Source organism: Nyctereutes procyonoides, unplaced genomic scaffold (genome assembly GCF_905146905.1).
Source record: "Nyctereutes procyonoides isolate TBG_1078 unplaced genomic scaffold, NYPRO_anot_genome, whole genome shotgun sequence".
Lineage (NCBI taxonomy): Eukaryota > Metazoa > Chordata > Mammalia > Carnivora > Canidae > Nyctereutes > Nyctereutes procyonoides.
In genome coordinates, this window is record NW_026575121.1 from 23510549 (window position 1) to 23582637 (window position 72089).

The window sequence follows — 72089 nt, forward strand, 5'->3', positions numbered from 1 at the left end:
TGTGGCATGTTAACAACCTTATGGGAGTTTGCTAAATATGTGCAGAAAAGCCTTTTGTAGTAATACAAAGCATATAGCATGCTCATGGCTACAGTGATATTTTAACTCATTTTTTAAAAGTGCTGACTATGTAATGAAGACCAAAGCACGTATGTGTAAACATTAAGTAGGATACCATGTTATTTAGAACAGAACTCATGTTAATTATAAACTAATGTAACAGTAGACTTTGAAATTTAGTGTGACATCAACTGTATTATGGCCCCAAATTGCCAGTAATTTCAAGCTAGAGTGGTAAATTTGACTTTACATTTTTCCTTATAAAATATATATAGTCATTTCCTACATCTAATTTTCCTTATTAAACAATACTAATAACATATCAAGTATATGCCTCCTACATTTCTGTATTGTGGCCAAAACATTTTAAAATTTTATTTCAAAAAACTAAAATAAAATTTTATGTTTCCTTAAGAATGGAGAATTGAACTTCTATAAGCAGCATTAAAGAACTTCACCAATAATAATGTAGCCTTTTATGGCATATAATGTTCTGGGCATTTTTTTCCTACAATTTTATGGCATCAGTGAAATCATTATTATTATTTTTTGGCATCAGGGAAATTATAAATCAATGTATTTTATTTATTTTTTTAGGTCAATGTATTTAAATTTTTGGTAAAATAAAGTTTTTTATTTTATAATTTTGAAACATCAATGTAGTTGTATTTCTGAATTTAGCATAGTACTGCAAGAATGCATCAGTGATGGGCAGCCCAGGTGGCTCAGCGGTTTAGCGCCACCTTCAGCCCAGGGCGTGATCCTGGAAACCCAGGATCGGGTCCCACGTCAGGCTCCCTGCATGGAGCCTGCTTCTCCCTCTGACTGTGTCTCTGCCCCTCTCTCTCTATCTCTGTCTCTCATGAATAAATAAAATCTTAAAAAAAAAAAAAGAATGCCTCAGTGACGTTGAATAAAAAACTCAATTTACTGAATTCATCAAAAACAATATGATTTCACTTATGCTAGAAAAAGAAAAGAAAATATTGAGGGAAGAAAAATTCAAGATTAGTATAGTGAAAAAATCTTGGAAAATTGTTTCATAAATAGATGAATAGAAAGTAAATTGCCTTTTAGTATCAAAATTAAGGAATATTAAATTACACAAACATCTTCATATTATAGTTGAGCAGGCTGTCAGGGGTGATTAGTTGCCTACCAAATATCAATTCTCTTCCCTTATTTTAGTAAAACCTTGATTTTATGCAGGGTGACAATGGACCAAAATAAAATATACCTGCCTTATTCTCCCTTGAAGATAGGTATCACCATGGCATTAAATTCTATTTAAGAACTTATATATAAGCAGGATTTGATTGTTGAAGTTTTCGGAAAATTTTCTTTAAACAAGACTGACCGTTTTAAATCATGAGGTGACATTGAAGATTGAAGCCACTTTTAAGGATGGCGATATCAAACGGAGATTGGGTTGCTAGTATGTGCCTACCTCGAATCTCTTTCAAACGGAGAAATAAACCACTACTTTGTTTAATTTTTTATTTCCAGACAGCATTTCTAGCAGCCAAAAAAATTCCAATTCATGACATATACACAGGCAGTATCATTAGTTACATAGATCTACTAGCCTTTATTGCTAAACTTTTAAATATCCTACAATAGTTTTAACACTCTAAAATATTGCCCATACTACTTCCATACAAATCAGGAATTAAAAAACAAACAAACAAACAAACATGCCAACTACAAGAGAACAAAGAGGCCAGAAAGAAATCCATGCATGTATGGTCAATTAATTTATGACAAAGGAGTCAAGAATATACAATGGAAAAAGGACAGTCTCTTCAATAACTGGTGGAAGAAAAACCTTTTCCTTGATGAATTATAGTTTTTAATAACTTTATGAGATATCCTTTTTTCTACACTTTAAGATACCCTTTTCTACACTGCTGCCATTCCCCCCCCCCCCCCAAAGCAGAATCAGACAGACTGAAATAGTAGACTCTTGCTAACCAGATTTCTGCTGCATTTCTCTTCGGCAAACCTCTCCAAGCAAAGCTTTCCATCCAGTTGAAGTTCCCCCCATCCACTCTGCATGCCTTGGGGTGTAGAACTCAAGATGTTATTAGCTTTTTATTTTCCGTACATCCTACTTATGCCTTAAACCCAACTTGAATTGCCCTAATTTGAGTATGCAATCAATCTGTTTGCTGTTGGAAACCCAAACAGAATACTCAAGGTTTAAAGCAATGGCTGCATATTCAAAAACCTCCTGGAGACAAGCAATTGAGGACGCAATAAGTTTAATGAAAAATTGCTAATGTTTTTACCTAGCATAACATCAGCCTCATCAGGGCACCTGCAATGTCTTCAGGCAATATATTTCCCATTTGTGACTCATGGTTTCTTTTGTATTTCCAATTGTTACAAACACTACAGCATTTCCTCCACCAAGTTTCATTAGGACTTTATATTTTACATCTTACTATATCTTATAGAAATAAACTATTATATTTCTACATCTCCCCAAAGACTATGAGCACTTGGAAGGTACAATGTTCTTATCCATCTCCGAATTCAAAGCACAGTCATCATAGTAACCACTGAACAGAATAGTTGCTGACTTTCATTAATAATATTTTGTACACTTAATTCAACATGTACTTTAATCTGCATATGTTCCTTATACCCTGAGAAAACATGGGTTTATTTATAGGGTATTTGGATTATATATTTAAAACTTAATACTAATATTAATAATTATTAATATTATCAGTTAATATTAATTGTTTCTGACAGTTTGTAATCATCTCAATTGGACGATTAATTATAAAGAAGTTTCTATGACCCACCTTAGTATCATTCTTCAGAAACAGCTTGTGCTGTGTTGTAAAAACTTAATCTACGTTAAGAAACAAAAAAATTTATGTTACACAAAGGCATCTTCATGGATGGATAGTGTGAAAGATATTCTGATTTTCAAAGGTGTTCAATACTAAAATATTTATTAAAATCATTAGTGAAAAATGCTAACAATCATTTAGGAATGGAAAACGAAAGGTAAAATGTAACGTGTCTGATCGTACTACAATATGTTCCATTCATTAAAAATTGAAGGATTTTCAAGAGCTTGTGACTTTCATCTATGATCATGACTAAATATAAAATGAGTATATAACTCTATAAACACAATAATTTTTCCTGGCAAATTATTTGGTTTTTGCATTCCTATAAATGTTCTTGCATCAAGATACCAAAAAATGGTCATCAATACTAACTGGTCAAAAAAAAAAAAAGTGATTAAAAGAAAGTAGATCTACTAAAGACAGATGGTATAAAAATGATGCAACCAAGAAGGCATCTTATCAGTAACCAGCATATGTGTGCCACCAGTGAAGCTTTTTCTTTCACTTGATACAACAATCTCATCAGTCATAAACATAAAACCCAATTCTTTCAGTAGACAATCTTTGCTTCTCTGTGAGAGTTAGATTATGCAGTTAAACTAATGCTTTGTTAACTACACTCCCACTGCATGAGTCATAGCACCTGTATATTCAGGCTTAAGGAAATTCTTGCTTTTTAAAAAATCTTTTGCTCAGCTAACGTAGCACAGATGGTCTTATCCCTAAGCTATGAGAATTAAAAATAAAATGCATTAAAGCATTAAGTAAAATTATTTTCTACTTCTACTGTTTTCTTAAGCAGTTGAATATTAAATCTTAAAAATGTCAAGGAGATTAGAAAGCAAAATACTATAATTCATTACATCCTAGCCCTCTTTTAGGTTATTTTCTATAACATAGGATGCTCAAAATTTAAAGCAGTCTTCTGATTCTCTGGTCAAAAAATTCCTAAATGTGTGCAATATTTTGTTAGACAAATTAACATTCTAGCATTTAGTTGAATCATTAACATGTTTAACATATTGTCAAGGAAAATGTGATTTATATCTTAAATAAAAGGAGTTATGGTCATTAAAGTATAAAATTTAATTTATTAATTCATGGCATAAAAGTATGAAGGAAACAATTCTAGAATGGTAATATGGAGTTGGAGATCTGGTTCCTCCTTTCATCTTTGAGTCTTCTTTGATTTTCCATGAATATGTTCACAATTCATTTTAATTATTTCTACAACTTTGAGCACCTGCTATGATCAGGAGCTATAGTAGAACTCTGTGTTGCAAAATAGTATAAACCACAGACCTTGCAGACAGTGGTGCTTATGATACATCTATATTCATAATATACTTTGAGAATTATATATTAAGTGTAAATGAATGAATGGTTCAGCTGTTCACTTCTTGTTTTTAAGATTTATTTATTTATTTGAAAAAGAGTATATTGGAGAGAACCTGAGCAGTTAGTAAGAATAGGCAAATAACTATTAATTCTATGATATACAGAGTAAAATGATCAAACTGACTCAATTTAAGTAGATTTTCCAAATAAAAGAAAAAAGTAAATTGGGCTAGAAGAATAAATATGGATCTCATGTAAATAGCCTTGAATTTATATTATATAATTTATATTTAATATTTTCAGGGCTAAAAGCAGTAGAGACATTATTTTTCATGCAGAAACATGGTATTTTAAGAATACACACATTTTTAAGAATACACACACATATAGGTAGATAGATGATAGATAGATAGACACACACATATATATAGATAGATGATAGATAGATAGATAGATAGACTCATACACATAGGAATGTATTCTAGGAATATATATATAGAGAGAGTAGTTGATAAAGTAAATAACTTTCAGAATGGTTTAGCAAATATTAAAAGAATAAGCATAAACACGCATACCTCGAGAGGAGATCATGAATTCCCATTCGTTTAACTGAGATGGAAACTGCAGAGAAAGAGTTTTGACAGGAATTTCTAGTTGCGTCCTGTCCTCCCTGGTAACAGAACTCTGATTTTATATGAGGCAGCAATAGAACCAGATGAAAGAAAACACCATGCAGACTCCCTTGCAGGTGAATGGGGCAATGTAATGAGGTGTGGCAAACGAAGCGTAAACAGATATTGTTGGTTAAGACTTCATAGAGAACTCTTTTGAAAGAAGGTTTTGCACTTCATTGTTTCTCCTTCCTGCTATCTGTAATGTGTTCTTGATTCTGGAAATACCAGTAGCTATCATTGTCCCCTGAAGCAACTTTAATGATTAATGCCAAATGTCAAGATATTGACTGGAAAGATAGAATTTGGAATGATTAGTAAATGCATATCAGCTCTTGGCTGCCTACATTCAGAATCAAAAATAAACCATTGTGTGTTTATGCCAAAATTATTTTGAATTTTCTTATATGATGCTCAAACTGACATTGGTAAAGGATCTCAGGTGAAATGTCAAATGAAGTGCTAATACAGAAATGCAAGATCATTACAATGATGTCAAATACCTTAGATAAATTTTCAAAAAAAATTCCCCTTTAGAATAAAATTGGTTCCAATGAACTTGTTGTGCCTCAACTAACTGTACATATTACATACATGCATAGTCAGAAGGTGAATAATAAAATGCAACTTCCAACAACAAAAGTAGAGGAAGAACATTCTAGGGGAAGGGGTTTTCTCAGAAGGCTCCTGAGGATCTATAGTTGCCTTTCCCTGTTGAGTGGATATTGCCTGATACGGGATCTGGACTGCAATGATTCATATGCTCTCGTAGAAATTCTCCATTAACAATTTATCATGGTGAATTATATTGGTGGATTTTCTTAAAACAAACTAATCTTGAGTTCCTGGAATAAAGCAAATTTATAAAATATTAATTAGTTGTGTTTTGTAAAGGGCCCCCTAATATTGTTTCTAAGTTTGTTTATATCAAACGATATTAGAACCATCAGGTACAGGGACCAGAAACTCAAGAGAAGAGTTGACAGTAAGTAACCTAAACGATTCTACTGAGGTATGGCCTAAATATTAGGCTTAATTTCTGGTTATAATCTCTACTCATTCCAGAGTTGCTTTCCGAACTACATGTGTATGATCCATATTTCATGCAGGCAAGCTGAACTTAAAGCAATTGAATTGAAATTTGGGCTGCACCCATGGCTGAAGAGAATTTATAGTACAGACTCAGCTGATTAATTGCCCCCTTAAAATAATATTCTTCAGAGGAAAGCAGCAGAATTTATAATCTCTACAACATGTCATAGTATTCACAATTTCAATGAAAGAAGAAAACATGACCCATTTCGAAAGAGAAAGGATCACCAGGGAATAAACACGAAATAACCCTGAATTTGTAATTATGAAAAAAGAGTTTTAAAGTAATTAATACATCTATGACCAAAGATGTGGAGAAAATATAACGATGATAATAAAAAGAGAAGAGTTCTCAGTACAAATAAACCAAACAAACTCTGTGACAATGCAGCATATAACATAAAATATTGGGCAGCCCATGTGGCTCAGCGGTTTAGTGCCGCCTTCGCCCAGGGCCTGATCCTGGAGACCCGGGATCGAGTCCCGTCGGGCTCCCTGCATGGGGCTTGTTTCTCCCTCTGCCTGTGTCTCTGACTCTCTCTCTCTCTGTCTCTCATGAATAAATAAACAAAATCTTAAAAAAAAAATTCACTAAATAGGCTTATGAGCAAAACAGTAAGTTTGAAGATTGATCAGTAGAAATGATCTATTAAAAAAAATCACTGTGGGAAAAAAAATTGTCTCAGGGACTTGAGGGACAGTATCGGAGGTCAAATACATGTGTAATTATAGTCCCGATAGAAAGAAGAGTGTGGTTCAGAAAACAAAAATGCAGTTATAATGACTGTTCGGGGGAAAAGCATACATTTATATAAATTTAGAAATTTAAAAGCTCAGAGAATATCAAACTGGAATGATAAAAACAAAATTTAAACCACTTATGTACATCACAGCCAAACAGCTAAAGAACAAAAATAAAGCAAAAAATTAGAAAGAAGCCAAATAAAAATGGCACATTGCATATGATGGAACTTGGTTGAATATTCAGAAAATAGGGAGGCCAGAGGTAGCAGGAAAATAGTTTTAAATTGCTTGGGGGGAAAAAAGTTAACCTAACATTCTAAAACTGTCAAAAATACACTAGAAGGATGAAAGCCAAATACAGATGTGAGATGAAAGGAAACTAAAAATTGTGCGTGTGGTTTTTTTTTTCTTCTTATTTTTCACCAAAGGACATGCAATATAAGAAATGCTAAAGCAAAATTCTGACCCAACACAAAACTCAAAAAAAGAAACTGAAGCCCATTGTAAATATTAATATGAGTGAAATAAGCAAAATTTTAATATTGTATTGAGATTTATTATAGACAGTGATGTAATGTGTATTATAACTAAAACATCAAAAACTTATACAGATTAAAGTTTTTCACATTTTCGGAGGAAGGGTGAAATAGTAACTCTAAGCTCTCTGATGTTCAGTCTATATACTGGAACCCTTAAAAAATAGACAAATAAGGTAAAAACGAATATTTTTCTGGAAGTTCCTCACATTCATGTAGAATTTCTTATGAAGTTCAAAATCAGGTTAAATCACATCATAACTTGAGCCTAAGAAGAGAATACACCAATATGCGCTTCTCTTTTGGAGATGATACTAGTGGTGACAATTTTTTTTTTTTTGCATTTCCATTGATACTTAAATATGTGTGAAGCACTAATTAAAATGGAACATCTTATTAAAAAAGAATAAAAATAAATAATTTGGAAAAGGAGGAAGAAAAATGTTGTAAATAAAAGACCAAAGGGGGTGTTTAATTCGCTGAGTTACATCATAACCAATGTTATGTTATAGCAATATCCCAGAATAACTCATATAATAATTTTACCAACTGCTGTAGGACTCGTTTATTCTCCTGATGGTTTTGATAAGGTGGATATTTGTTGTTTGCCAGGTTCATCTATATGTTTATTAACGATAAAATTACTTTTATAATTTTGTGGATCATTGATCGCCTTTATCTGTTATTAAACAGATTGAAAAATCTTTATTTTCTCTGTATATTCTCCAAAGTACACTGGAAAGTGGTTTATTCTGAAAAAGGTCTGTGATTAAGTATTTCATTTTTTAATACACCTAGTCTAGCTATTCTCAACAGAGTTTGTCAAGCATCTGCCTAAGGGTGAGTGGCGTACTAACAGGGTCTCATTCCAGATGGTTATCCTAGGCATTTTAATACGGAATCTTCATTTTCTGTGCCAATGCAACCAAATGATGTTTCTAATATTGGACTATTAACTATGAGAGATCTTCAATTTGATGTCTGGATCACAGATCATAATATCAATGCAATTTTCTACAACAAATTGTCCCTTCATTTTTTTCCCCAGAAGCATCTGCTGCTTTGAAAGGATTACATTAAGCTTTAGCTTGGATTTCGAGTTCAGGTTTGCTGTGTATAATTTGTGCTGCTTTGAACAGCTGGCTATCACTTTTGCTTTCCCATTTCCCTCACAGTTGAAATGATTTACCACCTGTAGATGCATCCTGTTTCTTCTGTGTTCATTTGTTAGGTTAATTAACTTTTACTCTTTTTGTTTTTTTTTTAATACAAGTCTTAATAGTTAATGCAACCGTAAACAGCTCAAGGGTGTGCATTATTGTACAAAAAGAAAAGACTGCATTGAGAAGTCTGTAAATTGTGTGAATTTTTCAAAAAAGCAAACTAGTTCCCTCAACTCGCAGGTTATCATATTAAAGCTCAGTTATTTCATAGACAATTGGATTTTGATATTAGAACATCTAGACTATCAGTAACCAAATTTTTGGTCAGAAAACAGTCTTTTGTATCTTCATAATTTTCCCACAGAAATATCTACTTCATTACCACAAATAAAATCAGGGAGCCTAATTTTATTTCCAGCATACCCCTTGGTTGTGATACTTTCCTGATGACAATATATGATAAATCTGCAGGCAAAAATGTTTTTTTCCCAATTTCCCTTGCCACATTTTTTTCTTTTTACATACCTCAGTTAACATGGTTCCTCTTTCCCTTCAAACCAAATTATAAACTCTAAAATGAGTCATGATAGAAACAAAGAAAAATGATTTTGTATTTTATTTTTACTTCTAGTAGATTTCACCTGAGTAATATGGGTATAAAGATGGTATATTTATTTATGTATTATTTACTTATTTACTTATTATTTTTAAAAAAGATTTTATTTATTTATCCATGAAACACACAGAGAAAGAGGCAGAGACATAGGCAGAGGGAGAAGCAGGCTTCCTGAGGGGAGCGCAATGTGGGACTTGATCCCATGACCCTGGGATCATGACCTGAGCCAAAGGCAGATGCTCAACCACTGAGCCACCCAGGTGCCCCTATTTATTTATTTATTTTTTTCAAAAATAACCCATATCAGTTCTACTTTAGTAAACACTTACATGGAGAAGCACTCCAGGATGTGAAGTCGTGTGGGCCATAATTTGTATGCCATGATCAATCTTTTTGGCCCCAGCTCTGTCTTGAACTATTCAATTAGCAACCAGTATCAAGGCTACTCTGATTAGTTTTGTTCAAGTACAACCAGGCAGCCTCCTGACCAAAATCTTGCTATATACCTTTAGTTTCTTTTTTTAGGAATTTCTCTGATGCCATGAAAGATGCCATCTATGATAAACCAGGTGGCAATCACACATATATACCTAGAAAAAGCAAGAATTAGTAGTACAGGGCCAATTTGACCATTGGAGGATGGCAACTTGTGGTTAAATACTTTCCATTTTTATCAGAGAACAGAGGATTTGAGGCAGGGGGTGTTTTTTCTCTTCTGAGTGCAGAAATAGCTCCATGTCCAGATGGTGACCTCTCAGCTTTCCAATCAGTGGGAAGCCATGGAGTTTCCTTTGATGCTCTCTGATCAAACATTCCCCCTGGCATTCCCTGTGATCTTGGCAGACCTTATCTTCCAGTGTGGGGTGTCTGTCCAGGTTTTTATTGGTGGCAGGTACACATTACCTAATGGAAAACCCACTGGCATGACCCACCACCCCATCTCTCCCACTGCTGATTTGTTCATGATTTGTTCCTCTAAGGGTGCTTTGTATTTCTACTTTTTTTTTTTTTAAATGCTGCTGAGCGGAATTTAATTCCCAAGAATTTAGGTTATGACTTTCAGGAATGCAGACTATGGTGACACAAGGTCAAGTGTCTTTTCTTTCTTCAGCCATGGTTAAAAGAAATCACTGTGGCAAATTATTTTCCTTTCATTTTCCATCACTCCCCGAGGTATGCCTTAAAGCCAATGGCAAAACTCTAATATTCTACTACTTAATGAAAGGTTAATGAATGTATATTATTTGGAGGTTTAAAAACCTTTACAGATTTATTTATTTTTTTAAAGATTTTTATTTATTTATTCATAGAGACACAGAAAGAGAGAAAGGCAGAGACACAGGCAGAGGGAGAAGCAGGCTCCATGCAGAGAGCCTGACGTGGGACTCGATCCAGGGTCTCCAGGATCACGCCCTGGGCTGCAGGCGGCGCTAAACCGCTGCACCGCTGGGGCTGCCCCCTTTACAGATTTAAAGGAAAGTGTAAGAACTGCCTTCAAGCTGAGACTTCTGAAAAATATAAGCAATTTTCTTCAATCTCTTATGCACAAAATCACAGAATGAACTCTCTAGCTCATCAGAAGGAGTCAGTGAGCATACTGACTAGTCATCCTTAGCAGTGGTCACCTTAGCAATGCTTCTTGGATTGCTTTTCCCTTTTTCCTTAGTCCACTCTTCTGGCTTCTCATTCCTGCACTCAGAAATTATTTTTCAAAGTAATCATTGGCACTGAGTTTTTGACGCAGATTAAGTTAATATCATTAATATGTGTTTTTTATATTTTCCTTTTCTCTTTTGGTACTTGATAAATCCAATTCTCTCTCTAAGAAAAAAAATGTGATTATGTATTGCATAACTAAATTGAAATAACGAACAACTCTAGCTTTTCAAAAATTGGACGTGTGAAGGGCATACATTTGGCCATCCAGTTCTATATAGTGTAAGTGAAAAAGTTTCTTGGACCCCAAAATAAGAATAACCTTAAACAATGCAAAACTAGTAATAGTGCAAACTAGAGGTATTATTATCTAGAAAAAACAAAACAAAACAAAACAAAACCAAGTAGCCACTTTAAAAATACCAGAAACTTCTTTTTCTGCTGTCTACCTGTGTATCCCAACTCCCTCATTTAACACATTCTTTTTTCCATTATGGAAAATATTTATCAGTGAAAACACTGATACAATTGTATGATCACATGTTCCTGCTGACTAGAGGGGATTGTGGGTGAGATGTGCAACTGCTAATAGTTTCTGCATAATTTAAAGTAGTGCCATGACTTATCTCTGAGCTCTAGGAGAAAATGGTAAAAACAGAACTAAACTTTGAAAAGCATAGGTCTCTAGCAAACACACACAAGCACATGCACTCACACACAATACTTGACATATTTTCACCCCCAACTCCTTTGCCATATCTTCAACTATATAAATATTTCTGTTATTAAATGACTTTCAATTGAATGAGTGCTGATGGTAAAAGTTATTCCATCTCTCTTGAAGCAGACAGCAATTCAAGGCAAGGTAATGTGCTTCTTAGCATTCCTTTGCTCTGTAGCCCTTTTCAGATTTTCATTGATGTGTAAAATAGAAGAAAAAAAATAGAGTGCCTTGTATTTCTCTTTCACAAACCTCCTGTTCTTATTGTTTTGAATATAGAATCTATTTTTTAAAAATGGCCAAAGAAAGAAATATAAAAATTGAAGTGGAATTTTAGAATAGCTAATGGTTTTACAGTACCATTTTTGGAACCTATAGGTGCAAAAGATCATTTCAGCTGAAATGTAAATACAAAAGTAAAAGAACTAGAGGGTCATAAATGGACAAGAATAAAAACAATTTAAGATTCTGCAACAAGGACTCTAAAAAGTAATTTATTGCAAATCTTGTTTTAGAAATTCATTAGCATTAGTATGAAAGTACTTCTCTGATTCTTGTTTTTAGTAAGCAGTGTTACAGCCCAAAACATCTATAGTGATACTTATACAAAGTAGAGTCTAATCACCTAATTTTATAGAAAGAGATTACCCAAAAGGTTAATTAACTTTCTTATTTTAATATAGTTACTGACAGAAATGAGAGTACAGTATATATTTTCTGACATACTTAAGGGGATCCATATTAGGTCAATATGGACTAGTGGCATGGTATACAGCAAAAATAAAATTCATAGTTAATTTCTGTATAACAGCATTAATAATAATAATAATCTACTAACTAGCAATTTCAATTGCAATAATAAGTTGTATAAGAGTTTGCAACTACTAGACAACTAAAAATATATATATTTGTAAATCCAATGTTTTAGGTTTAAGATATTCATCACCGTTCTTATCATGGTCATTATGTATACTATAAACTGGAGTGAATTTTCATTAGGATTAAATTTCCAGAAGCCAGAAAAAAAAATTTCCAGAAGCCTTTGCTTATATCAAATTCCATTATCCAATACTATAATTAATAATAATAATAGTATTAATAATAATAATTCTTTAAGAATTTTATATAATTATTATCACACAAAATGCACTCATGTTAAATAAATTGTTAGAGAGTACTTATTTCCCTCACAAATGTCTTAGTTCTTGCTTTATTGGTATGTTTTAAATGATTTAAATGATTGCACAAAGATTTAATGATTTAAATGATTTAAATGATTTAAATGATTGAAATGTATTGCACAAAGATTGAGGAAAAATAAGGATAATATACACAGTTCTGTCTTGGGAAACTAGAGAAATAATAGTTTTGTCAAAACTAGGAGCGCACAGAGGAGGAAAAAATATCACTTTACTCTATACTTTCATAAGATCCTGCTCAAATATTAGGAAAGTGCCTTATGATGACTTCTTCAACAACCAATCAACCATCTGTCCACTCACTCATCCATCTGTCCAACCATCCAAATTCACTGAGAATTGAGCATCAATATCTATATCAGCTTTTGCTGATTAATTTAATTTTGTGTAAATATTTGATGTTTATCGATCTTAATGTGATTTAAAACGAAGTATTCTAAAGAACAAATATTGTTAAAATGTTAAATGTTAAAATGTTCAAAAAATGTTAAAATACCCAAAGCAGTCTAGAAATTTAATGCAATCTCTAGCAAAATACCACCAGCATTTTTCACAGAACTAGAACAAACAGTCATAACGTATGTATGGAACTACAAAAGACCCCAAGTAGCCAAAGCCATCTTGAAGAAGAGCAAAGCTGAAAGCATCACAATTCCAGACTTCAAATTATATTACAAAGCTATAATGATCAAGACAATATGGTACTGACACAAAAAGAGACACACAGATCAATGGAACAACATAGAAAACCGAGAAATGGACCCAAAACTGTATGATCAACTAATGTTTGAAAAGCAGGAAAGAATATCCATTGGAGATTCTATCCATTGTAGTCTCTTCAACAGAAAGTGTTGGGAAAATCAGACAGTGACATGCAAAAGAATGAAACTGGACTACTTTCTTACGTACACAAAAACAAATTCAAAATGGGCAAAAGATCTAAATACAGGAATTCATCAAACTCCTAGAGAAGAACACAGACAGCAACCTCTTTGACTTTGGCTGTAGCGACTTATTATTAGATAGGTCTCCTGAAGCAAGGGAAACAAAAGGAAAATGAACTATTAGAACTTCCTCAAGATAGAAAGCTTCTGCACAGCAAAGGAAACACTCAACAAAACCCAAAGGCAACCTACAAAATGGGAGAAGGTATTTGCAAATGACATATCTGATAAAGGGTTTCTATCCAAAATCTATAAAGAACTTATCAAACTCAACACTCCAAAAACAAATAATTCAGTTAAGAAATGGACAGAAGTCAAGAATAGACCTTTTTCCAAAGAAGACTTTCAGATGGCTAAGAGACATATGAAAGGATACTCAACATCATTCATCATTAGAGAAATACAAATCAAAACTACAATGAGATACCCTCCTCACAACTGTCAGAATGGCTAAAATGAACAACCCAGGAAACAACAGATGTTGGCAAGGATATGAAGAAAGTGCACCTCTTGCACTGTTGGTGGGAATGCAAACTGGTGCAGTCACTCTGGAAAACAGTATGGAGGTTCCTAAAAAAGTTAAAAATAGAACTACCCTCTGATCCTACAATTGCACTAATAAGTATTTACCCAAAGAACACAAAAATACTTATTTGAAGGGACATATGCATGCTGAGGTTTATAGCAGTATTATCAACAATAGCCAAATTACGGAAAAAGCCCAAATGTCCATCAACTGATGAGTGAATAAAGAATAGGTGGCATATATATATTTGTGTATATATATATATATGTACACATATATATACATACATATATATACATATATATAATGTATAATGGAATATTAGCCATAAAAAGAAAGAAATCTTGCCATTTGCAATGACATGGATGGAGCTAGAAAAATATTATGCTTAGTGAAATAAGTCAGTCAGAGAATGACAAATACTGTATGATTTTACTCATATGTGGAATTTAAGAAACAAAGCAGATGAGCACAGGAGGGAAAAGAGAGAGGCAAACCATAAAAGAAACTTTTAACTATATAGGAAAAACTGAGGGTTGCTGGAGGGAAGGTCGGCAGAGAGACCGGTTCAATGGGTGGCCCATCACAGAGAGGACACTTGTGATAAGCACTGGGTTTTATATATAAGTGATGAATCACTACATTCTATTCCTGAAACTAATATTACACTATATATTAACTAGAGAGAGAAGCAGGCTCCTCCCAGGGAACCTGATGTGGCACTTGATCCCCGGACCGGGATCATGCCCTTAGCCAAAGGCAGACACTCAATCACTGAGCCACCCAGGCATCAACTAAATGGAATTTAAATAAAACCTTGAAATAAATAAATGTGGTGTTTTGATATTTCAAACAGTTCTTTTACATTTTCATGTGATTTCACCCATACAGAAATATCGTACTAATGTAAGGAATCCAGAGGGTCCATTTAGCATCCTTCTAGATCTCTCTTCATCTAGCTGTTCATCTGTATCCTTTATCCTATCCTTTAATAAACTGGTAAATGTAAGTGAGTTCTGTAGCCATTCTAAAAGATTAATTGAACCCATGGAGGGATGACACTAAGTGTATTTCAAAAACAATAGCAAAAACACAAAAGTGGGATCCCTGGGTGGCGCAGCGGTTTAGCGCCTGCCTTTGGCCCAGGGCGCGATCCTGGACACCCGGGATCGAATCCCACGTCGGGCTCCCGGTGCATGGGCCTGCTTCTCCCTCTGCCTGTGTCTCTGCCTCTCTCTCTCTCTCTCTCTCTCTGACTATCATAAATAAATAAAAATTAACAAAAAAACCCACAAAAGTGTATCATTCATTATACATATAAAGAAAATTCTCATTTGTACTTTTTTCTTTTTTAAAGCTTTTTTCTTTTTTAGATTTATTTACTTATTTGAGAGAGTGAGAAGGAGAGCATGTGAGCAGTGGGAGGGGCAGAAGGAGAGGAGAGAGAGAATCTCAAGCAGACTCCACAGAGTGCAGAGCCCCTCATGGGCCTCGTTCCCACCCTCTCCCTGAGACCATGACCTGAGCCAAAATCAGGAGCCAGACACTTAACTAGCTGAAGCACCCAGGGGCCCCTAAACTGGTTTTACTTTTTACTGTTTTGGGGTTTTCAACAATTTTCTTTCTGTCCTGTTCAGGATCCAATTATTAAGCACTTGTAGACAGTGGTGGTATCTGTGTCTGTTCAAGATTATGAACTATTTATAATACAATGTTTCAATGCAGCAATCCAAAATAAGTTGTATTCTCATTTCTTGACATAGTCTTCCTCCCTTCTAAACATTAATTTCTGTAGAAGTAGAAGTAGAAAAAGAAACTTATATTGTATAAATATATCTATATGTATATATTTATATGTATATAATTCAAATATAATTCCTATTCAGACGTCTACAACAGTTTATCTCCTCTTTGAAGATTTTCTCGTTTTCTTCAAAGAAATGTTTTTTTATTTTTCAAAGTAACAGTTTTTCCAAACTTAAATGTAGGTGTGAAAATGTTAATGGCTATATGCAGTTACCGTAGACTTTCTTAGCATTTGTGAGAACAATTTATTAATAACCTATAAACCACAACTATGCTTTCAATATAAAATAATTCATCACACATGAAGTAAACAAATGGGATGAAAAACATTAGTTTTGTATGCTCATTTTTTTAAAGATTTATTTATTTATTCATGAGAGACACAGACTGAGAGAGAGAGAGAGAGAGAGAGACAGACAGACAGACAGACAGGCAGAGACACAGGCAGACAGAGAAGCAGGCTCCTTACAGGGAGCCCAATGTGGGATTCGATCCTGGATCCCAGATCACGACCTGAGCCGAAGGCAAGTGCCCAAATGCTGAGCCACCCAGGTGTCCCTTGTGTACTCATTTGTTATTTAATTTTAAAATATAAAATCTAATGAGAGTAAATTAATGGTGACCAGATACTTAAATTATTAAGTGTATTGAGAAAAAATAGGCATATGTATTTAATAATGTTTAGGGAAGAATATCTAATAATAATATAATCAGAAAGAGATTTTGTACTTGTAAAGCAAGCAACCTGAAGTATCACATTTGACAAAAGAGAAATATTTTAGTCATAGAGTTTTCACAAAATTTTGTTTACAATTAGATAACATATTAATGAATGAAAATTAAGAAATTATAGTCACATCAAGCAAGTTACTGTGTTTTTTTTTCTTAAGATTTTATTTATTTATTCATGAAAAACACAAAGAGACACAGAGACATAAGCAGAGGGAGAAGAAGCAGGCTCCATGCAGGGAGCCCGATGTGGGACTGGATCCCCGGACCCCAGGATCACACCCTGGGCAGAAGGCAGATGCTCAACCGCTGAGCTACCCAGGCATCCCTCAAGCAAATTATTGTTAAACATTCAAAACTGGACCTTTATTTAAATTCAGTAAAGTAGTTATGAAAACTGTCTGAATAGTATCATCAATTGTTTTATAACTTTTTAAATGAAAATTCCTTTAAAGTTAAAAGTTAGGTTTAGCCTATCACCAAATGTACCTGGTTGTTTTAAAAACTTTTACCCGCACTATATTATTTAAAAAGTAAATTGATAATACAAATGTTTTGAAAACAAATAAAGCTAGGTCATGACATAGGTCATAGAAAATGAGTTTTTTGACGACTATCAAAGGGTAAAGTTTAAAACCACTATGTTCAGATCGTATATCTTTGTTCCATTGTTAGCTAAATCCTCCTATCTTTATTTTTGACAAACTTATTTTTAATCACAAATTATAGCTAAAAACTATGTTCTGAGAGAACATAAATTAATTGAACCTTATTTGTAATTGAAATGACAAAGTGTAACAGATTAAATTGTATCCCCCAAAAGACAGATTTCATATCCCTTGAGATCTGTGAACGTTGCTTTATGTGGTAAAATACGGGATTAAATTAAGGATTTTGAGAGAAGGAAGCTCATTCTGAACTATCTAGGTGGGCCCTAAATCCACTGACAAATATCATTAGGGGAACGAGACAGAGAAATGAGACTGGTACAGAAAGAAGAGAAGGCAACATGAGGGGAATGGCAGAGGCTGCAGAAATGCAGTCACCAAACAAGGGATGCTGACTCCAGAAACTAAGAGAGTCAACAAAGTACTTCTCTTCTTCAAAAGTCTCTGGAGCAGTGTGGGGTTAGCCAAACTTTGGTTCGAGTCTTTTGGCCTCTGGATTGTGAGCAAATAAATAGCTATTATTTTAAGTGCCAAATTTTTGATAATCTGTTACGCCAGCCCTAAGTAACTAACATCAAGAGAAAAATAGCATTTTAATTAGCTGATAATTTGAAATTAAATAGTATTGTGGGTTTTAAAAATTTATAAAAGGGTTTGAAATCACAAGATAGATCAGTGGTGGTGTGTAATCAGGGTACTTAAATTAGCCACTCTACTGACAAAATGAGAAAAAATTATTAATTAGTACAAATCAAATCATTTTGTCTCTAAGTTTTACACATAATTTAGAAGTTTTTAAATTATGCTTTTTAGGTTGATTAGAGAGTAACTTGCCAATATTTTCCTTCCCTTTCATTAACATGAAAACTGAAGCTTTAAAACTTTAAGCATTCAAGACATGATACACATATTGGATGGATATCAAGAATGAGACATTCTGCTTAGCAATGTCTTGTGAATTTCATGTTGCAAATGTGGTCTTGAGTGTTTACGATATGCTTCCTACTTATTTGTATCAGTAACTCTAAATATTTGCCAGTATTTTGTGAATTCAGGGCAAGTATTACTATTAATACTTTAATACTTCATTAAAATTTCTTTCTACTTCTTTGGCAAACTTAAATGTGGTGGTTTAAAATAAGATGGTTAATAGGACGCTCTTGAATTTTCATTATGTTTGTAATTGCACCAATATACACATGGGTTTTTGAAGCTGGTCGAGGTCTGAATATAAAAATGAAGAAGGATCCACTCACTGTTATACAAGGCCGTCGAACAGTCTGAACATGACTCAGTGAGACAGGTCAATCTTCTCAGATATTTATTTCTCCTTGAGTCTCTTTCACTGCATTTGTCAGGCTTGTCTCTATGGAATTAAGTCCCATTCATTTTCAATAGGTTGATATTGCTTTTCACTGATGGTCATCTAGAACTTTTTCTATCTGTGGTGTCCTATAGACTCTCCTGCATTCATTTTGTAATTTTTTTTTATATCTTTTGAAGCATGAGCAAGGAAAAAGTACTAGTATTTTACATGGTCTGGCTCCTTTTTTTTTTTAACTCAATAATCTGAGATAGGGAAAGTGAATTCAGGATTTAAACACATACCTACAATATATCGTGTCTAGACATTGCTGTGTGAGTAGAGGAAATCCCAGAGCACAAAGGCTGGCTTGCCTTGTGACAGGTAACCTACAGGGTGACAGCACGTAGACTTCTATCCTGCAGGTTATTACGCTGAGCAATAAGGCAGAGAGCAATGGTGTCTGTTGCTTTTATAACTCCTGTAAGAGAGATTTTTAGTGTCACTCTGACTTCATAATATTGTTATTAACAATTTTTCAAATGCACCACTGTAATAGAAATCATGGTCCGTTTTATTTTTGAAGCCTTGATCTCAATATTTCTTTCCATGTAGGTCTCCACAGCATAATGTATGTATGAATTGACTGACTTACTCATTTCTCAATGAGTGCACCATTAACATTATCATTTGTAGATAAAATAATAAAACTTTTAATATAAAAGTATCTTTAATTTTCCCAAGAAATAATTTTTCTTTATTTTCATGCTGCTGTCTTGGCTTGGTTGCTTATAATTTCCTGCCTGGAATAATACATTAGTATTGTTAGAAAATATTCTACAATACCTCTGCTTTTTTATTACATCCGAAATTGCCTACAGAATTACCTCAAATTATCAAAAAATAAAGGCAACCCTATAATCAATTATTTAAACATAAATCTTTGTGCTTTCTCCAATGTCACCAAAATAAAATTTCAAATTATTGGAAGTCCCACCCATTTTATCATGTGGTGCGGACTTAACTTACCTGTTCCATCCAAATGAGAAAGGAAGAAAGAAAATTATCTCTGTTCACAAGTGAGATGATTTTGTATGTGAAAAACCTTAAAAGTTCCACAAAGTAATTGTTAGAATTAATAAACAAATTCAGCACAGTAGGAGGATACAGAGTGAACACACAAAATCAGTTTTTTATACACTAACCATGAACAAGGTAAGAAAAAAATGAAGAAAACATTTCCATTTATGATAGCATCGGAAAAAAATAAAATATTTAGGAATTAACTTAACCAGGGTGGTGAAAGCAGTATATAATGTGGTTGTATTTTTTTCTTACCCAATCTGCCAATCTCTGTTTTCTGATTGGCATACCTAGATCAGTTATATTTAAGATAATTGTTGATTGGTGACACTTAGGTCTGCTATTTTATGTGTTTAAAATTTTTTCTGGGGTTCCTTGTTTCTCTGTTTCTCTTTTCTTGCCTTACTGAAGGTTTCTTGAATATTCTTTTAGGATTCAGTCTTGTATTATTTAGTGTTTTGAACATATCAGTTTTTATACTTTTGTACTGGTTGGTTTGGGTTTTACAATATTCATTCATGACTTAGTCCGGTACCAATATTTTATCAAAATTTGAAAAACAAAGTTGTTTTCAGTACCTCTAAATTAGACAAGTGTTCTTTCAGTTTTTTAGCTTATAGAAGGCAAGTCATGATAATCTTCATTTTTTCCTTGATGCTAATGCTCTGATCTGGGAAATAACTCATCAAGTTATAATGCAAATGTTTATATACTCCTCATAAAGCATTAATTATTTATTCCACAGGTTTTTTAGTCTTTGATTAGCATAAGGAATCTCTTATATGCTAATTATATCCCAAATTTTGTTATACATTTACACAAAATATGAACATAGAAATATGCTTATATTTGCTACATAGTAATCCTTTTGAAATAAATATCATAATCCTTGAATATATTCTCTCATATTTTCAGAACATTACTAGTGTATTTCAAGTTATTAGTTGATAATGTGGTTATTTCAAGCCATCTTCTTAAGAATAATAGAATTTCAATTGAAACAAAAATTCTTTACTCTTGTTGCTTTCATGTAATGTAGACTCCAAATTGCAAATGACATACAGGATTGCTGATTTGTGTCTTAAAGGACATGAAGATTTTAGTTATGGAAAATTTCTGTAATACATGTTGTTACTGTGTTAGATTAAATTAAACACAATGATGAATATATATGTAAAAAAATAGTTTACAAATTGTAAAAAGTTGACAAATAGCACAAAATCCAGAGAAACAATCAAAGTATGTTTACATAACCTCCTGACCATATTAATAATTCCTTCTTTTCTATGTGAGATTCAGTAGCTTCTAATTCTGATAATAAAATATTCTCTAGTAATAATCATCATGATGTTGGTAGAAATTACATTGATTATTTTGTACAAGAATTTTAGACATCTGTTATTTGGGGGGAAATTTACAAAATATACAAAACCTTGCAGCAATAGATAGTAAACACTTAAATATTAGGTAGTCAGTGCTTTTTAATGTAATGGAAGGAGTTGGACATTACCAACTCTTGGTTTCTGCAAGAAACTTTAGCTAGGAGAGATGGGAGGGGAGGGTGGACAAGATGGGGAGGAGGGATGGGGAAGAAAGAGTGTTAAAAAAGCATAGAAATCAAAATAGTTTCATTTTCATTCTGATGTTAAATTTATGATGAATGATCACAATGAAACGATTGCTGTGTGCCCTGCAATTCCTGACTTAATCAATGCAGAATTTAGGGATAAGGATGTGTGGGGATTCCCGGATGGACACAGCTTCCTCCACATAGCCCCCTCCCATGCCAACAAAATCAGTGTTCATCTATAAAGTGATTTAAATGCACTTCCAAAGTTGAGGAGTCTGAGGAATAGGGCACAGCCGGAGACCAGAAGTGGAAGAAAATGATCAGTAGCAAAACCTGACTGGGGACAGGTATTGAAGCCCACAGGCTTTTTGGAGATAAAAGGCCACTGATAAATCAGAAGAGAAGAAAGTCAAAAGAAATTTTAACCAATTTCCTGGTTCTTAGGTGTCACCTGGGCCCCATCCCTACCTTCTTTCTTTCCAACTAGCTATAAACGATAGACACTGCATGGAGTCTTAAAATTTAGAACCAAATACTAGGATATAGCAGAGATTTCTGGTGGCACGGTGGCATCAGTGAGCTGTTTGGTCAGTGACAGGAGAAGCAGGACACAGATCCCCTCTTCTCGCCATAAGCAACCTCTGCTGCTTGTCCCTGTGTTCCATGTAAATATTATCTTTTACCCTTCAGGAACAGATTAGGAATGGTCTCATGCTCTACAGTTGCTTTCTTGAAATTCTTCATTTTTAAACAAAGGGCTCTGTACATTACATAGTTGGTCCTAAGTACAGAACAAGAAAGTGGAAGGAAGGGAAATAAAGAAGACATTCCAGGATCAAAGAGCACCTTGGAATAAACATAGCAGGAAGACAGTATTGGACCAGGCTCCCGGGAAGAGGGGGCCACAAAACTAAATAAAGGAAAGGTTGAAACAAAACAGAACAGAACAAAATAAAACACAAAATTGAATACTTTCCACCAGTTTTCCCAAAGTGCCCTTTGCCACAATACAGTGTTTCAAGTGAAACAATTCAGAGAAAGGTGATCTGGAGGCAGAGGCAGAAACATGACTCCGAACAGAGGGAGGGGTCAAGTGTGAATATGGGGACATGCAGAGAAACGGGGTTTAGGCAATGAACCTTGTGAGCTGCAAATCCTGCCACATATCTGATAGCGACCACCTGGACCATCCTGATCAGCCACCTGGCCTCAGGAGGATCAAGGCGCACAGTTTTGCTGTTTTTGTTTAGCGTTTCAGGGGCAAAATTTCAAGGATCTGATTTTTGGTTTACTGGCAGGAAGGGAAAATACACAGTCTCAGGTTAAGCATAGAGACAATCCAGCATCCATGATGCTCTCTGTTAAGGGAGAAAGTTTCTCTAGTACATCGATCTATTTATTCTCAGCTGCCTGGCGGTGTTCCAGTGCGGACTACCTCTCTCAAACCTGACTATTCAAAAATCGGTCTTTGCTAACATCTGGGAGGGACCAGTAGATATGTGACTGTCGTCTTTTACACATTTTCCTTCTCGATTCTCCAATGGTCAGCACGATAAAGGGGAAAAGGCAGTCAGGGATAACAAGTCTCAGCACTGCTTTCCTGACAAGACTGTCCTGATGGAACCTGTAACAAGGTGAATGTAGATGGTGGAAAGTGGCCACTTGCACAAATCCTTTCAGGTAACTCTCACCCCACCAGAAAGCCATGGACTTCAACTCGGAGGTTTTATCAGTTGCAGGCTAAGGGGAGAGGAAGCAGGTCTAACAGGGACAGAGATTTGGTTCGCCTGTATGTCTTAGTAGAGCTTTCCCAGTTTAGGAAAGATGTGAAAATGTGCAAAAATGTCTTTCATGTGACTTGATTCTCTCAACCCAGTCCCCAGTCTAGTCAATCACAGGAAGGAAGGATGACGAAAGGTCAGGAATCCAGCAAGCCCTGACTTTCTAGAATTCATAGGCATTATCTAATGGTCCTCTGGGTTTATCCTGCAAGAGGCTATGTGGAGAGAAAGTAAAAAATTTGCTTGGTTAAAGACGTAACACTTTCTCCCCTAGTCGTGGCCACTATTTCCCAAATCTCTGGTCAGACTTGTCACCTAGAATATGACTACTTGCTGGGGAGAAACTCATTTTCCTGAAGTCACTTATTCAAAAGAGATGCTGGGTGATATGTATAAAAAATAAAAATAAGTATTAATTCACCAAAAGGCTTTGTGAGTTCATTAAAACCACTTGCTTGTGAAACAGGTCTGGGATCCTACTGAGTCCCACCAAGGGCAGCAACAAGCCCAAGGCTAGGGATTCCCAGAGCTCAGGCAAGCAAGTGAGGTAGTGTTACTGAGGTGCCGCCCTGTGAACGTGTAGGATCTGAGGGCCCTCTCCTTCCAGTCTTCTTTGGGCAAGACTCTCTCAAAAGTCAATGAAGAGCAGAGACAACCAGCCCCCAAGACTGGATAGACCCTTTCCTCAGCCATCTAGGGAGGGTTTGAGCCAGCTGCTGTCCAATAGCACTTCCTGGTGGGGATGCAATACCAGATCAGGATAAATTCCAGCAGGTCAAAGGTGAATTGCCAAAGCTCCTGCTGGGTTAGCACAAAATAAACAGGTTTCCTGACCAGGACAAACAGAATGCATACCTTCTACACTCCACCAGTTCCCTGGGTCTCTTTAATCATGAGGGCCACACAGTGCATCGCTCTACCACCTCATGGGGTCTTCTCGGCTACACTACAGACCAAACACACTTCTAGGTGGGTGACTGGATGTAAATTAAGGCAAGGCTGCTGTTGTCAGAGACATGCCTACCTTTCCACCAGGGCACTCAAAGTCAAGGGAGGGAGCCAGATGACATGTGACTATATCAAAGTGACTCCCTCTCCTCTTTACCCTGCAGGGAAGGCCTGACAGCTGGGCCATCACTCCATAAAATCATGTTTCTTTGGAATTGAGAAGAAAAGAGAAACCTCTCTTCCTGTCGAATCCAGGCTGCCACTTCAGTTGGCACTGCAGGATGCCTCTTCTGGCTAGCACAGATTCATCCTGAAGCTTTCTGACCCCAGTTTGGATCTAGCTGCCAGAATATTTTACTGTACAATCACCAGATCAGAATCTTGGAACAAGCAGGCACCTTCAGCCATCTATGTTTTCCCAGCCGAGGGCTGGACCCGGGACCTGATGGGAGCTGTCCTGCTGACTAGTCTTTTCTGAATGACCAATTCCTCCAAATCTCCCTCATAGCTGGTGTCCCAGCTGGAAATCTGACAATACTTCCCAGTGTGGAAGCCTCTCCCCACCTCCTCTTTCAGTGAGGATGTTGGTTAAATTCTTAGCAGCAAAAAACCTATCAGTAAACTAAAACTTGAGAGGTTGGGGACAGTGATCTAGTTGACACCAATTGCCTGACAAGATCCCCAAGCCAGCCTTGAAAGAATAAAAAAATGCAGTCCTTCACAGGCAAGAACAGGTAAGGAGGCAAACATGTTAGGGCTGCTGCTTCTCAAGAACAGTAACAGCTCATGTGCTATTTCTTCTTCTTCTTCTTCTTCTTCTTCTTCTTCTTCTTCTTCGTCTTCGTCTTCATCTTCGTCTTCTTTTTCCTTAAACACAAGACAGAACAGAATTCCTCCCAAGGCTACATGGAAACTTTGGCTAAAGAGTCCCACAACAGCCACCAGAAAATCAACATCCTGCCTGACACCTGGGAGCTCCCCTGCCTCAGCCGGGGCCAAGCTCTGTTCTGCCTCTTTGCAATGGATATGGTATAAGGTCTGCTTACCGGTGAGGTCAAGCAAGAGGCTGCCTTTGTGCGTGCCACATCCTTGCTCACAAGGTTAAGGATGGAGTTGTAGGGGCCTCAGACTGTGCAGCTGTACATGAGTGCCCCCGAGTGTGTCTTCAGGTAGCACTTGATGCTTGAATGACCTCGGAAGAACACCTTACACTGGTACAGCTTCTTGCCTGCAGAACCACCAGAGGTAGTTGAACTCATTTGTTGTGCAAACCTTTTGCCTCAAACCTTGCAGCTGTACTCACTGTTCCCAGGCTAGCCCTGCTGAGCCAGCTCCTCGCTCAGGAACTCCTTCATTGGAAGCTTCCACTTCTGGACTGCTGGGTGCTAAAGCCCCAAATCAGACCCTGCCTCAAGGCCACTGTTTTATTTGTGCTGCTGACATGGGAGCGATAGGCAGCCTCTGACTTGAAGCTCTGGCTGCATAAGTGGCAGGGGGAGAGGGCATCTACCAGGCTTTGGTGCATAGCTATGTGCTTCTCTAGGAGATGCTGGTCCCCAGAGCCATTCACACAGAGCAGGAGAGGACTGAAATGTCAGGGGTGGAAGAGCATGTACCATATGGAGCTGTAGATGTTTAGCTGGTAGTGGTTACAGATACAGAAGACCTGGTGCTTTCCAAGTTTAGATGGTCAAGGATGTGGCCTTGGACCATGTGGAAACCTTTGGCCTGTGCCTTCCCACAGATGGCACATTTCAACTCTGTGGAGGGTGCACCTGTAAACCAACCCAGATTCCCAGTTAGGGGATCATTGGGTTGGACAGGGATGTTGTTCTCAAATGTTCCACCCCCTTGGTGGAGGGTCAGCTGCCACCTGGTGATGAACTTAAGTTTCACACATGCCACAAGAGAAGAGGAAATTACCGCTGTGGGATAGAACATGGGTCACCTGGGAGTTTTGGTCCTAGAAGTGGGTCTCCCAGAATTTGCAGTTGCCTGTCAGCAGGTGCTTGTGGTCCTGAACATGCTGTCAGATCAAATGAATGCTGTGCTCTAGAATTTTCTTGCACACCTGCCAGGACATGGCCTTATTCTCTTGGTTATCATTCTCTCCAAAAATCAGCTCATCTCCACTGGCATCACTCAACTTATTCATCTCCTCGGCTATGCCTGTCTCCTCAGTGGGGTCTTCAAACTACAAGTAATTCTCTCCTAGTTACCTCATCGATGACCCCAACATTGATCAGATCTGTCAAGAACTGATGTGTAGACAAAGCTCAGAATGTTCTCAAAGTTGGCAGAGGTGATAAAGTCTACCATATGGGTCCTGGCGGCATCAAGCCCAATATACAGAAAAAAGTTTCTGAAATATCCATACAAGCTAGTACAGCTTTATGGGCCAGGCAGGAAAGGCTCCCCACCACAGTGGTGACATCACATATGGTCTCCCAGGGGTGGCATTTACTGAGTTCCTTCAGCCAGCTGTTGGGGGTGGTTGCTGCTTTGTAGTTTGATATCCTCATGCCCATCTTATCAGCTGCTATGAAGTTGCCCCCTTATCAGCATGGTTCATTGGGCTCCTTGGGCCTGAGTATCATCACTGCCTCCTCACACAAAAGCTGGGCCCCACCAGGAGAGGGTGACCTATACTGATTGTTTCTTAAGTGGTAACTTAAGTGGTCACTTTTGTCCAAAAAGTGCACTGCAAATATGATCTCTCATCTTTTCTCCCCAGCACACTCATCTTTGGCCAGGACACTTGCAGAAACTTCCTAACACGTCTTCCAGATTCCTCTCCTATTTATTTCAAATATCTCTCTCTGTGGCTGCCAAAGTGATCTTTTTAAAATTAAAATAAAATAATATGACTTGTCCACTTAAACATATCATTATCTTCTCTTAGCATTTAGAATCAAAATTATGTTTACATATTCTATAAGATCTTGTATGACCTGTGCCCTATTTATGGCCTTTACAGTGGCCTTTTCAACCATACTTTCCTTTGGTTCAATGTACAGTCATCATACTTATCATTTTCAATTCTTTCTCAGCTCAGAGAATTTCATCATGGAGGTTCCAAGGCTTGGAGTTATTCTTTCCTCAGCCTTTCACATACTATTAAAAAAATTAAAAATAAAAATAAAAAACTTCAGCTTTTACTGTAAATGCCATATCCTCAGGGATTATTTCTGTGTTCATTCCATACAATACACAGCTCTTCCCAAAACATCATGTTACTCTCTATTTTAATGACATTCTTGGGACGCTTGGATGACTCAGTGGTAAAGCTCTGCTTTCGGCTCAGGGCCTGATCCTGGAGTTCAGGGATCCAGTCCCACATCAGGCTCCCTGAGGGAGCTTACTTCTCCCTCTGCCTGTGTCTCTGCCTCTCTCTCTCTGTGTCTCTCATGAATAAATAAATAAAATCTTTTAAAAAATGAAATTCTTTATTGCTTAAAGTATTATTAAATATTAACTACATACACATACATAGGTATTATTAATAAGTATGATAACTATGTTATATTAGATATTAATTGTCTCTACAATTTTTTTCTCTAATTTGAAGCAGACCAACCAGACAGTTGTGGCCTCTCTCTCATTCAGACGTGCTTTTTATTGTGAGTGATGTTAGGTGTGAATTGTAGAGAAGAAAATAAAAATACCATTATAGAAAATTGGATCTCAGATTTTGTTTTCTAGAAACTTAAATTCCTCAATAATTTTTCAAATAGAGAGCAGGGACAGATGAGTGCCTCTGAGGAGAGAAAAGATCAAATAGGAGAATCGGTGGTGATTTATTCTAGGTCTGATAGAGAATGGTATTCCTATGACAGTAATACCCATATGCCACTACCTTGCAGACACCTGAGGCAGTGGTTTCAACTCTAGATAGATGATCTCATGGTTTAGTTTGAAATATTCTAGAAAAGATTGGTGCTGTTAGCAGCAGTGTATCCTAACCTCAAGGTATTTGTGAGAATGGATAGGAAACACATCAAAGATATCCATGATAGGAGAAAGATATGGCAATTAACCTGCCTTTTTATCCCCACAGTTGTATTGTGTAGTTGTGAAATCCTAGAGAAAGGAGCATGGTCCAAGTAATACATTAGATTAAATTCCCTGCCCTTATTATAAGATAGGACCTCAATAAATTTTTTAAGATTTTATTTATTTATTCATGAGAGACAGAGAAAGAAAGAGAGGCAGAGACACAAGCAGAGGGAGAAGCAGGCTCCATGTGGGGAGCTGATGTGGGACTTGATCCCGGGACTCCAGGATCACGCCCTGGGCCGAAAGCAGGTGCCAAACCACTGAGTCCCCCAGGGATCCCCCTCAAAGTTGGTTTTAATATGATTTCAGGTCAATAAAGAAAATGGCTTTTTGTTCTCACATCTATTTTTTTTGTTTTTTTTTTTTGTTTTTTTTTTGTTTTTTTTTTTTTTGCAGGATTCATGTGGAAAACTCTCATGTTCTTGTCATTGTTGTTTACCACCCATATGGTCAAGGTTTACCTCTGCTTGAATGAATCTTACTACATACCTGGCAGCTAATAGACTTACTGGTAAAGAATAGGAACAAAAATACAAATTTTTGTTAATCAATGAATAAAATGTGATCCAATTTTTGCAGGAGAGGAAAAAGGAAAACTCAGTGAGTTCAAATAACTTGGCCAAAATGAAACTACTATTTAATACCTGAGTCTGGCCTTTGCTTATGAATCGTGAGCTCTTAGCCTCTTTGCTGAAGCTTCCTATGTGTGAGGAAGGAAACAACTGCAAACTGATAGCTCTGGCATTTATAGCATTCATAAAAACAAGGCATCATGAGAATGGATAGATGACAAGTGAAGACAAGTTCCTGGAGAGGACTGAGGGACTTAGAATATTATAAAACACATTTGGGAAGGTTAATCAGAAGCCATTTTTTCTCCTGAAAAATAAAACTCAAGAAAATACTGGGGAATTTAGGTAACATAAATCATGCAGAAAGTTGTAGGGGCAGCAAATTATGGTTGTAGTGTAGTTTAGCTACTAATGTTGAGTTCAGCAGAATGCCGAGGAGTATTTAGGGGCTGTAGTTACTTAGGAGTCGCAGTGGAAATTATTTAGTTTTTCAGGTTCTCTATACTACCATTCTCTGTTTTTTTCATACCTTATATATTTATGTTTCTTTCATAATTTATATCAAGAGGTATCAAGCTTATTTTATTTTTCAATCAATAATTTTGCAGGATTACACTGCAGTTACAACTGTCAGTTGATGCCTATGAAATAAATGTTGCCATTTATAATACAAAACCTTCTAGAAATTCCTGTTAGATTATTTCCTGATACAAATTTTAGTAGGTTTTAATTTTACTATTTGACAAACAAATACAAATTAACAATTCTTTCACACCTGTAGGCAAAAGTGCCTATAAGGATAAGCTACTGCATTATTTTCTTCAGAGATCTCTTTATCATATATTTGAATATAGATTAGCATAAAATGATTTTCTCAAGAAAAAATGAATTTTTCTTTCCTATGTTTAATAAGTCAATAATGATTAAAATAAAGTAGGAGTAAAAAAAGTTTCCCAGCTATTATAAAGCAACAGAGTAGATGACTGATAGTCTCAATAGGCAATTAGAGGATCAAAAAGATTTAAAAATGATGAATCGACAGTGCATGAGAGAATGGAAAATTCAACCTTTGCCATAGAACCAGATATTTTAGGTCATTTCTGCAGGCAGGGACTAGCTCCCACGTCACTATTCTATGTCACACAGGTAGGAGAGCTGCTCAAGTGCTAAATGTGAAGGAAGACCGAAGTAGCACTTACTTATAGATCCTAACAGGTGTAACCAAAAATTCTGAAATAAGTTCAGTTGAAGAAGTAGTTTTAAATGTCTCCTACAGAGTGGTGTTACCTCTGTGGTTAGTAGATTAATTGGTGACAGAAGTCCTGGAAATAAAAGGAAAAAAGAATCTACCAACCTTTGACCTGTGGTCCCTTAAGTCCCATTTGAACCTCATCTAATTATCAGCCAGTGCCTCTATTAGGGAATGACCACTCCAGGGAAGTGGGAGACCATGTCATCAGATTTAATTTAGTTCCATGGAAAACATGCCAAGTAAGTGCATATCCTCTCAAAAAGCACATTTTGATTAATGCAGGTTACTGTATTTAGTAAGAACATGTAAAAGTAGGAAAAAAGTGATCAATGTTAGGGCAATTTTGTGGTAATATAGACTAAATGGACAAACTCACAGAAGTGAAATAAACTTTAATTTTTTAAACAAAATATCTAATTTAAAGAAAATCAATACTATTTTCAATTAACTTTATCTGTTCAGGTTATATATGTAAAGCAAAACATGTTAAATAATGAACCCGAATTCTAAATAATCTAATAAGATATTAATTTGGCATCTAACACAATAAAAACACAATATATCATATGTAGTCTTCCTATTGTATTATTTTCTTCACGTACACATACACACCTGTGCACACACACAAAATTAAATATGCTGTTTATAATTATCATTTTTCAATACTGATTTTTTATTCACATATCATCACTTTCCAATGTATTTTTTCACTTTAAGTAATAGAGAACAAGTCACAAATATGCCTTGTAACCTAGATTGCAATTAGGAAATCTGAATCTTCCTCAAAATCCAAAATGCAATACTGTCATTCTTATATAAAATAGAAATATTTACCTAAATTTGATAGAAGAAAAATCCATTTTAATGGTTTAAGTTAAATACTTATTTCATTAGTGAATTATTTAATTTTTAGCCAATTTCCCAAAATCAAATTTTAAATGAACAACTAAAAGAATACTTAAGATTGTGGTTTCCTAATCAGCATGCCATTGGCTCATCAGGTGTCAATACTAATCAGATTAGTCTCTTTTCTAAATTATTTTTAACTGTTTCATTAAATAAAATACTAAATAAATGTTAAATAATAAGTGGAACAGATATTCACAGCATGTATAACCAATGAAGGGCTGACATCACAATATATAAAGATCCTTAACAAACTGAAAGACATAATTAAGCATTTCCAAAAGGAGGATATCCAAATGGTTGTTAAAAGCATTAAAATTTAGGTAACTAAATAATAACTAGATAATGTAAAATAAAACCATGATGAAATATTAATGACTACACGTAGATACTACGTATCTAAAATATGAAGATAGCTATAACTGTTACAAGTGTGATGAAGATGCCCTTCAGTAAGAACCTCTATACATCTCTGGTAGGAGTCTAAATAGTCACAAATAATTTGAAAAACATTGTGTCATTATCTGCCAAATAATGAGATTTGTGTATATGACACAGCAATTCCAAACTCAGTTGTATATATATCTTTAATTATGCATTTCTTCAGAAATCATCATTTTTTAATTGCCAAGACGGAGAAAATCCAAATGTCCAGTGACAATATAATAGATGAATAAATTCTTGTATATTTCTTTAATAACATACAATAAATAAACATACTTTAACTTCATGCAACAAAATGGTTAAAACCATAGTGTAGTCACATGCAAAACAGAAATGTTAGGATTCAATTTAGGCAAATTTAAAACAAACCCTAGTCCTAGTGGTCAAAAAGTTTGAAGAAAGAGGAGGAAGACTCAGTGAATAAGGAAAATATCATTAAAAAGCGGGGCAGTGGTTCTAGGATGCTGGCAATGTTCTCTTTCTTGATTTGTGTGGTGATTACGTGAAAAATGTTTTGATAGATCATTAACTTTACATTACAGTTTTGTGCATTTTTAAGAATGAAATACACAATCATTTAAACAGAGGGATAAGAAAGGAGAGAAGAAATAATTGGCATTTGGGAGGAATGTATATGAATTAATCCTGAATTGGGCAGGCAGATGTGAGTCTAGAGAAGCACATGAGCTATAGTATGGTGAGCTTTGCATTATGGTAAAAGATTTGGATTTTATCTGAAAAAAAAATCAGAAAATCATTGAAGAGGAGCAGGATGTATTTTAGGTATTTATGTAGCTAGGCATCATGGGATAGAGATTGTTTTAAGTGTAAGCTAAAGTTGGGTAGACTGGGAGACTGAGCATACAAGTCAATAGAATTTATATTAAATAAAGGGCACTTAAGCATGCTGAATTATGAACTATTTTCTGAAAAGAAAAAAAAACAGAGAATGGAGAGATAGCAAGTAGAATTAAGCTTCTGAAAAGCAGGGGTAAATGTCTAGAAGTCTGGTGGGAAAAATAGAATCATTTTTGGAGAAGTATGTAAGCAAAAACCACAGAAATATAGATTTTACTTACAACCCATATGCCAAGTTGGCAAAATCTGAGACAGCAAAATTCCAACTGATACCAAAATTGAAGGTATATATGAAACCTGTGTATTGGGATCAGGGGAAAAGATAATGGTATGATTGTGTGTGTCTGTGTGGGTGGGTGTGATAGACAGGTATAGAAGTAATTATGAATATGTGCACATACACTGATATGAAAGCATGCATACAATTTCTAGCTCTGTCTGCTGAGACAGCCTATAAGCAGTGACACCGCAAGAGAAATGAGCAATCTTTGCACCCAGATCTTGCTTTCTAAGTAAAAGGATCAAGGACTGTTTGAATTAATGTTTGAGTCTAGGGCTGAAGAAGGGCACATACATCATGAGCCATAAAATAAAGAAGATTAAAACAACAACAACAACAACAACAAACACATAAGTGTCAACCTGAAAGAACTTCCAGTAGCCAAAGCCAGAGAAATTAGAGCCACAAAATTAAACAAGTACCATGTGATTTATGACAAAAAGAACAGAAGAGATACATTTAAATTCATTCTGATTTAAACAAATCATTAAATAAATGTTAGATAAGGAAAACGTTTTCTTTCTGAAGAATTCCAAATAATAAATGTGTAAGCAATGAAAGAAAAACCTTTCATCAGAATAGCACCGTAATGGTTGCTGTAGTCAAGATCCAGTGATTTAGCGAGACAGTAGGTGAAAATTTAAGAAACAGAATACATACATAGCCTTAAAATATCTCACCGAAAATAATTCTAATAATTTTTTCTGGTGGTTTTATCACAGGCCTACAAATTCTAGGTTAACAGCCCCCCCCCCCCCCCGCAGAAGGTGGAGGTTAATTCCTTTCCCTTAAGTGTGAACTGGACCTAGTGACTTGTTTCCAACAAGTTTGAGTATGGCCATGGAAAAAAGTAACTTTGTTATGGCAGACACTTAAGTAATCAAGGTTAATTTCACCAGGGTTAAGACATGGATAGCAGGTACTCCCTGATGTGATGCGATGAGGTCACCTGTGGTGTTCTTCCTCAAACCCATAACCCCAATCTACCCATGATAAAACATTATCTAAACTGAAATTAAGGAGCAATCTACAAGATATTGAATACTAATTTTCAAAAAAGTCAAGGTCATGAAAACAATAAAAGAATTAAGAATTGTCACAGATTGAAGAAGACTATGGCAGCATGAGAAATAAACGTAGTGCAGTGTCCTAGATTGATCCATCATTGAAACAATAGTAGGAAATGGAAAATCTATATGATGCTTGTTGTTTAATATATGTACTTTAGTTATATAAGATGTTAATATAGGAATCTGGGTAAAGAGTACAGAGAACTCTGTACTATATTTCACCTATAAATCAGAAATTATTTCAAAATAAATTTTAAAAACTTTCAAAAAATAGGCTTTAGAAAAATTACATCAAAATACAAAGTAAATAATAAAAGACTTCAAAAATATGTATGTGCTTGTGCTTATCATTGAGGTGACCTACACCTAGTTTACACTTTCATTTACTCAATAATATAACAATATTCATTGAAATTCACAAAAAAATACTTTTCAGAATAAAATTTTACATCCACTTTGATTTTCTTCATTGAAATAAATTTTGTTATTTTTTTTCTTAAGTATAAATAGACAAGTGGTGTTTTAATTTTCAGACTAAGATATATCTTCAGCGAAAATCTTCACTATTTATAATTAGAGGAGGATTTCTAAGATTACTATACTGGGGCATCAGAATTTGCACCAAAGTCTTATTTTTTTTTTAATTTTATTTTTAAAGTAAACTCTACCCTCAATGTGGGGCTTGAGCTCACAACCCTGGGATCAAGAGTCCCATGCTTTACCTATTGAGACAGCCAGGTGCCCTTACACCAAAGTTTTAAAAGTAAATAGTAATGCAGATTACCAAACAGGGGAAAACCCTATTTCTTATTTTTCATACCTGGTTTTATTTAAGGGGAGAGTCTTCACCTTCAAGAGTATAGAAAAAGAGATGGTACTGATGATGGATGGAATGCCTTCTATTGTAATACTATATAAGACAGGTTCTAAAAGGAGACATTTCTGACTGAAAGGGGATACTATCAATTATTTTGTCACAATATCAGGCACCAAACTAGAACTTTCTCAGACTAAGAAGTTCATCCTGAAACAAAGAAACAAAAACAAATATGAGATAAAGGGGAAATTTCCCTTTGCACTTTGTGAGCCAGAACTTAATTGACTTGTTGATCCAACGGACAGTGTAACTCAAGGTAACCCGCTGAGTTATTACATTTATCCTGCTTCATTCTTGCATACATCTAGTTTATGGAAACACTAATTCATTACATATAGATATTTATGTGATATACTATGTATTTCACATATGTATGTATATATATACATATATTAAATTGTATTCAAATCTAGTTGCCTCTTTCCTCATGTATCTGCCAAATTGGAAAATATTTTTGCCTTAATTTCTGAGATTATTAACATTTCTGTAATCACAGAAGTGATTATATAAGGAATATTACAAAATAAAAAAGACAAAATACTTGGTATAAATTGAAAATAAAAGATAAAAGAGTAATTTTTTTGGATTATAGAATAAAGTTGAACTGGAATGAGCAAATTCAACGTTAAGTACTTTAGAAGTAGAACAAAAAGTCAAAATGTGCCAAAACTACACTTACCATCTTTGTTAAACCTGACATTCTCACTAGTTTGATACTCACAAGTACATAATAGAGATATAAATTAAAATTTTTCCTGAAAAATCCACTGATACACTGTTGTTTTTGTTGTTGTTTTTCCGGGAACAATAACCAAAATCTTTCACTGCTATAGCTACCTCTAATAGTGACACTAATTAACTTGGGTTTTATCAAAGAGCTAGTGGAAATTGGAACATTAAGTGTCAGAGTTTATCCACAAAGATTTATAGGTTGTTTCATCTTCAAGAACAAATATTGCATAGTGTAGATTTTAAGAAAAAAAATCACTTTCATCATTCTATCCCAGCAATAAATTTATATCTATTATGTGGTGACAAAAGCTGCAGTTGTATTAGTTACACTCAGAATGAAAAAGTACTGTCAATTTCTAAATAGAAACAAGATTGCACATAGTGTTTCCTTTCCATTTTCCACCTCATACTCTTGACAATGAGTGAAGAGGAATAAAACAGCTTTAAAAGTATCAGACAGGGATTTTCTATTGAAGAAAGAACAGCAAGTCTCTACAAAAGGACTGTCATTTTTGGCTTTGGGGCAGAAAATGTGTAAGCAAAGAAAACAACCCAATATATAAACACATGAAGTTCAACCCAAAGGCAACTCTTTGCTTAGTCCTCATTGAAGTTTATTAATTTATATATCTTGGTGAAAGAATTTCAACAGCATCTGACATTTACTAACACAGTGTATGAGGTTTCTGGTGACATCTCCAAATGCCATGTACATTTCTTTTTATTTTAGACCTTTATGAGTTTAGAAATGTCTGTAGCTTTGTGATCCCAAATAGAAGAATGTATGTGAGCACACACATGTACCAGAGGAGAAGCACAATAAAAAAATAATCCAGCATTTTGTTATAGAGACTGTGTTGAAAACTAAAAAACTGCTACATCCCTTTAAACAAATCTCTGGTTTTAACAGTACTTTACTCACACCTTTATAAGCCTACATGTTCTTATTAGATATGTGGACACCTGACCAAGTCTCTGAAAAGCATTTCATGAATATATTGGATGTGTTTTTTAATAGACTTTCAATTTTTTAAGTTTTCAATTTATTAAAAAAAACTTAAAGGGTAGTAAAGAGGTCCTATATATTTTGTCCTTGTTTTTTTTTTCTATTATTAGCCTCATTTGTTAGAATAGCACATTTTGTCAGAAATGTTAACTAAGATTGATACCTTAAGTCCTAAGCTTATTTCAATTGTCTTAATTTGTAACTAATGTCCATTTTCTCTCACAAGGTCAAATTTAAGATAAAACATTATACCTATTTGTCATGTTTCTTTAAGCTCTTCTTGGCTGTGAATGTTTTCTTAGATTATCTGTGTTTTTGATGACCTTGAGAGTAAAGAGAAATGGTATTTTGTAAGTACATCATTCTATTGGAATGTATCTATTATTTTCCTCAGATTAGACCGGGGTTATGGGTTGAGAGGAGAAAGACCACAGAAATACAGTGCCATTTTCATCCATCCATTGATGTTGACCTTGATTGCATGGCTGAGTTAATGTTTGTCAGTTTTCTCCACTATAAATTTACTATTTTTCCTCTTTTTATACTACATTCTTTGTAATTACTATGCACAGCATACACTGAGGTTTATACACCTCTTCAATCAGGGAAAGAGTATCTACATTATTTGGAATTATTCTACGTAAGAAATATCCATCTTCTCCTCCATTAGCTGTTTTTATTTGGTCATTTCTTTATAACAGTGTGGTCTCCTATTTATTTTATATCACTGACATTTTCACTGTCTTTTAAATGTAGCCTTTTTGTGGAATGTTATATATTTGGAATCATAGGTTATCTTTTCTTAGATTGATTCATGATTCAATACTCATTTAAGGCTTATTCATGTCTTTTTGTTATTTGATTGCCCCTTTTTTACTGCTGAATAATGTTATTTTATATAGATGTAATATGCTTTGTTTATCCATTCATCTACCAAAACACAGTTTGGATGGTTACAGTTTGGGATGAATATGAATGAAGCTGTGATAGACATCCATGTGCAGGTTTTGTCCGGAATATGATTGCTAGATCTTCTGGTAGCACTAGATTAAGCTTTGTAAGAGACTTTAAAATGTCTCCCAAAGTGTCTATGCCATCTTGCATTCCCAGTGGCAATGAATTACAGTTTCTGGTTTTTTACATCCTCACCAGCATATTGTGTTGTCAGTTTTTGGATTTTTGACTTTTCTAATCAGTGTGTAGTGCTCTCTCATCGTTACTTTAATTCACAATTCTTTAATGACAAATGATACTGTTTTTACCATGATTATTTTTCGTCTGTATATCTTCCTTGGTGAAATGGTCGTATTCACTTGCCAATTTTTTAACTGTGTTGCTTATTTCCGCTCCTCTCCCCATTGTTGAGTTTTAGAGTTCTTTTTATAATTTAGTATTTTATCAGACGTGTTTTGCAAATAATTTCTCCCAGTTGGCAGTTTGTCTTCTAATTCCCTGAACAGTTTTGTTTACAGAGCAGAAACTTTTAATTTTAATAAAGACACAATCATTCCTTCTTCTATGTATTTTGCTTTTGTTATTGCATCTAAAACTTATCACCAAACCTATGGTCAACATGGTTTTTTCCTGTACTTTCTTCTACAAATTTTATAGTTTTGCATTTTACATTTAGGTCTATGATCCACTTTTTGCTCATTTTTGTAGAAGCTCTGCATCTAGATTTGTTTGTTTTCATATAGAAAAATTTCTAGTTTTTCTGGTACCATTGTTGAAAAGTCTATCCTTTTTTTATTGAACGTCTTTGTCAAAGATCAGATCACTATATCGGCTTGTATATTTCTGTTATCTATTCCCTTCTATCAATCTATTGATAGACACATATGTCTATTCTTTCACCAAAACCAAAACTATCTGGTATGTAGCTTTATGTGTTTTTCTCCAGGTGAAGTGACCTCAGCTGTGATTCTTGTTCTAACTACATCTCTCCAGATTTGAAGAGAAGTGGCTTCTGTGTGACTTCATTTATCTGATAGGTCCAAGAAAATTAATTGACTTTGATTTTTCCAGGGTTTTTTTTTTCATAAAATTGCAACTGAGAACTTTCAACCTCTTATATGTTAAATCTTAACTTAAACCATATATATATAAATACATATGTATAATTTCTAACTGAAATTTCTTATTTTTTCCCCAGTAGTAACAAAAACAGTAGAATATTTGCTTTTAATTTTTTTCTAAGGCATTGGCTTCTAGGTTTTTAATTTAGCTTAATTTCTTGGTATCTTCTCATCAAACTTCCATTTGGTGTTTGAAATATCACTGAACCTCCTAAAAATAATTTTACTCTCTGTTTGAATGTCTTCACTCTATATATTCTGACTGCTCCAGAAGTTTATTTACAAGCTATTTTAAAACCTAACTTTCTTCTTCCTTTTTATCTTACAGATGTGAAGTTTTTAGTTGTTCAATAAAGCAACTAAAATGCACATTCGCTATTAATTATTCAGCCCATAAATACATCAAATATAAGGCTGTTTCCTTTAATGGACATCTAAGATTAAGGTTTAAATATATTTATGAATAATGAAAAGATGGCTTTATAAAACAAGTGACCAACAATTCTCTTATACCACCTTTTAGTTGTTGTTGAAGTAGCTTCACCTTAATACATGTTTATGCATTTTTAAAACACAAAAACCTAATTTTATACATTTAATGGAAACTTTTGATTAAAGCTAATACCCAAATGAAATTAAAATATATAGAACCATAAGAGTATTTTTACAATGAATTTTGAAAGCTTCCAGTTGATTCTTCAGCTTCTATTCACAGATAATTGTCAGTAGTGTCTCACACAGGCCACCTGGAAGCCTCTCTCAAACCACAGGAATTCTTACTGTTCCACAACTTATTCTCTGTGAGTTCACTTTGCCTTTGGATCACCATGGGGGTGAGAGGTCTTGAAACAGAATGAATGAATGAACAAATACACACTAAGAAACCTAGACCTTTGTGTCTTGGCATGACTACAGCAACTTTCTTTTAAATTGATCTCTCTACATGAATACTATGAATGGTTTTGTATGTGCATGTTTGCAATTTTCTTTTGCAGCAGCCCAAGGACGTACAGTACTTTGAGGCTTCATGCTGATTAATTACAGAACACTTTTATTACAACAAAACATGTCTGTCTTTAGAACTTCATAATAGCTTCTGATACATATAGTGAATTAACATTCCTATTTTGCAAAGTCAAAATAAAGTGATTGTTATCAATAGATATTTTTCTCTTTTTAATATTTCTCTGTTAATAATGCAGGCTGTGATGACACTTGAACCAAGAAGTCTGTATCTGGTCTGTGAATGTGCCATTTATTCTTGCTCTGAAGCCAATGACAATGAAGTGTCCAATATGCATGAAACTACAATTCTCATAAAATGACTTGAAAATAGATGGCTGAGAATTTATAGCTCTCCTATGACTCTTGTTTGAGGACCTATTCTAATAACCACTTATATGTAATCAGATGGACTTTATGCAACCTCATCTTGTAAATGGACCATGTGAATGTTTCCCTATTATTGCTGCCATAGCTCACAGACTGCATAAGAGTTGCTAGTCATTCTGCACTGAAACAAATTACTCCTCTAACAATAGAAATTACAATGGCCTTCACATAAGTCATGCCTCTATAATGTGGAGAATAATAAAAAAAAACTGCTTAGGAGTCATAGAATTCACCCATTAAACTGTCTTCTCTGTTAAATTTGTCACTGAGATATTTTCTGTAGATAAAGAAATAAGGGAAATTGCTACAAAAAAAAGTATTTTGTCCCACCTCATAAGTCATAGGGTGTGTCATGCTACCATACTTTTTAAAAGATATATGTGAAATATGAATATTATATATATAAAATACCCCTGAATAAGTGATGTTTTGTTTACTCATTTTTATACATGATTCATTTTGTTTGTGCTTGAAGTAATGATATCCAAAGTTCTTCAGCTATATGTTCACTACTTAAGAAAAAGACAAATAACTAAATCTAAGAATTTTTAAAAATCTAGAAATTGAGATTTTTTTTCTTTGCTCTCAAATGCATCTACTTAAAGACACAAGATAAGTATTAGATGAAGACTACATAAGTACTTTCTTAAGTTTGTGAGAATACAAGCACCCCATTAGCATTAAAGATAAGCTAGAGAGTGAAAACTAAAACAATAAAATAAATACATATACATACACATAGATGGAATATATTTTGGAAAAGATGATAAACATGTTTTCATGTGACATGCTAAAATCATGGATTAGATGATTTAAAAATCATCTGTAAAACAACTATAGCTAGTAAAGCAAAATAGGCATAAGAGAGAAAATAACCTTAAAACATTTTTCAACATTACTCAAATTTCCTAATCCATGTTCAAATTTTCAATTGCATCTGTGTGATATAAGTGAGATTCATCTAAATTTAATTAGCATTATGAGGGGATCCTGGGTGGCTCCGTGGTTGAGTGTCTGCCTTTGGCTCAGATAGTGATCCAGGGGTCCTAGGATCAAGTCCCACATTGGGATTCCTGCAGGGAGCCTGCTTCTCCCTCTGCCTATGTCTCTGTCTGTCTTTCTCTGTGTCTCTCATGAATAAATAAATAAATCTTTAAAAATAATAATAATAATTAGCATTATGAAAAGTTTTCTGTCATGGCTATTAATATTTAAAATCAAGTTATTGCTCTAAAGATGAAAAATATTACCAATCTAGTTGTCTAGGGCAATATGATAACTTGAGTAACAGTGAGAGGATTTAAATTTTTTTTGTTTGGTCATTTTGGCAACTGACTACTTTAGGGATTTTATATAAAATTTTTTAGATTCTTCATCTTGCAGTACAGGGCATAACTTCCCATTTGGAAATAATCAATGGTGGTGAAGAAGGCTACTCTCTTTGTGTTGGATATGCCATCTAGAGTTTATGAGCCCCCATAATTATTTGGTATTTCATAAATGAGAGATTTACATAATTCATTTAACTTTTTGCTTCTTGGCCCCAGTGTTCAAGTCTGTGAGGAGAGTTCATTTCAGGAGCACAGCTGAGTTTTGGTAAATTTAGTTCAGAAAATCTTGATTTTTCTTAAAGATGCAACTTGTCCTTTTGAGGCAAAAGAGACATTTTTGCTTCTCTAATTTTTTTGTAGGATTAACAGAGTATAAACTAATTTTAAAAGTGAAAAGTCAGTGCCTAATAAAAAATCAATAATAACATTAATTATAATAACAGTAATAACTAGGTACTAAGTACTTACAAACTTGAAAATTCTGGGTAAGGTGTTTGTTTGTTTTTACATTGTGGTACAAATTCATTTGAATATTCCTACAGTGAAATTGGTATATGATAAACCCAGAATTAAAAGTGTTTGCCTTCAACCAATATGCCATGTCTCATTTTGATATCTCAAAAAGGATTCAAGAATTACCTGGTGGGACACCTGGTTGGCTCAGCAGTTGAGCATCTGCCTTTGGCTCAGGGCGTGATCCCAGAGTCACAGAATTGAGTCCCACATCGGGCATCTTGCATGGAGCCTGCTTCTCCCTTTGCCTGTGTCTCTGCCATTCTATTCTCTCTGTCTCTCATGAATAAATAAATAAAATCTTTAAAAAATTACCTGAAAATAACTATTTGTGAGCTATATCATTTTTATGTATTTTTTCCATTCTTTCTTGATGTTCATGTGTGTACACATAGGCACATATATAAACATATAAAGAATGGTTGAACTAGTACTGTTCTATTTCAACGAATGTTGATTTATATTACATTTTCACTCCGGGCAGTAAGAACTTTATACACACACACCCCTTCTTAGAGGAATCATTAAAGTAGTTTTAAAACAAGAAAGCTAAAAAGGCCCTTAGGATAGTTGAAAATAAATACAAAACAATTTCCAATTAATAGAAACAACAGAGAAACAAAATAAAATTGGTTTTTGAGGAGTAACATCTTGTTTATAGACAAAAAGACAAGTTTTTAATTATGTTATAACTAGTAAGAGTTCAATAAGTTTACTGGTTTTAAAGAAACGGCATTTCTCTAAAAACACCACACAAATTTTTAACAAAAACAGTATCAAAACCTTCATTGTCATATACATAAAAATATATCCAGTACAAAAATATTTTTGTATCCAACAAAAAATTACTTTTTTTGTAAAGAAAAGTAAAAAATATCTTATAAAACGGTATAAAAGAAACCTAAATAAATAGTAATATATAATTTTCCATGATGAGAAGACCAATTTCATAAAATATGCACTTTGTTGTCCTGTGTGTTCAACAGAATTATGATTTAACTTAATATAGAAACATCGTTTCAGATTTCAAGGTTTTTATGAAACTGCCGTGATCAAAACAAACTAAATCAATCAATGCACAGGATGTAGAACAGAGAAACTGACCAAGAAAGCTTTAACATTACCCTGAGTTTGGGGATCCCTGTATGCTCAGTGGTTTAACGCCTGCCTTTGGCCCAGGGCGTGATCCCGGAGTCATGGGATGGAGTCCCATGTCAGGGTCCCTACACGGAGCCTGCTTCTCCTTCTGTCTGTGTCTCTGCTTCTCTCTCTGTGTCTCTCATGAATAAATAAATAAATCTTAAAAAAAAAAATTCCCCTGAGTTTGACTAATCTTAGAAAAAGTTCTTCCTAACATAGGCCCTTGATCCCCTTTTTCTTTAGAGAATTTACTTCAGAAAATTTGCAATTGATTAATTTATTAAAAAAAAAAGAAAAAAGAAAATTTGCAATTGAAAAATGCTTTCTCTTCCCCCTTGGGGTATAAATCTTCTCCCAGCCTCTTGCCAGTTTTGTAACTCAGGAATGTCTCAAGAATCTAAAACTCATTTCCTTAGTATGTAATCATCAAGAAACCATAGCACCCTTATCTCCCATCTCTGTGAAAGTCTAAACTCTAACTTCCATAGCTCCAGTTAACAGGTGATTTGACCACATTGACCAATTCTCCCTAGTAACTTTCCACTAGCTCATCCCAGCACTTGACAGTTCTCTTTCATTTCAGCAGAGCTGAGTTCCATTTCTTTTTTTTTCCCCTTCTACAATAATCTTGAATAATGACATCCTTACCTGTTTAACTTGTCCAGGGAAATTATTCTTTGACAAAACCTATGTATGTACATAAGGGATTTTGATATATGATACAACTAGCAGAACAAATAAGTGAAAAAAATTATCCAGTGAATGGCCTTGGAACAATTAGTTGTGCATATGAAGTAAGAGTGACAACTGATTATTTTCTAATACTAATAGACAAAAATAAATTTCTGCTGTTTTTAAGATTTGAATGCAGAATTAACAAATGAGAAGGACAAGAACAGTAAAATTTCATTACTCATGAAACATATGCTTAGTAATAAGGAAAATTATTTATAATATACAATCATAACATACTGTATTAGTTCATGAAACAACCTATAAATGGTTGTTTCCTTAATATCATTATTATGAAGAATATAGAGAAAAATGTACGAGATTTATATTTAGCACTATTGATTATGGACAATAACTCAATTAAGAGAAATATTCAACAGTATGTTTTCAAATACACTGAGTAGTGAGATTACTGAATCATATGGTATTTCCTTTTTTAAAATTTTTTATGAAACTTCAATACTATTTTCCATAATACCCAACTTATTTATATACATATCAAAAGTGTACAAGAGTTCCATTTTCCCCAAATTTCATCAATACTTGTTATCTCTTGTCTTTTTGATCAAAGATTTCATAACAGGTGTGAGATGATATCTTGTGGATTTGATTTGCATTTCCCTGATGGTGACACTGAGCATCTTTTCACATGTCTGCTTGCCATCTGTAGGTCTTCTTTGGAAAAATGTCTATTCAGTCTTCTGACTGTTTTTATTTATTTATTTTTAAGGATTTTATTTATTTACTTGATAGAAAAAGAGAGCACAGCAGGGGGAACTGCAGAGGGAGAGGGAGCAGCAGGCTCCCCGCTAAGCAGGGAGCCAGACGTGGGGATAGATCTCAGGACCCTGGAATCATGACCTGAGCTGACAGCTCAGATGCTTACCTGACTGAGCCATCCAGGTGCCCACTTCTTCTGACCATTATTAATGGAATTATTATTATTATTACCACCTGTTGATTGATTAATGAGTTCTTTATATATTTTGACTATTAAGCCCTTATTGGATATGTAATTTGCCAATATTGCTCCTATTCCACTCATTCCATTTTCATTTTGTTTATGATTTCCTTTACTGTACAGAAGCTTTTAAGTTTAATGTAGTCTCATTTACTTTACTTTTTCTGCCTGTGCCTTCAGTGTCATATCCAAAAATCATTGCAAAGCCCATGGTCCAATTTTCCCGGTGTTTTCCTCTAGGAATGCTGAGATTTAAGGTCTTACTTTAAGTATTTAATCCATTTGAGTTGACTTTTGTATACAGTGCAAGATAAAGACTAAATTTAATTCTTTTACATGGGAATACCCAATTTTCACACCACTCTGTATTAAAAACACCATCCTCTCTCCATTGCTTATTCTTGGCACCCTCTATGGATTACTTGGTCACATATCACATATATTTCAACGTATTTCTGGGCTCTCCTCTCTATTCTGTTTCTTTGGTCTACATGCCTTTTTTTTTTTTTGCCAGTACCATATTGTTTTGATTACTATACTTTGTAATGTAGTTTAGAATCAGAAAGTAGGATGTGTTCAGTTTTGTTCTTCTTTTTCAAGATTGCTTTGGCTATTCAGAACCTTTTGTCATTCCATATGAATTCAGAGATTAATTTTTCTAGTTTTGTGAAAAATGCCACTGAAAAATTTTTATAGGGATAGCATTAAATCTGTATATGGCTTTGGATAGTATGGACAGTCTCACAATATTAATTTTTCCAATCAATGAACTCAGAGTATTTTCCCATTTATTTTTTTTTTTTTAATTTCAGATGTTTCATGTCACATAGTGTCCTTTTAACTTTAAGAACACCCTCATAACATTTTTTGTAAGGCAGGGCTAGTGGTTTGCCAAGGAGCCTGTCTTTATTTATCTTTCATTTCTGAAGGACTGTTTTGTCAGGTAATATTCTTGGTTGGCAGGTTTTCTTCTCTCAGGATTTTGAACACATCATCTCACTTCCTCCTTGAGTGCAGGTTTTCTGATGAGAAATCCACTGATAATCTTATGAGGGTTCCCTTATATGTGTGGGTGTTTTTTCTCTTTCTGTTCTCAAAATTCTCTTTGTTTTTGCCTTTTAACAATTTGATTATAACGTGTCTTGTGTTAATCTTCTGTGGGTTGATTTTGCTTGAGATAACTTGGGCTTTATGTATCTGGAGGTCCACATTCTCCTGCATTTAAGGAGTTTTCAGCTATTATTTGTTTAGATAAATTTTCTGCCCCTTACTCTCTTTTCTCCTTTGGAGCTTTTGTGACTCAAAAGTTTATTCACTTAATGGTATCCCATAATTCATAGTATTTTTATTCTTCCCATCCCCAACTAGCCAGCTGAAAATAACCCATGTTAGTAATACGCTGATTCTTTTTTTTTTTTTTTTGCATGATTGTGCTTAAGATAATTACTTTGAATTCTTTGTCAGGCAATTGATAGATCTCTATTTCTTTGGGGTCCAATAATTGAGCTTTATTAGCTTCCTTTGGTGGTGTCATATTTACCTGATTATTTGTGATTCTTTTAGCCTTGTGTTAGTATTTGTGCATTTTTTAAAGATTTTATTTATTTATTCATGAGAGAGAGACAGAGAGAGACACAGAGAGAGAGAGAGAGAGGCAGAGGGAGAAGCAGGCTCCATGCAAGGAGCCCGATGCAGGACTCAATTCTGGGACTCCAGGATCACGCCCCTGGGCCAAATGCAGGAGTTAAACCCCTGAGCCACCCAGGGATTCCCAAGTATTTCTACATTTAAAGGAACAAATACCTCTTCCAGTTGCTATAGACTGTTTTCAGCACGTAAATAGTTTCTCCTCTCAGTTCCTTGAGCTAATAGGATTTCCTCCATAAACACAGTTAAGCTGGGTTGAAATCAGTTAGAGGGTCATTTCAGAATCTAAAGTGGGACTGAATTTGGAGACTTTCCTCCAAGATTGTGAGGACACTCAGGCTGTGGTCTAGAAGGGCTAGAGCTGAGTCGTGGGTTCCTTCAGGGTCAATTGCCAGGACTGAGGTCTGTGGGCCTATAACCTGACACGAGAGGATGTGACTCCTCCTAGGCCCATTGGTGTATGATACTAGTAGCAAAACCAAGGCCAAACAGAGCAATATAGCCTTGTCCACAGGGGGATGGAGTTATTTCTGGGTCTGTAGCCAGGACCATGTTGGGCAAGTTAGCCACCTGGGTACAAGTCTGCTTCTCAAAATGGGGCTCCTAGGTCTTTGACTCTGCTGGGCTTTCACAAAGTTTTACTTATATCCCAAAGCATTCACAAGGGCCCTTCTGTCTATGGATGGCTGCCAAATTATTGTTGCTGAAGGGGAATACAAGCAGAGGAACTCCCATCCTGCCATCTTACTGACATCAGTGTTGGACAGTTTAATTCATTACTTTAAAAAGAGAATTAACTATGCTGGCAAATTTCTTCTCTATTCAAAGGACAATAAATAGAATGAATTAAAAATATCATCAATATAGAAAGTTGGCACTACCAAAAATGTAAAAAGTCATCAGTATTTGAAAAAAAAATAGTACAGGTTCAACAAGTGCCTTGATGTACATCTTTGTATGTGCCCACACACGTTCACACACACGTGCTCATTGAATAAATACTAACATGGAAAAAACTGTAGAATAATTTATTGTTAACTAGCATTTATCATTCTAGAGGTCTTCATTCTCTCAGAAGTATATTATCATTTATAAATGTATTTGTTTTTATTTCTTATTGATTTACTTTTAGAGATGAGAGAGGGGTGGAGAGAGAGGGAGAAAGAGAATCTTAACTAGGCTCCATGCCCAGCACAGAGCCTGACACAGGGCTTAATTTCATGACCCTAAGGTCATGACCTGTGCCAAAATCAAGAGTTAAATGCCTAACCAACTGAGTCACCCAGATGACCCTAAATGATTTATTTTTAAACTAGTGATTTCATTGCAAATTCAAATTATAAATTTGTTGATTGGAGAGGCATAACACTTCCTTAAGAAACTGTTTATGACTGAATATTATAAACATTTGTAAATGTCAACATATTAGCAGATGATTGAAAGAAGAGATGGGGCAGCCCGGGTGGCTTAGTGGATTAGCGCCTGCCTTCAGCCCAGGACGTGATCCTGGAGTCCTAGTATTGAGTCTCATGTCAGGGTCCATGCATGGAGCCTGCTCCTCCCTCTGCCTGTGTCTTTGCCTCTCTCTCTCTTTCTCTCTCTCTCAAGAATAAACAAAATATCTTAAAAAAAAGAAAAGAAAGGAGAGGGCATGAAAGGTTGAAATTACTTACCATTAAATTTATCTTGGTGTTTGGAGTAGTTATAATGAACAGCTTTTCATTAAGGGAAATACTTATATCTTATATAACATTAGTTTAAGTGTTGTTTACTTATGGAGTGGGAGATATGGGCTTCCAGTTATAGAATGCATAAATCATGGAAATAGAAGGCACATCATAAGGAATATAGTCTATGATATAGTAATAGTAATTTGTGGGGAATATGGTAGTACACTTGTAAATAAATCACTAGATTTTACACCTGAAACTAATATAACATTGGGTATTAACTATATTTGAATAAAAAATAAACAAATAAATATTGTCTACTCATTAATCAGTAATGAAGTCAAAGAAAAATATTTAACTACTTTCTTTTCTCATCTGAAAATTTGTGAAATAAACTACCTAGGATAAGAATTGCTGGAGCATAGTACCAACTTCATCATTGCCACTACCATTTTTAAATGAATAAAATGTCAATGAACAAACATTTTTTTAAAAGATTTTATTTATTTATTCATGAGAGACACAGAGAGAGAGGCAGAGACATGGGCAGAGGAGAAAGCAGGATCCCTGTGGGGCACCCGAAGCAAAACTCAAACCCAGGACCCTGGGGTCACGCCCTGAGCCAAAGGCATGTATTGTTCATTTTGGTTGATTCCAGAATGTGTTCAAGATATTGATATTATTATTGTCTTTAATTTTTTTATGATGTAAATAATTGAAGAAAAAATCTGTTTCTTTTGTATTAAAATCAAACACTTATTTCAGAAAACTCAGAAATTGATTTAGCAATTAATTTAACAAAATTTCAAATATATAACAAATGATTACATGTATTCTTCCTATAATAAAATTTACATCATAAAAACATCTCAAAAATGTTACCCTATATATGTCATAATCCCCCTTATAATATTTTTGGAGAAGAGAAGCATATTAACTACAATTTTATACTAGTTTCATATTTTATGTTTTGAGTTTTATAAATGTAGTTATAACAAGTATTTTTTGCAAAAAAATATTTTGTCAATTTTTTTAACCAATATTAGATTCATTGCCACTTTTTGAGATAGCAATATCTTTAAGGAAGTCTTACTATCTTATAGAGAAATATCAATTCATTCTTGCAAAATTTGACTAATATTACCTAAAATAATTATGTTGGCCATTGCAATGATCTAATGGAATGATTACAAAAGAGCAATGAAGATATGACAAAAGACGTTATTATTCAAAGATTTAAAACAAAGATTCTTATTAAATTGTGCACAATATTAAAAAAACTTCTCGCTATTTTTATGAACATATCTTGTTTCATTTGAATCAGTTTTGTTTACAATAAAGGTGAATGGTACTCTCATAGCCTCTATTATCCGAGTGAATTGAAAAAATAGGGGGAAAATTAGTTAAAACCCAGTTGCCATAGTAAAATACAATCATATCAAACTGGAGGAGAATGAAAAACACATAACTCAATACAATCTCATTATTCATTTATCTGTCGGTTTTTCCATTACTGCAGAAAACTGCTGTGTACCAAAATTTGTTATAAAGATAAAAAAAAAACTCAGTCAACATACTAACAGTGGAACAATTTTTTTTAACCCTCAACTTTTGGTTTAATTACCTAGATAATGCTATCACAGAAGAGAGATAATACCAAAATTAGAATTTATGTTTTATTATAAACACTATATTTTGTGTTCTGAGTAAATATATAGTAGTAAAAGGAATACTGGTGTAGGATTCTTTCTCTTGGGTTAACAAAAGCCCTATCAAAAATTTAGAGTAAGGGAAATCTATAGATAACTAGTTGGTATTTGCTATCTTATAAATATTAGTTAATTTACTGAGAAGGAAAATGACTAAAATATTCTAACTGAAACATTGAAAAATGAAAACAGTTTTAAAAAATAATGTCTTTATTTTATGCTACTCAAATTGAATACTTATTTTTCTATGTTCCTGTGAAATGTATTTTGATTCTGCTATTCCTGGCATGAGTTCATTTTATTTTTATAGTACTTGTTATAGCGAAGTAAGTGAAAAGCAGAGTAAATGAATCACTGTGTCTGGTGACCAGCCCTGACTTTGCCGTGAACCAGCTAGGTGACAATTCCCAAGATACCTCAAGAAGACTGAGAGCCTTTAACACTCGCGTCTCTTAGTTTTATCAGTCTAAAATTATAATAGTAAAAGCACATTTAGAGCAGTGGCTTTCAAGCTGTAGTGCATGGAGCCGTTGAAAAAGGGAAGTCAAGTAAATAAGACCTCTGTCCAACCCTTCTCAGGCAGAAATCAGCTACTATATTCTTTTACATAACAGGGTTTCCTATAAAAATTTGATAATGCTAAATATAAATATATATTTAATACATACGTGTAATGTATTATTTTTATCATTATATATTATAAAATAAATGTATAGACTCATATATAGGTATATTTGTAATATATTTATCTATAAGTTATATTGCAATAAACATGTTTTTTGCTCTAAAAAGTTTATGATATAACCGTGATTCAATTTGTGCCATTTGAATGATCAATTCATTCAGGCTATAGGAAACAATTTCATTCCTTCATATTACTTTCTTTTTTGTTTGTTTTTTTTTTTAAAGATTTCAGTGGGTTTTTGTCTTTTTTTTTTTTTTTTAGTTTTTACTTTAATTCTAGTTAACAAATAGTGTTGTATTTTAGTTTCAGGCCTACAATATAGTGATATTGTGATTACTTTCAATATGCCATTAAATCACAGTGAACTAATTGTTGTATTTACAAATAAGCTTTGCTACAATTGAATTTTTGGGTTGAATACAGGTTCAACCAATAAATATTTCTTCTTTTTTTTTAATTATTTATGATAGTCACAGAGAGAGAGAGAGGCAGAGACACAGGCAGAGGGAGAAGCAGGCTCCATGCACCGGGAGCCCGACGTGGGATTCGATCCCGGATCTCCAGGATCCCGCCCTGGGCCAAAGGCAGGCACCAAACTGCTGCGCCACCCAGGAATCCCCCAATAAATATTTCTAACATTTGTACAAATATCTAAGTGGAACATAAATGTGTGTCTAGTTTGTTTAGCTTTTCTTTTCTTAATTTCTGTCTTTCAGATATGCAAGATGCTTACTTAAATTTTTCTATACATAATGAAATTAAGTTAAACAAATGGCAAAAAAAAGTATTATAAGGAAGGATAGGCAGTAACTGCTTATGTGTCCTCTGAGAAGAGCTGAATATTCACTTAATTTTAAGGGGTACATATTATTGAACATGTACTTATATTGACAGTATTATGGAGTAAAAAAAATCCCAAAATACTTAGTGTCGATTACTTGGAATCATTTGCATTCATAGGGATTTTAAATTTGACATTTGTTTTCTCAGTCATAGATATTATATTCAACAGAATTGTCTTAACCTTGTTTTAAATGAATACCTAAAGAAATAGGGTTTCAACTAAGTATGCTCAACCTGTACTTCCAATATAAAATGATATTTACAAAATTATTCACCAAGTTTATCCTTAGCTATTCTCGTTGGTATATTCTAACAAAATTCCAAGTGTAACATGAAATAGAACACTAGAAAAAATCTTATCATGTTTTAATATCAACATACAAATTACATGATTTGTAAAATAAGTGCTTTGTGAGGGCGTTTATAAGCTAAAGGTCCAAAATAAGCACTGTGTCTATAAGTGTCTATAAAAATAGACACTTTCATAAATAATTAATAATTTTTAACATTTGTAATTAATTTTTGAATAAAAGGCCATAAAATGGAGAGATGGAATTGGCAAAACATTATCCGAAATTATTATAAAAAATTTCTCCATTTATAGTGGCTAAGTTATTTGTTTGGTGCATGTTACATGTAGCCTATAATTAAGGGATTTTAATACAGAAAGAGAAAAAATGCCACCTTTGGAATAAAAATGCTGAAAAATGATAAGACTAAAAGCATGAATTCAGAATTATTTTTCTTCAGTAACAGAAGCAAAACAAATATAGTCATGGTATACAACTTGAAGACATGGAACACTGCTTATCAGCTAAAATACCAAACTTGTTATACTGTGAACAGATGCACATTCTACTCATTTGTGGTTTTTAAATACTATTCAAAACAATAGACTGTCTAATTAAGCAACCCCGTGTGTGTATATTTGACAAAATAAATGAAATCCTATGAATCTGCCTCAGAGCTGAAGGTTATTTTCAACATGCAAGCATATTTACACATTTCTTTAAGACATAGGGAAAAAATAAATTGAGGAAAAGTCACTGCAAAATCACTAACAATCAATCTACCTAGAGAAGCAGTCTGTTGCCATGGGAAGTAATTAAAGGAGATCTTTGAGAAGGTGGAGGTAGAGACAGTGGAGGTGGGAGTATGGAGGGGAAAGGGAGTGCGAGATGAAATCTCTTTCAACCCTATGTGGTTCAGAGGTGGTTGAAAGGTGCTGAGCTGTGAGACTCAAGAATGAGTAAGAATTAATCAAACAAAAAGCTCCCAGTGGGTCAACCTCTCACCGACAAAAAAGAAAAAAAAAAAAAAAGAAGTTTTTACTGATGAGGAGAGCTTCATTGGCAAGGAGAAAGGCAGAGCCACACCTGTGGGTTTTTTTTTTTAATTCATTCACTTACTCATTTAACATGTGTTTAATGAGTTCCTACACTATGTCAGGCATTTCTCGAGATGAATCTTAAACAGGGGACAAAACCCACAGGTAATTGAACAGGACTCCAGGACAGCTGATTTTTAAAGCTGCAAATTTTGTTAGTGGTATTGTTCCTTCGCAATCAGAGAGAAGAAACACTGAGAAACCAAGTTTCCTTGTGTGTTTCCCACGATGCTGACTCACTCCACATGTTATCAAATGATGGCTGGATTTCAAAATCAGAAAGGCAAAGTTATATCTACAATTCCTCTTTTAATGTAAAATATGGGGGTGGAATTTTAAGAGAAGCAAAGTACATATGAAGTGATACAAATATTTTATTGAAGACCATTTGAATGGTAAATGGTTCTCCAACCTTTTATTTTCAGGCTGTAGGTGTCCTTATGTCTAAAATGAGTCTCTTTTATCCAGTCTGACACTGGGAAATGAACTAGGGGTGGTGGAAGGGGAGGTGGGTGGGGGGTGGGGGTGACTGGGTGACGGGCACTGAGTTGGGCACTTGACGGGATGAGCACTGGGTGTTATTCTATATGTTGGCAAATTGAACACCAATAAAAAATAAATTTATAATAAAAAATATTTTATTGCATCTGGTTTTAAAGATTACTTTCTTTGATTATGCTTAACAAGAGAGAAGGATGATTACAAAGATTCTAAAACTTGGATCCCTGGTTTGTTGGTAGGGGCACACCCAAGTATCTCCTTTCCTATGTAAAAGGCCATTCATTTATACACATACTTACATATAAACGAAACCTAAAACATGTCCTTAGATGACAATGAATGTGTAGGAATTCCCGAGAGCAAAATGCAAATGCAATCAAATTGTTGGGAAACAGCATTAAAGAATAGACAAATAGTAAGTTTGTAATAGAAAATTCAAAATAAAGACAAGAATACTTTTCTCTAACAAAGGCTGGGGAGTAGAGAGGGAGGAAGGAGTGTGGAACCCAAGCTCAGATAACTAAAATTAGAATAACCACAGGAGAGAAAATAATTGCACAATGACATTTCTATCCAGTCTGCCATTCATGTTTTTATTTCTGTATAAGTGACTACAGTATTATTTGGAATGAGAATAAGACTCCACAAATTGTAAAAGTTTGGAGATAAAATTGATTATATTTAATAACTGAATTAAGAAGAAAATAAATGTGAAAATTAAGGGATTAGAACATAATATAAATACATACATCCTGATAATATTGAAAAATCGCTCTATAAAAACTAGATTTTTGCAGTATGTGGGAGCTGGAATGAGTTAGCAGATTTCTTTGTCTGTAATATCTCATTATTTTTAATTTGATAGATTTTATAAATTGGAAAACATAAACTTTCATGGCAATTTTGACAGTAAATTTTAAAAAATGGTCCCAATACTTCATCTCTCTTTGCATCTATGTCCTTTGCAACTTTTCTGTATAAATGCCCCTTGCAAAACAATGCTGCACCTCTATCAGAGATACAGTCTATTTCCCTAGCCTCTTGAATCTAGATAATTCTTGTGAATTATTTTGATCAACAGAATGTGGTGAAAACAGAATAATGAGAAGTGTGGGCTTAAAAGCACAGTAGGACTTGCTTTGGGAACCCTGCTGCTATTGTATGAACAAGTCCAGGCTACCCTGGTGGAGGATGAAAGACTATTTGGATTGGCCAACAGAAATCTGACCTACAAATTTGCAAGAGGACACAATCACAATCAGCAGAACTGACTCTCCTACAGCTGACTACAGAGGTATGAGAAACGCTACCCAGTTCACCCAAACACCCCTGAATGACTGTTAAAAGTGACTAGCTTCAAAGTAGTTTACTAAATAGCAGCATTAATATAAAATACACAATGGATATATGAGATGAGATGAAAATTATCTCTTTTTTTTTTTTTGAGAGAGATTGAGAGGGAGGATGGGAAAGGGCAGAAGAGAGGGAGGGAGGGAGAGAGAGAATTTTAGGAGGTAAGCTCCATGCACAGCTCAGAGTGCACGTGCAGGGCTTTGATTTCATGACTTGATTTCATGACCTGAGATCATGACTTGAGCTGAAATCAAGAGTCTGTGCCCTCAAAATTCTCTCTCCCTTTAAATGATTCAACCTTACTTGAAAAATTGTTCAGGGACGCTTGGGTGGCTCAGTGGTTGAGCATCTGCCACCAGCTAGGTCATGATCCTGGAAACCCGGATCAAGTCCCACATCAGGCTCCCAGCATGGAGCCTACTTCTCCCTCTGTGTCTCTCCCTCTGTGTCTTTCATGAATAAATAAGTAAAATTTATTAAAAAAAAAAAAGAAAAAAATTTTCAGTTTTTTTTTTTTCACAAACAAAACCTAACTTTATGGTAGATAATAGAGAATACTTTCAAAATGATAGTAAGCTTAAAAGGTGATACAAAAATATATGTGATGTGTGAGGTGAGGCCTGCTAAGTTATAAGACAAACAAAAGCTCTTTTGATCAAATAAATACACAAAATAATAAAAATACGGACTAAAATAATAAAATATATTATTTAAAACCTAAAAAACAAAGAAAAACAATACAGTGATGCCCCCCCCCCTGCTCTGGATCTATGATTTATCCACATTCTGAAATATTGTTTATATAACCATTTTACATTTTAAAGTAAAATGTGGATATTCTGACATTCTTTCCTGAATAATTCAGCATGTTTTTTTAAATAAGTAAAGTCTCCTACATCATCATAATTATAAATATATAATCATCCATAATCAAATTAACATAAATTTCCTACTACAGTCTTACATCTAGTCTACAAATGTTCCTAAAATATCTTCTACAGGTGTCAAGTTATTTGCTTGTTTTGGTTCAGAATATTGTCAAGCTTAAAGCATTGTATCTGAGTTTTGTGGTTCTTTAGTCTCTCTCTCTCTCTCTCTCTCTCTCTCTCTCTCTCTCTCTCTAAGATTCTATTTATTTATTCATGAGAAAGGCAGACACACAGGCAGAGGGAGAAGCAGGCTCCATGCAGGGATCCTGACGTGGGCCTCAATCCCAGGTCTCCAGGATCACACCCTGGGCTGAAGGTGGCACTAAACCACTGAGCCACCCAGGCTGTCCATTCTTTAGTCTCTTAATCTAAAATAACCCTCAATCTTCCTCCCTCCCTCTTTCCTTGTCCTCTTCTTCCTTTTTCTTTCTTTCTTTCTTTCTTCTTTCTTTCTTTCTTTCTTTCTTTCTTTCTTCTTTCTTTCTTTCTTTCTTTCTTTCTTTCTTTCTTTCTTTCTTTCTTTCTTCTCTCCCTCTCTCTTTTTTGGAAAATTTAGTTTTAAAAACCAAAATCCATTGTCTTTTACAATATCTTTTATTTTGAAAGAAAAGATGCATCACTTTCTACCAGTAAGGGTACTCTGAAGAAGTAAAAAAGCACCCCATATCATGCCTTATGCTAAAATACTTAAGGTGAATTAATTATAAATATAGATGGCCAGACTAATCAATATCTGGTAGATACAGATGCTACTCTCTCCACATTAAACCCTTCCATCTTTGCTTAACCGGTTCCCCCAAGGAAACATATCACACATTTGGTAGGTATTTAAAATAACCCACAGATATTCCCTGTCTTTAGACCCTGGGCTGAAAACCATTCATTCTTCCTCTGAGATACTACTACTATAAATTCAATAGGGGCAAATTTACTTTGCAAATGGAATTATAATATTAAATGCATACAAAAGTGACTTAATTTTTAAAATTCCAGATAATTTATCTATTCATATTCAAATTGTGCCTCATCCCTTACATTTGGATCATACACCAGATGAAAACCATCATACCATACCTAGCTCTCTATAGGCTAAAAATCCCACTGACATTTGAAAAATAATTGGAGCAAAGCCTGTTAATGGATAGAGCCTGTAAACCATTATTCAAACTTTCCTAGTATCCTTTGAAACCCAAAGCAAAGGAAGATCAAATCTATCTTTGGAGGCTTACATTCAAAAGTGTTCTCATCTGCCCTGCATTAGTCTTTGTAACACTTCTGCCAATCAGAAAACCAAATAGACAATAATATTGATTTGTTCAAGGCCTCAGAACCATCAACAGAATTGTTATCCTTCACTGCCTGGGGATACCTAACCAAATACTATTCTATCATCAACTATCCCTGAAGCCACTTTCTTCACTGTAGTTTATCTTGGCTCTGCAGTTTCAGTGTGCCTCTAGACTAGAGCAGTCAATACCCCTTGTCTTCACCTAAGAAAGACAACAACATGCACGGATTTTTGTGTTCCCCCTATTTCCTGAAGCTTGCCCCCCAACACACTGTTTACCCCAAATCATCAGTGATGATCTAAATGATCTAAATTTCTCTTGCATTTCAGTTTTGATGCAATATGTAGCTGCTTTCCCACTTCATCTGGATAATAAAGACGTTTGTAAAAAGGACTTCACTTACTTGCTTTTGGCCTTAACATAAAAGGAACATAAAGTTTCAAAAGATAAATTACAATCTTGCCAAAATACAGTTAGGTAGCCCATGCTATCTAAGGAGAGAAAAACCTTCTGCTAGAATAAAGAACACCTAAACATACCCTAGATCCTTTACCAACAAATTTAAAGGATTTCTAGGTTTAACTCAATGTTGCGTGTAGTGGGTATCATTTTCTTTTTAGATAAGATACTTCTTTATAAATTGACTTCCATTCAAAACATGTTTTTTCGTGGGGAAGCCCTCACTGGTGATTCAAACACAATAGAGCCCAAAAGGTATCCACCTGAGGAAGGAGAAGTTCTCAGATGTTCACTCCCTTTCATGGCCTCCTTCCTCTTCTTCCTTAGGCCAAATGGCCTCTGTCACCACACTCTGAAGGAGGGGACTCTGTAATAATGTGTCCCACAAGGTGCCCTCCTCTCTCACTAAATTTAATAATATTACCACCTTCTCACGGACCCAACCTAACCAGTCTATAAGGTCTCTTCACTCTTTTGAGTGACACCCAGGGTCCCACTAATCTACATTTCCCATTTGCATTACATTACAGGTCTCAGCTAATTCCTAGTTTGTTGATTAGAACCTATCACACAAAAACACTGCCATGGATCAGAGGCACCCGTTTGATTTATGGACTTGTAGGCTTGTGGATCTGTAAATTCCCAGGGTTGTTGAATGCACACACCCTTTGAGAGGTGATAATTGAGCAATTACTTGGCCCTGGTACATCCTGAGCACATGAACCATGGCAATAAAGTAGTCTTATGACCAGAAATCTCAATCGTTGTGTCCAATTAAAAGTCTAAAGTTGCTGGATGGGGGCAGCTCAAGAACCGCCTCAAGTGAAGTGAAAATGGTACAAACTAGAGCAAGCAAATTTCAGGCCTGCAGAGGTTGACAACCCCATGAAAAGGTCTCAGTATGCTCTTCTAGCTCCCAGGAATACCAAGGAAGGAATCACTGTCTCCACTGGCCCCATAAGCACAGAGCTATGGAGACCTCCTGGACCCCATGTGGTCCTGATTCATGGATGGCTCCTCCAATCTAACTTTTACTAGGATGGGATCAATCCATCCAACCCAAGAGACAACTGTCCTTTACCAAGCGTAAGCCACTCCTCTCACTTCAGCAGTGAAAGATTCCAATATGGCTACTTCTTTTATATTCTTTTATCTGGCAGTCTTCTATTATAAATAACCCTATAAAGCACACAGTCCTTTATCAGAGTTTTGCCAGCATTTTCTAATTTACCTACTTTTATCCAGTCAGATCTCTAGTATCTAGCACAATACTTTTATCAAGTAGAAAAATAAGTTTCTGAATAAATTAACTACAATAAGAAGCAAATATATACATTCCTCATCCATTTTTCCATTGAATCCCATGGGCAAGGAATTTTGTCAACTTTTCTACCCTTTTTGTGCTAATAAAGAATATTGATATTTCTGACCTCTACCCATAGAAGCTACAGAGGAGTACCCACTATTTTAAAGAGCCAGATTTATGTATTAGTCAGCTTAAATCTGTCATAGATAATATCTCATAAATTGCATGACATCTTTTTATTCAGAACTGAGATTTTTTTGGTTCTCCAAGTAATAAGCCCACCATTGTAAAGTCACTATTTAAGAAAAACATTGAGATGTGTGTGGAACATGCCATTTCAACTATTTTTCACCAATGGTTGAGTTGCACAGTCAAGTTAGCTGACCACATCACATGATCATATTCTTTAATTTATCTTTTACTATGGGCCAGATATATTATAGAATATTGGTGCTTTTCTGTTTATTAATCCATGTGATATTCTATGAGTTTATATGTGGATATCAGCTCTTTTTGTGTTCTCTCCACTAGGAAAAGAGCAAAGGGAGCCTGGAGTCTCCGCCCACTTTGTGCAGCCACAACCCAAGAGCCAATGGGTATCACCAAATTATCAGCACATGGGGACCAGGGTAGAGTATCTGGAGGTCATGGTCGCTTTGTACAGCAATCACATGTGTCCTCACTATGTGTGAACCATGTATCCTCTAGCATTTAACACACTGTATGCAGTGTTACTGACTATTCTCAATTTAACTCTAAGAGGGTCCAAAAATTCAAATAAATACAAAAAGCAGGAATATGACCATGCACTGAAACTGCTTTGTTTTCTGAAGTCAGAAGTTTTCTTAGGAAACATAGAGTGATAATAAATCTTTATTCGTAAGTGACTGTGGATCCCTGAGAAATGATAAATTCCCAATTAGACCCTACAAAGCTCTTTTGTCTCTTTGACCTCAACTCTTACGACTGCTCCTCATTCCACTTCATCTACACTAATATGCATTCTGTTTCTCAGACAATATAGTTATGATCAGGCCTCAGGACCTTTGTATTGGTATTCCCTTTGCCTGGATTGGTCTTGCCTAGATAATGACATGAAATCCCCTGAACTTCCTACAGATGTTTTCTCAAATGTCACCTATGCAAAGCTTCCTGAACAACCAATACTATTGATCACTTTTATCCTGCTTTATTTTTTCTACTTTCACCATCTTAGCATTTGCAACCCTCTAAAATACTTTATGATCTACTTTTTATTAAAGATTATAGTAGGTTTTTAAAGTATTTGCTCCTTAAGAATAGGAATTTTTTGTTTTATTTTGCTCTTATTAATCACTGAAGTATGCAAAGTACATAGAATGATATCTGGTCATTTAATAGGCACTCAATGAATAAATAGAATGAATGGAACATGGACAATCTCACTTTAAATTTCTACCCTTATAGAAAGTATTACTTTAATTTATTAAGGAATGCTTTGGACTAAGTTATCATAAGAAATAGCAAACTGCACTATTACAGTAATCTCAGATTAAGAATTTCTTTATTGAGAGCCAAGGAGGAAGAATAGACTCTAATTTACGTGGTTTGCTTGTTAAGCTATGGCTGGCACCCCTGCAGACTCACATGCACACATGTGTGTGCACACACACACAGTCATTGTCATCTAATTCTACATTGTTTCTGGATGGTTCAATCTATGAGCTGTGATCAAACTTGGAATTTAAAGACTCAGGTTGCACAGTAAAATGCAGCAGAGGGATGACTTTGGTCCATGGTGAACTGAACATATAACTCACATATGGACCAAAATAAAGGAAAATACCAAATATATTATCCAGCATAGATAACAGAGTATTTTGAAGGCAGTGAAATGAAGGAAAAAAGGTAGAAAAATGGCTTAAGATGAATTTAGAAATTTAGAATTGAGGGAGAACTATTTTAAAATGTGAGAGACTATCATTTTATGCCTAAGGAGAAAGAGCCATTAGAGAAATTGAAGGTAAAGATTCAAGAGAGAGATCAAATAAATGATGCCAAAAAATTCCTTAAAAATTGTGAGAAAATGAGATCTAGGCTGCAAGTGGAAGTATTAACTCCCATTGTATATTCCTTAGAGGAAAAAACTGAAGAAAAAAAAAAGTTAGTGTGTGCCTTAGTCTGTTCAGGCTACTATGGCAAATTACCATAAATGGGTGGCTTAACCAACAGAAGTTTGTTTCTCAGTTCTAGGGGCTGGGAAGTCCAAGATCCAGGTGCTGGCAGATTCTATCTGTGGTGAGGCTGCTTCCTGATTCATAGACAGATGTTTTCCAACTGTGTCCTCTCATGGCAGAACAGAGTGGGGACCTCTCTGGGCATCTTTTTAATAAGGGCATTAATGCCATAACAGGGGCTCTTCCCTCAGGATCTAATCACCTCCTGAGGGTCCCATCTCCTAATAGCACCACATTGAACATTAGGCTTCAACATATGAATGGGGGGGAGAGCACAAAATTCAGTCTGCATCAGTGTGAACGGATATATCTTGCTGTGTGTTAGCATTCAGGAAGTTGAGAGTGTAGCCTCCTGGATTACTCAGTTGGAAGCTTCTTAAGTCTATGCTTGTGGTGGTAGTAGTAGTATTGTTGTTGGTGGTGGTAGTGTGTGTGTGTGTGTGTGTGGTGGTTCTAGGGGTCTGTGAGGATTGTGAGAGCAGATATGATTGGCCTAATAAACTTGAAAAGAATGCAAAAGTTTTGAAACATTTCCCTGGAAGTAGAGATAGTAAAGACTACGAAAAAACACCAAAATGTATCTTTGTATATTAATGATATTGTTCTGATTAAAACATATATGAATAAATACTTTCTATGCTCTTGAATAAAATCCAACTTTATTGAACAGCATGTGAGTCTTATCATCAAAATACTGACAGTTTTTTTAAGTACTAAAATGTTTTTTTGGTGATGCAAAGGAGATCTCAAAGGAGATCTTCGGAGATGCAAAAGGAGAACTCATTGACTAGTTCAATGAGCTAATCAAAATGATATTCAAGGAACTAATATGTTCAGCTTTTCTCAACATAGGACTTATTTGCAAAAACATTTTCACTTTAAATTTCAAAATCACTCAAAGTAGTTAGAATATCTTTGTTTCTGTTATAGGCAGTTATATAAAATTTCCTGGGTTTACAGAAGAGCTTGGTAATGAACTTGACTAAAAATATATTTTTAAAAAATCACTTTAGAAGATAAAGCAAAAAAAATAATGAATTTAAATTTTACATATGGTTTATATAACTTTTCATAAACTCAAATAACCTATGACAAATTATAAAGCATTGCCTACATTGAGAATTATATAAAATGCAAACAAAGAAATAATCATGTTCACAGTAATGTTCTCATTAAATTGTGGTGGCCTAATAAACAAAGGTAGTAAAAAGGGATGCTCTCGTATTCATATTATTACATATTTCCTATGTTGTGCAGTACTTGGCAAAGTAATGATTATTTAAGAAAACTATTTTTTGAGCAAGTCACAGTGAAGACTTTCCTTTATCTTTTGAGACTTTAATAGATGTTTAATGTAAAAGATGTAGTTAGGCTATTGACAGGAACATCCAAAACCAAGACATAAGAAATCATTAAAAAAATTAACCTACTTTGCCCAGTTTTAGCCCCCATTCAGTTTTTCACCCAATTGAGTTCTCCTTTATGGTAAATCTCTGTCTCAAACATGGTTTTCATTTTCTGTGGCAATACTAATTCAATGACATTGCCAAAACTGTTTTAGTTTTAGCCTTGATAAGTGGATCACTATACACAGACATTATTCTTACTGGAAATCAACAACATTACTAGGGCTGTTTCTCCTATCTAGTTTTTTTTTTGTTTTGTTTTGTTTTAATTATCTTTGTGCTTACATTTTTCTATTTACTTATTTGCTATAGTGTGGCCATGAATTCTAGGACAAATACAAATAGACTGAAATTCACCATAATGAGAAGAAAACTTCAGTTCTAAAAAATAATGTTCAAAATAATGACATTACTTCCTAAAACCCATGTCCATGACTCAGAAGGAAAATGAAATGTATTCTTGAAGAGGCTAAATGCTATCCAACATACTAACAGCAATAATATTGGGAGTAAACCACAGGTGTTACATAAAATATAAAAATGTTTTATAAAATATAAAAATGTTTTATAAAAACATAAAAATAATTATTGCAGTATCCTCTTGTACTTGTATCCTCTCCAGAATGTCAACCTTGAATTGCAGTCTCCGTGAATAACATTTCCAAAGAGCTAGAGGCCAATTCTGGTTGAATGTTTTGCTATTATTGATAATTAACAGTTACTGAGAGTTTAGGATGCAATTAGGTGCTGTAATAAACATCAGCTAATCTGATAGCTATCTAGTCTAAAGCGATTATATAAGTAGATTAAGTTTCGATTGAGTAAAAGAGAGCGGAACTCTGAAGGACTGGATGGTAGCAAATTAAGTCTGGGAAATTCTGTGGAAAGAAAGACTTCCTTGACTTTCAACGTGAGAAAACCTACACAGAAATGGAAGTCATTTATTTATTCCATAAATATTTAATTGACTGCCCACCAGGTACCAGTCAATGACCTAAACACTAAGGACTAAGCACTAAGGAAACATTAGTTCTTTTCGCTTGCTGAGTTTATATCCTAGTAGAAGACATAATAGGTAAATTAATTACTCCCACGTGGATCACAGAGACTGGGGATAAATGCTTGAGATAATAAACAAAATATTGAAAGGTATGAGGACTTCTGAGGCCTTAGGAACACAGCCACCAATCTGTTAATGTAATGTTTATTCCAAGACCTCTGAGGGAGATGTTTTTTTCATTTTTTAAAGCGCCATTATTTGGGGCACCTAGGTGATTCTGTTGGTTAAGCATCTGCCGTCCTCTGAGGTCATGATCCTAGGGTCCTGGGATTGAGCCCTTCAATGGGCTTCCTGCTCAGCAGAGAGTCTGCTTCTCCCTCTCCCTCTGCCTGCTGCTCCCCCTCCTTGTGTTATTTCTCTCTCTCTCTCTCTCTCTCTCTCTTTCAAATAAATAAATAAAATACTTAAAAATAAGGTGCCATTGGGGATCCCTGGGTGGCTCAGCAGTTTAGCGCCTGTCTTTGGCCCAGGGTGAGATCCTGATGTCCGGGGATCGAGTCCCGCATCGGGCTCCCGGCATGGAGCCTGCTTCTCCCTCCTCCTGTGTCTCTGCTCTCTCTCTCTCTCTCTCTCTCTCTCTCTCTCTCTCTCTCTCTGTCTATCATGAATAAATAAATAAATCTTTAAAAAAATAAGGTGCCATTATTTTTATTTTCTTATATCAATATAGATTTCATAGAATCCAGAGGAATGCTGAAGGACTAAACTCAGAAGAATGTGGGGAGCTGGGGAGGCTGAGCAGTGAGAAGCATCAGAGCTCAGCACACTGAGGCAGTCCCCTCAGGACACAGCCACTAGCTCCACCAGCAATACACTTTCAGGGCCACCTCTGTGATGAAGCAGGGCACAGCTGTTTATGGGTATTTCAGTCACTTGAGTTCCAAAGACCTATTAAAGCATCTGATTGAGAAAACCTAGTTTCTATGGCCAGGTTCTAATTCTTAGCAGGAAGAATACAAACTTCTGGCTCCTTTCTACTTCCACTATTACAATATTGCATTATTGTATTGAACTCAGATTCATACAAGGTACTGAATGAATAAATCAAAGGCTCTGTGAAAGCTTAGACTTAAAATTGCAAATAAACAGACATGCCTACTGTTTAATCACATAGCCTCAAAAGTTAGCCGTATGTTCATATTATTCCCTCAGACTGACAAGAGGTATTCTAAAAATACCTGCATGTTGATTTAACTATACATGAATAACTGGATAAATAATTATAAATAATTCCAATTTATAAGGAAATTATCAATTGTAAATATAAATTTTTCATTTTAAATATAATTTAATATGATTTTCACCTTCCTTGTATTAAGAAGTAGCTAGCATCCTATATTTGTTGAATGGTAAAACATTTTTTAAATGACTGAACAGTAAAATTTTAAGACATGTTATTGGAATATGCTACAAAAACATGAATAAAAAATATTTCATCAATCAGGAGATTTTTTTCTTTTAGAGTGTATCTCACTGAGAGGGAAAAATTTTAATTATCACTATTAGTTATTAGTTATATCAAATGCCTCATAGATTACAAAGAAATCATCATTTTTGCATATCAGTTTTATGATTGAAAATGTTATAGTACTTTAGGAATGAGAAACTAAAAGATACCTCAGAATGACAATCACATTTTGAAATTAGATGGCGTAGGAGGATTAAGTGGGCAAAGATAGTAGCTACAAATATAAAAGAAAGCTGAGATCTGCAAGGATTTAATCAGATCTAGACTAACTTCCTTACTGCTACTGATATATCCTCATTATTTGAAATGCGACAGAAATGAAATGTAATGCTCTTTAGCTGCAGAAATAGACAGTGAAGCAAAAATAAATAACCAAAAGACCCTTGATGATAGTGTGGAAAGAATAATAGAAAAGAGCAACATGATTTTAAATACTCATTAATACTATTAGATAAAGATGAGTTACATTTTAAAAATTCTTATAGTACTGTGCCTAAATCTTGGGTCTTTTACACAGAATCAAATGACTGGCAATCATTAGTGCCAACCAGTTATGTTAACACTGGAGATCATGCAAATTCCCAGAAGATTCTGACTAGTGGAAAAGGAAATTTTATTACAGAATATTAAGAGCAGCCACAAATCTTTACTTTTTAAATTGGAATATATCTCGATAAATTAACTATTAAAAACATAAGATGTGCTCAGGAATCCAGAAATATAACATTGTATTTATAGTTTAATAGAGTTTTGTAAAGGAAGTTATCTTTCTGAAAAGTAAGGATTTAACATAGGTATTGGAAGAGATAGCCACAGTTAGCAGAAATAGATACAGAAATTAAATTTTAGTTCAAATATAAGGGAACTAATAATATTTCAGTAACAAATTACATGAAGTAACAGTATTATACCAATAATTATTAAAAATAATCTTTATAAAGATACCACTGTTATCAGGAAGATAAAAAATAAGGTCCAAAATATAGTGGTGTGATCTAAATAAAAGGAAAAAAAAAGGGGTCTAGCCTGACTTAGATACAAACTTTACCATTTGGATATGTTGCATAAGAAAATAAAATGTGGGGCCCTGAACATAATATTAATATTGGCAAATATTTTGGCACAAATTATAGTCCACAGACTCATTTCACTTCCTTAGCTGTTTATGACTGTCCGTAAGTTAGCATAGAAATTCTGCGAAACACTGAGAAAATTTTGTAAGCAATTTGCCAGAGTCCTTTTATGTCTGTTGAATCTAATGATAAAATGTTGACCTTTACTTCATATTTTTTTTAAATTTCTGTTTTCCAAACAATTTATTCGTGCTGTATTTTTAAAAAGCATAAACTCCCAGCAGAGTGGAAATCAGAAATAAAACCAGAGAATAAGAGGCACTGTATTACAGTTCTTGACATTACATATTAGGTAGATCCAATTATAAGAGGTCAGACGTAGAGTTCCCTTAACATATCCCTCAATCTGTTTAGTTTTTCCCTTTACTTTTCATGAGAGTTCAGTGTAATTGTGAAGACCTTATAGTCTGTCCTCACAGGGATCTGGATGTGAAACTGAGTTCAACCACGTACTAGATTTTAATGTACTGACCATCTCAAAGCAGAGGATGATAGCGGTATGTGCAAGGTAAGACACATACTGAAAGGGCTAACAGAGAGAAGATAAAAATTATTAGTGACCAATCCTCCCAACAGTTGGTAGAAGAAAAGCCTAGAGATAAAATGGAAAAAAAGATTGGCTGAAGGGATTCTTAGATAGTCGAGATCTCTGGGGTATATTTCCATTTCTCAGGAAGGAAAGAGGATGATCTCACGTATCAAGTATATATTGGGGAGGGGGACACAAAATGCAGCATTAGCACCATTATTCTAGTCCAGAGTGGGATGAGGAGTTTGTACCAGGACTACATCATCATGTAAGCTATTTAATTCAGCTGACATTTTATTTTCCACAATAAAATATTTCCAGTGACAGAAGTAGTGCCAAGATTTATAGCTTGTTACAAGTTCCTTATTTCATGAAATTGTAGCAAACAAGTTGACTGATTACGTAGATTCATTATATAGATTCATTATATAGATTAGGTCTCAGTGCAAAAGCAAATACCCACACCTCTCTGAATATCTGGATGCAGTCCCAGTGCTGCAATAGGAACAGAGTGTACAGAGCTCTTGGGACCTTGACATGTGTCCCATGGAAACCCAGAGTAACAGAACCCAGTGCAAAATTTATCCAGAAGAATCTGAAGGTGGGATACCCAATGACGTTATGGCTGGGTATAAATAAAGAAAAGCAGCATTGGAAAGACCTAAAACACCAGAGGTTTGTTGAGTTTTGTTGAGCTGACTTTTCCCTTGGGCCTAATGACTGGAGGAAGAACCTGCCTACGAATGTTCCCTTCCAGAAATGTATCACTGGGGAAGGACCATGTCAAAAATTGTAAAAAAAAAAAAAAAAAAGTCAAAAATTGTAAAAAGGCTTGAAATTTTACACTTCTTGAAAGCTAACAGTCTGCCATGGTTTTCATAGATGTGGACAGATAAAAGAGATTCCTAGGTCAGCAATAAAGAGATTTAAATATCATAGCAAGCAATATGACAGAAAGAACTTAATGTTCACCTCAGGGTCCCTTACCCTACCTCCCTACAGGAGCAATATAGACGCAGGATCAAGTATATGGAGGACATGATGGTGGGTTTGTATCATAGCTGAGGAACCCCAAGCTTAAGAAACTCCAATATTTTAAAGGGGGCTGCTAGAAAACTCACCCAAACTTTGCCTTGAAAGGGAGACATTACCTTTTCTATCCTCAATATTAGACATATCTGCCCTTTGACCTACAGGGAGACACTTTATCTCAGAAGCTATTTGCTAAGCAAACATTCTTTAAAAAGATGGTCCAGAACAAAAGGTAATGCAAGATGTACAGAAACACTGTGGAGAATTGCTTTCCAACAGATCTGAGAGCGCTATAAGATCTTTATGTTAATGTGGCCAATGACAGTTATTGTACCTTGCCAAAAGAGATAAGACAGATCTATAAATAAAAGTAAACTTCTAATAAGGTTTGCTTCATTAGTGCAATATTTTCAATGTTTCTTGTTACCCATTTCCTGCCCTGAGATCAGAGGAGACAGAGGGAGCAGAGCGAAAGATGGATTTGGTTGCTGTAAGGAGAATAGCAAAGCAACTTACCAACACTTACCCATTCTGCTGCATGCACACACACACATACACACACACATGTGTATATAAGCACATGTGCACACACACACATACACACTACTGGTCTTTGGAATGAAGTAGTCAGATATCATACTTAAGGTGAGGAAAACATACAAGAAGATTCAAACAAAGACAGGGATTAAATAGATATTATTTTAGACTAGATCTTTAAAAAATTGGTTATGCATAGATGATTTTAAATATAGTGTTTATTTAAGTCTAAATTTTCCCATTAACAAATAGGGTTGATATTAACATGAAGACCATGGGGAAGCTGGGAGGGTTGTATAAAAGCACGTTTAAAAGCAAATGCGTAAAAAATAAAAAAAGAAAAAAGAAAAACAAATGCGTGAAAAAATCATAATGTAAATGTTCAGTGATTGATTTTATTATTATTATTGCCAGTCAGATGATGTTATATGGGTGTTTTTACTTAAACACATTTTAAATGTTTCTTGTTAGGTAATTTAGTATTGCTTTTGATACTGGAAACAATACATAGTGTATTTAAAATTAACATGTGAAACATACAAAGATTTTGTTGTTAGTCTGTTATCTTGACATTTATAACCTATAATGACTTAAATAACGAAGTGAATTATATAGACCCAGAACAAAAGTTTGCACTACATACAGAGAGGAATTCTGTTGACCGTGCCCCACACAAGCTGATATATATTCTAAAATATATCATTGAAATCTCACAAACCTAAACTGAGGACATAGATTGTAAAACATACAGGATACATTCTGCTCCTAACCTAGACCTCAAGGTTGAAGACCTTTGTGAAATTCCATGTTCTGAAATATAAAGTTAATCCTCATGAAATCTAGAATGCCATCATTCTAACTGAAAAAAAAATGGCTTGAGAAATACATCAAATATTGACATATTTGGATATAAACTGGTGTGAAGTTTACAAAAACCAAGAAAAATTGAAAAATTTGGATCCACAAGAGTGTTGCTATCCAGGAAAGAACAATTATACTAAGAAGGATGGATACATAAAAAACATTTTATAGTGATCAAGACCAAACCAAGAATATATTGCTGCAGGTCAAAACAAAAGAACTTAGAAAGCTGTGTTTTCTTTATTAGAAGTTCTCTCTGATTGTAAGAAAAAGTTGCAATGTAAGAGATGTTTAGGAAGAGAATCAGTTGTTTATAGAGAGAGTAAACTATTTTAACTTAATTAATGGGAATTTCCATGTCTTTTTAGCCAAAAACTACCAGGAACAAATCTGTAGTTGAACAAAGTTGAACTTTATTCTTTGCAACAGGGGTAATACATACACACATACATACACCTATGCATACAGTACATACATATATACAATACAATAAACATGGTTGATCACCTTTGATTTTTCAAAATCTAACTATATTCTAGGTTACCAAGAGCGAAACCAGGGGCCACAGAAGAGTTGAGACTAAGAGGAAAAAAAAAAGTTAATTGCATCACTGCTTTTAACAGCTGAAAATCGGGAAACAAAAAAGACATTGTGGTACGCTTATATAATGTAATATTAAATATAGCTATGAAAGGACCATAGTTTCATTGTGTATGTAAATTAGTACTAATCTAATTATGATTGACAATTGAATGATCAAGTTCTGGAATATGACTTTTCTTATATATATACATGATAATTCAAGAACATATATAAAATTAAAATAAGAGCTATAGAGACATAAACATATATGCAATAACATTGTATTTTAAAAATGAAAAGAAAAAATGAAAACAAAATTCAAGATATGGGTTTCTTCTGGGTATATGCAGGGAGACTAAATAAGAAAGGATCGAAAGTAGATAAAAAGAGTAGATGGAGGTAGATAAAGTTACATTTCTAATTTTTAGCTTTATGTTGATTTCATGATTGCTCATAGCATAACCAAATCACCCACCCACACTCATACATCCATAAATACACACATAGTTATTGACAGACTAAATTGTCATTATAACCTCAAATAAAGATTATAATTAATCAAATACTGTTCACCTGGGGGCAGATATGTATATATTTTTAGTTTGGACACCTCCATCAACAACAAAGCCTATTCCACTTACTGAATTAATAATTCTTACTACAGTGACCCCTGGAGTGTTAATGTGTTGTCACATATACAAGCACTACTTAAACTGTATTATCTGTATGACTGAATGGAAATATAAAATCCTCTTCTGAATGATAAGCCTGACTACTTATTTTGACAGTTGTCACTAACCCCACTGTTTATGTACAAATCCTTAAATTATCGCTTAAATAAATGAATATAATGCAAAGGAACATTAGCTGTTTTCATTTAATAGGCTCACATAATTTCCTTCATTTAAATAAAGATGTAAAGTTTGAACAGAAAATTTTGTCATTAGGGGTTATTCACTCTTAGGAGAAAAGGAGCTACAAATTACAAAACTTGAAATACCCAGAACAAAAAGAAAAAGTGGAGATCACGTGTAAGTACAGAATTCTGGCTTCTTCTGCTTTCCATGCTTAACTTATTCTGAGGTCATCAGGGTGTTGTTGCTAAGAAATTTCAGACATTTACTGCTCATGATTTCTGTGTTATCCCTCACTAAAGACCCATTCAAGTGTGTTTTATTTCCCCTTGTTTTATTATTTTAATCCCCAAACACCTACTTAAAGTTAACATCCAAAATCAGGGAAAAGCTTGTTTTTACCATCTCTGAGTTTTTTCACTGATTCTTAGAAAATTCATTTTTGAAGTACTGTCTTCATGATAAGTAGATAGGTAGTAGATAGATAGTAGATGCATGATAGATAGATTGTGAGGTCTTAATTATTAAGAAATCCTCAGAAGATTGTAAAACCAACTGCTGTCAAAAATATGTTTTCTGAATTTGTTGATTTATCATACCTTGCCTTGCACTAATTTTACGTATTTCTATAAAATTAACTAAAATATAAAGTCCAAAAATCGATTAACATTATATCAAAACAGATATAGTTTTAATATCATATGCACTGAAAAAAAGTGCATTATCTGAAAGAAAACTAACCAACTCTTCTTTATTATACCATGGTAGTATTGTGTGTATGTATGTGTGTATATAAAATGATGAGCTAATGTCCTAAATTATATAATGCATCACCAGCCAGAGACACATAATTTTGAATATTAGAAGACACTTTTTCTTTTTTTTGTTTTAGAGATTTTATTTATTTTTTCATGAGAGATGCACACAGAGAGAGAGAGAGGCAGGCACACAGGCAGAGAGAGAAGCAGGCTCCATATAGGTAGCTTGATGTGGGACTCGATCCCAGGACTCCAGGATTACCCCCCAGGCCGAAGGCAGGCGCTCAACTGCTGAGCCATCCAGGCGTCCCTAGAAGACACTTTTTCTAATTTAATTTGAATATTCCTGAAACGTTATCTGAGCTACTTATGATTTGTATGTCACCTACTAAAATCTAAATTAATTTGCATTCTTGACAAGCAGTAAGATAAAGGCTGACATGAAAAAGGAAAAAGGCAAATTTGTAAAAGTAAAACCCCACACTGTTAAATGCACTGTATAGTTTTCCACTGCCACGACTTATGTCTGAGCCCTTCTATCCATTTTCAAGTAGAACAGAGATTGGCTTGCTCATCAGTAGCCGTTCTATAGCCAAGAGCTTGTTATCTGTTTGGAATTTGGATTGTTTTAACTTGGCAACCATCCAATGTATTGGAACTGCTCTGTAGAATCTGCTATATTTAATTGTTTATATTGCTACTGAGATCCAAACAAAATTCAACCTTGAATTTTTGCTACTGAAGGTCAATAGGGCAAAAAATTATAAACAGAAAGATGTTATCATTTACTGACAACATGGCAGGACTGGTTTCTGTATGTTAAAATGATTAAGGCATGATAATATTCTTCACTGTTATCAGGGAAAAGAGTTCAACTATGTGACTTATCCATAATAAAATAAATATTAAAATTTCAGGTCCATTAAAATTTTAAATTTAAAAAGTATTTTTTTTAATCAGGCTTAGAGATTATTTTGGTATTCACAATCTCCCTTCCATTCCTATTTCCATAATGTTAGTGATAAAGACTTTTCATACAGTGGGCCAATCTATATCTATGCTCTTCAGCAAAACAGATAAGCTTTTTTTCTGTCAAAACATTTAATTATAAAGTTGTTCATGTTAGTTAGGAAGTAAATCATTTAAAGGGTAAAAAAGATTAAATGTAATCTTGAAAGGAAAATGCTTACAGATAAAAAGGAAAGAAACTTGTAGTCAAAGAGAAAAAGTAATTTGTCTTTTCAAGATAGTTAATGAGCTTCAGATACTCTTTGATGATGAGAAAGAGTATGATATACACACAAAAAAAGCTTTAATGAAGTATAAAATTATAACAGATAATGAAGTTCTTTTTTTAGAATATGCAATTAGTAACTGTTGGATTTTCTATTTCTTAAAATCATAAGTATATTGACAATGCTACATACATGTAAAATCATTTTAAGTAAGTTATAAATTCTAACTCAAGATGATCAAGATGAAACTAACTTTTTTTTTTCTAACTCAATTCTCCTTTCTGAAAGATCAGGGGGAAACAGTATGTTTAAGTGTACAAGATTTCAAAAGATTTATATTAAACTGCTTGGACTGTAATAGTATAGGAATTAGCTAAGGGGATTTATTTAATCAGAAGGTGAAGAGGTTTTATGGTGGTACTCTG

General features: G+C 34.5%; 1 pseudogene; it reads right to left on the reverse strand.

The window, feature by feature from the left end:
• Positions 1-21521: 21521 nt before the first annotated feature.
• On the reverse strand, positions 21522-37430 carry LOC129516451 (zinc finger and BTB domain-containing protein 39-like; annotated as a pseudogene).
• Positions 37431-72089: the final 34659 nt, after the last annotated feature.